The following is a 72,089-nucleotide window of genomic DNA, read 5'->3' as shown; positions in this document are numbered from 1 at the left end:
GACAAAGGTGGACCTCCATTCATTATTTCCTTCCTCGCAAATACTCGTATTTATTTTCGCTTATAGACCGATGGTCCGCGAGTATGGATTTTCTGTTCTTAGTTTCAAAAACAGGTCGGAGCACCTTGCAAGAAACTATGTTAGTTTAGACTTGGACGTAGGCAGAAAATTGTCACGTCTAGAAATCTAAAACGTTTCTAAATAATTATTATCGACTGAGATTCTGTTCTTTTACCAAATGTTCTCTAAGTGTTCTAAATGTTGAGAATTAGTTGACATTTGCATAAATTTTGTTCGTTACCATTAAATAACACATCTTTTGTGGTGTTGGCAGAAGAGCCAACACCGTGTTACAACTGGAGGCCGAAATGCACGCGTTTTAGCTCACGCAGGCTGGCGTGAGGAGGGAAGAACTATACTGACGTGAGGTCTGGAACACGACAAGGAATGAGAATTCAGAAAGCGGACATAATTAGTTTGATACTTAACCTAAATCCATTAATGAGGAACGTCGCTCTTGACGGTACATGAGTCACAATATTATCTGCTCAGAAGACATAAAGTAACTGAATATGGCGCCTTGCTAGGTCGTAGCAAATGACGTAGCTGAAGGCTATGCTAAACTGTCGTCTCTCCAAATGAGAGCATATGTAGACAGTAAACCATCGCTAGCAAAGTCGGCTGTACAACTGGGGCGAGTGCTAGGGAGTCTCTAGACTAGACCTGCCGTGTGGCGGTGCTCGGTCTGAAATCACTGATAGTGGCGACACGGGGGTTCGACGTATAGTAACGGACCGCGGCCGATTTAAAGGCTACGAACTAGCAAGTGTAGTGTCTGGCTGTGACACCACTTTTGAAGATTCTCGTACGTAGACCTCGGGTCTTGTATATTTGCTAATTTCAGTTTGGTCTTTGATCATGGAATACTGAAATGATCGTTATTTTCACACTCTACAGCAATGTATGAAATGTTAACTGATGAACAATTAGAAGCTCTTGTTAATGGCGGCAATGCGGAATTATCTGGTTGGAAAGATGACAAACACCATTTTTGTCTGAACATTGTCCTGCTGAGCTTGATGAAACTGATTGGTCGACAGTACGAACGTTAAGATATAGTTCCAATGGCTAGAAGAAGATGACGTCCTTGTACAGAGAATTCCTTTGTGAATGAAGATCTAGATGATGTAGAGAATATGTATAAAAAGAAGGGAATAGCAGTGTTACAATCGATTTCAGAGGTTAGGGTTGTCGGTGTTGCCGAACTGCAAAAATTTGTTGCGGCGAGGAATGCCTTAAAATGCAGGAAACCTGGCTGGAATTTCAAGATAAGAGACATGTGCGTCAGGTATGTGTACTGTAAAAAATAATTATTTAGAAGCTTACCATAAAACGTAAAATTTTATTTACTGGCAGTAGCAAATTAATACTTGCTATTCTGTGATTATTATTATTTAGCATCGCCAAAAATCTTTATTGGAAATTATATTTGAACAATTTTAGTGTTAAGATTCCTATTCATTGTGTGCATTAGCATATACTCATTACTGTTTCGAATAAAATACGTAAATTGTTGAATAAAATCTCTTTATGGAAGAAAGAGAAAGGGAACTAGAGAGACCAGTGCGTTTTCTTTTCATGATAGGTGAGCCATGTGGCCCTCATGTGGGGACCTCCATGTATTCCCTAATGAATTATGAAAAGATATTTCATTTTCATTTGTGTCATGCTTGTTTATTAGTTTTCTGGAAAAAAATTAAAAGAAAAATTTCGTGGCATTCTTCTTTTCTCAGAAGTGATGAGATTTAAGTACGCAACAGGTTAAAAAACGCTTCCCAGTGGCAGAAAGGATATAGAGATTTTGACTGCTCTGTCAAGTGTAGAAGACTGTATCATATCACACTGTTATTGTAAAAATACAGTTTTCATTCTGCATGTGTGAAAGTTTTACAGTGTGTAGATACATCCTTCCCGCTTGTTTTCAGACTTAGTTCAACCTGTTCCCGTGAGTGGCGCCGTCACAGCATGTCTTCAAGATGGCTGCTACACTTGACGGTCGTCAGAAGCCACGTGCTGTCAGAGAATTCCTGTGCTGTGAAAACGAGACAGCGGAAAACATCCACATTAAGTTGAAAAAGGTGTATGGAGATGCTGCTGTCGATTGCAGCACAGTTAGTCGGTGGGGAAGCAGGTTGCGTAATGAAAGCGGATACGGCAATATTGAGAATTGTCCTCTCAGCGGCAGGCCTCATACTGCACACTGGCAAGTGGAACCACAATAAATTCCGATGCATATGTGAGGACACTGAAGAAACTTCAAGCTCGACTGAGTCGTCTTCAACCACATAGGCAAAAGGAGGATGTTTTGCTGTTGCACAACAATGTACGCCGATATATATGTCAAAAAACCATGGAAATGATATATCTACACACTGTAAGACTTTCAAACATGTAGAATAAAAGATGGATTTAAAAAAAATAGTGTGCATTTCTTTTGGAGTGACCCTGGGTGTTTCAGTAATAGAAGGATCGTGTTATCAGGTATTCAGGGAACTTCCCATTTAGTCTACGGTTTCCTGCCAGATTATTGATGTGTTTACATTTTGCCTGTATTGAGCTTCAGTAGCGGTCGTAGGAGACCGGTTGAGAAAAATGGCCTGAACTTCACTTATATGTTTTCTTCTGGGAGTGCTCCGAGCCTGGAACACTTCGTCAGCGTGTTTGAGAACATCAGAAGGGACAATGGTGGCAAGTTGTGTACATAAAACCGCACAACAGTAAGGGATCAAGCGCCCCTTCCATTCGCCTTCTGTGACGACGGGAGGTGAACGCCGTCCTCATCCAAGAACCGTGATGTATAAAGGGGAGGTGTCAAGCTTCGGACAAACTGATAATAAGTTGATTTGCGTGAGGAATCTTAAATCCCTAGAACACGTATTTATGTTAAAAACGGTATTTCACTTATGCTGTTCTAAGGACTTAGTTACCATCAGATAAAACAGCGTAAGGATGGGAACACGGGGAGTTTGTAATGGCATCTGCATACCTTCCTTACAACGGCAGTGCTCCACTATCCTAGGAAGTGAGGAGACTGGTAGACAGTGACCGAACAGCTGGTGACTGGCAGTGATGCCACGGCGTACAACTGGCGCAGGAAAGTAGTGGCGCAGACACTACTGAGCACGTACGTGGTAACGCGACGTCAGCTGCAATCCGGTCGGCCGCACTTTCAAGATACGCGCGCAGCCAGTAACACTGCCGCGTTTCCTTTAGCCGCCACCCTGGCATTAGGGCGCTGCCACGAGCGGTTACGCACCTACCAATAAAATGCAAGCATCTCCTCTCCAGCGGCGGGCGTACTTTACTTCGAACTTTCATACACTGATGCCTTTTTGTCTGTTTAACAGTCGAAGTACAGACTTTCATACAATTGTTGTTGTTGTTGTTGTTATTGTTGTTGTGGTCTTCAGTCCTGAGACTGGTTTGATGCAGCTCTCCATCCTACTCTGTCCTGTGCAAGCTTCTTCATCTCCCTGTACCTACTGCAACCTACATCCTTCTGAATCTGCATAGTGTATTCATCTCTTGGTCTCCCTCTACGATTTTTAACCTCCACGCTGCCCTCCAATGCTAAATTTGTGATCCCTTGATGCCTCAAAACATGTCCTACTAACCGATCCCTTCTTCTAGTCAAGTTGTGCCCCAAACTTCTCTTCTCCCCAACCATCATCAGTTATTTTACTTCCTAAATAGCAAACCTCCTTTACTACTTTAAGTGTCTCATTTCCTAATCTAATTCCCTCAGCATCACCCGATTTAATTTGACTACATTCCATTATCTTCGTTTTGCTTTTGTTGATGTTCATCTTATATCGTTCTTTCAAGACACTGTCCATTCCGTTCAACTGCTCTTCCAGGTCCTTTGCTGTCTCTGACAGAATTACAATGTCATCCGCGAATCTCAAAGTTTTTACTTCTTCTCCATGAATTTTAATACCTACTCCGAATTTTTCTTTTGTTTCCTTTACTGCTTGCTCAATATACAGATTGAATAACACCGGGGAGAGGCTACAACCCTGTCTCACTCCTTTCCCAACCACTGCTTTTCTTTCATGCCCCTCGACTCTTATGACTGCCATCTGGTTTCTGTACAAATTGTAAATAGCCTTTCGCTCCCTGTACTTTACCCCTGCCACCTTCAGAATTTGAAAGAGAGCATTCCAGTCAACATTGTCAAAAGCTTTCTCCAGGTCTACAAACGCTAGAAATGTTGGTTTCCCTTTTCTTAAACTTTCTTCTAAGATAAGTCGTAAGGTCAGTATTGCCTCACGTGTTCCAACATTTCTACGGAATCCAAACTGATCCTCCCCGAGGTCCGCAATCTACGAGTTTTTCCATTCGTCTGTAAAGAATTCGCATTAGTATTTTGCAGCTGTGACTTATTAAACTGATAGTTCGGTAATTTTCACATCTGGCAGCACCTGCTTTTTTTGGGATTGGAATTATTATATTCTTCTTGAAGTCTGCGGGTATTTCGCCTGTCTCATACATCTTGCTCACCAGACGGTAGAGTTTTGTCATGACTGGCTCTCCCGAGGTCGTCAATAGTTCTAACGGAATGTTGTCTACTCCCGGGGCCTTGTTTCGACTCAGGTCTTTCAGTGCTCTATCCAACTCTTCACGCAGTATCTTATCTCCCATTTCATCTTCATCTACATCCTCTTCCCTTTCAATAATATTGTCCTCAAGTACATCGCCCTTGTATAAACCCTCTATATACTCCTTCCACCTTTCTGCTTTCCCTTCTTTGCTTAGAACTGGGTTGCCATCTGAGCTCTTGATATTCATACAAGTGGTTCTCCTCTCTCCAAAGGTCTCTTCAGTTTTCCTGTAGGCAGTATCTATATTACCCCTAGTGAGATAAGCTTCTATATCCTTACATTTGTCTTCTAGCCATCCCTGGTTAGCCATTTTGCACTTCCTGTCGATCTCACTTTCGAGGTGTTTGTATTCCTTTTTGCCTGCTTCATTTAGTGCATTTTTATATTTTCTCCTTTCATCAATTACATTCAATATTTCTTCTGTTACCCAAGGATTTCTAGCAGCCCTCGTCTTTTTACCTACTTTATCCTCTGCTGCCTCCACTACTTCATCCCTCAGAGCTACCGTTTCTTCTTCTACTGTGTTTCTTTCCCCCATTCCTGTCAATTGTTCCCTTATGCTCTCCTTGAAACTCTGAACAATCTCTGCTTATTTCAGCTTGTCCAGATCCCATGTCCTAAAATTCCCACCTTTTTGCAGTTTCTTCAGTTTTAATCTACAAGTCATAACCGATAGATTGTGGTTAGAGTCCACATCTGCCCCTGGAAATGTCCTACAATTTAAAACCTGATTCCTAAATCTCTGTCTTACCTTTATATAATCTATCTGATACCTTTTAGTATCTCCAGGATTCTTCCATGTATACAACCTTCTTTTATGATTCTTGAAAAAAGTGTTAGCTATGATTAAGTTATGCTCTGTGCAAAATTCTACCAGATGGCTTCCTCTTTCATTTCTTAGCCCAATCCATATTCACCCACTATGTTTCCTTCTCTCCCTTTTCCTACTGACGAATTCCAGTCACCCATGACTATTAAATTTTCGTCTCCCTTCACTACCTGAATAATTTCTTTTATCTCATCATACATTTCATCAATTTCTTCATCATCTGCAGAGCTCGTTGGCATATAAACTTGTACTATTGTAGTAGGCATGGGCTTTGTGTCTATCTTGGCCACAATAATGCGTTCACTATGCTGTTTGTAGTAGCTTACCCGCACTCCTATTTTTTATTCATTATTAAACCTACTCCTGCATTACCCCTATTTGATTTTGTATTTTTAACCCTGTATTCACCTGACCAAAAGGCTTGTTCCTCCTGCCACCGAACTTCACTAATTCCCACTATATCTAACTTTAACCTATCCATTTCCCTTTTTAAATTTTCTAACCTACCTGCCCGATTAAGGGATCTGACATTCCACGCTCCGATCCGTAGAACGCCAGTTTTCTTTCTCCTGGTAACGACGTCCTCGTGAGTAGTTCCCGACCGGAGATCCGAATGGGGGACTATTTTACCTCCGGAATATTTTACCCAAGAGGACGCCATCATCATTTAATCATACAGTAAAGCTGCATGTCCTCGGGAAAAATTATGGCTGTAGTTTCCCCTTGCTTTCAGCCGTTCGCATTACCAGCACAGCAAGGCCATTAAAATTGCTGCACCACGAAGATTACGTGCTACAGACGCGAAATTTAACCGACAGGAAAAAGATGCTGTGATATGTAAATTATAAGCTTTTCAGAGCATTCACACAAGGTTCGCGCCGATGCCGACATCTACACTTGCTGACATGAGGAAAGTTCCAACCGATTTCTCATTCACAAACAGCAGTTGAACGGCGTTGCCCGGTGAAACGTTGTTCTGATGCCTCGTGTAAGGAGGAGAAATGTGTATCATCACGTTTTCGACTTTGATAAAGGTCGGATTGTAGCCTATCGCGATTGCAGCTTATCGTATCGCGACAATGCTGCTCGCGTTGGTCGAGATCCAATGACTGTTAGTAGAATATGGAGTCCGTGGGTTGAGGAGGGTAACATGGAACGCCGTGCTGGATCCCAACGGCCTCGTATCAGTAGCAGTCGAGATGACAGGAATCTTATCCGCATGGCTGTAACGGATCGTGGAGCCACGTCTCGATCCCTGAATCAACAGATAGGGACGTTTGCAAGACAAAAACCATCTGCACGGACAGTTCGACGGCGTTTGCATCAGCATGGACTATTAGCTCGGAGACCATGGCTGCTGTTACCCTTGAGGTTGCATCACAGACAGGAGCGCCTACGATGGTGTATTCAACGACGAACATGGGTGCACGAATGGCAAAACGTCATTTTTTCGGATGAATCCAGGTTCTGTTCACAGCATCCGTTTCTGGCGACATAGCGGTGAACACACATTGGAAGCGTGTATTCGTCATCGCCATACTGGCGTATCACCCTGCCTTATTGTATGGGGTGCCATTGGTTACACGTCTCGGTCACCTCTTGTTCGCATTGACTGCACTTTGAATGGTGGAAGTTACATTTCAGATGTGTTACGACCCGTGGCTGTACCCTTCATTCGATCCATCTGAAACCCTACATTTAAGCAGCATAAAGCACGACCGCATGTTGCAGGTCCTGTACAAGCCTTTCTGGATACAGAAAATGTTCGACTGCTGCCCTGGCCAGCACATTTTCCAGATCTCTCACCAACTGAAAACGTCTGGTCAACGGTGGCCGAGCAACTGGCTCGACGCAAAACGCCAGTCTGTGGTATAGTGTTGAAGCTGCATGGGCAGCTGTACCTGTACACGCCATCCAAGCTCTGTTTGACTCAATACCCAGGCGTATCATGACCGTTATTACGGCCCGAAGTGGTTGTTCTGGGTAGTGATATCTCAGGATCTATGCACCCGTTTATCATCTGCATTTCTTCTTGGAGTAGCAATTTAATGGCAGTAGTGTAGTTGCCATGGCTCGTCATCTGAATACTCATAGCGTTGAAAAGTGACAGATTTATAAATCCTTACATATTTCCACGTTCGAATCTACTGTTGGCAACTAACGCTGCAACATCTGATGTTAGATGTGGAATAAATTGATATCTAAATTCTATACTCATGAACGGGATCTGTTCGTCGCTCCTGTATCCAATAAAGAACTGTTACGACAGAGAGTACAATGGGTTCCAAGCAATACAATTATTAATGCAGTTCAGCCACCTCAACGCAAGATAGTTTTGTTACGCTACGATTAGCCGCGGACCAGGTAGCACGGTGATGCAAGACAGCGGGCAGCACAGTCTGCAACTCTGCAGTAGCTGAGTGAGCGAGAGCACACGCAACGGGAAAACAGAAAAGGACAGCGAGTAAGCAAAATAACACGTGGCGGGATGCCGCAAGAAGCAATAGACATGGCTAGGGAAAACAGTCACAGACCAATTTAACTAGCTACTAAGTGAGAATTAAAGCAAGGGTGGCAGAATAAGGAGGCCACGTGCGGTCAGCGCTAGTAAACTGCACGTCACACAACTACGGAGAGAACCCACAGCTCCAAGTTGGGGAGAACGGTTCAGGTCAATGGGAACGATGGAGTCCGTGCCGACGACATTCCGTTTCAAGACCATGTTGTTTTAGTAGATCTCGTCTGAGATCAACCAGCCGTGGAATGGCGCAGATCTGAGCTCCACTGGCGTCGCACCGACCACGCTAATGGTGGGGGAGCTGGTGAACCACCGGCGGCAGTTCAGTACTCTCTGGCTGTGGGGCGGAAGACGGCGGCCAGGGTTCCTGGCGGACCACCGTCGGGTGCGCCGAAGCGCCTCCGGCTGCGGCGCCTACCAGGCCGGAAGTACTGGGTTCGACGCCTGCCGCCTGCACTACACCGCGGATGGAGTGTTCCAGGGAAGAAGAGGCGCAGAGTGGGATCCACAACACTCCCTCAGCCCGTAGCAGCCATCCATGCTGTACCGGACCGGGCTAAGCATCCGTATCGACGCAAGAGGATCAACGTCTCGCTAGGATACAGGCACAAGGACTGGCGCAGCGTCCGAGGGCAGGAGGGAACTATGGCCAACAATGGACCACCCTTTGTGAAAGTTGTCAAAATAAACGATTCACTGAATAATCGTGTTTTCTTAGAGCCGAGAGTGCCTCCAGACGATTCCTGACATCGTGCAGAGGCTTAATCCGCTCGGCCCCTCTGTAGAACTATACAACGTGCTGGGGAAGTCATAACAGAATAACCATTAGAGAGATATTCAGTGGTCTTGAATAGGCATAAGCAACCTATCTTCAGCAATACAGGAAGATAAGAAGTAACTGACATAACATTTTGAACCGTATTAATGGGTTGTTACAACAAACTGTGGCATCTGATCACATGTGTATTACCATACACCCAACTTCTAATGCACAATGGTACAGTAGCTGTTGCATTTATTAATGTGTAGCGACGATAACACCTTCACCTGTGTACATTAGTTTTGTAATACAATTCTTATTTATTTGTGTAGCAACGATAACACCATCACCTGTGTGTATTAGTTTTGTAATACGATTCACGGTCTTCTGACCCTTCTACAGCACAGGATCATCACATTTTCAGCGGGAAAAGAGACCAGTAGATCCAGAAGAAGGCCACTGTATTCGTGTCCGAAACGTTGGTTTCTCCGGTATAGTTTTCTACATTATGACGTAGTGCCATACTCAGGAAAGTCTTATGTCAACTGACTGGCTATAGAAGCCTGTGCAATTATATAAGAACTCAAAAGTTGATGTGTTGAAACCAGGAATTGCAACTTGAAAATTTGGTATGGTAATAACTTCAAATTATCTTATTTATGCTTGCAAATTAAATGAAGCTGCCTGTAACCCTTGAAATCGTACTCACCGTCACATTCGTTACATGTGTTTGCACAACTAAAGTGATATCTAAAGAGTACTGTGGACCATACTGTATGTTAATACACATGTCAAATCTTGTGTTGAATTTCGAAGAAGGTGAAACTAAAATTAACATGTCTTCTTACTAAATATTTTTTTTAAATTTTTATCTTAATTCATCAACTATGTAAATGAAAATAATACATCACTGTAATATAGGTGAAGTAGGTATAATTTCAGTCGTGTAGTGCCTCATGAGCACGTTAAATCTTTCAAAATGTAAGTGCAGCTGTAGAATTTTTATCGTCAGTGCGGATGATGAATGTGGTTAGCCACAGATAACATGTTACAGTATTTCTTTTATTTCTCTAGAATTCTCCTCAGAATCCTGCCGTAGACAGTTTTCTGATTAACTGTAACAACTGTGTAGCTCTGTTAATGCTACGTGAAAAATGGATAAATGTGTAACGTCCATTACGTCTATAGACCCTTGAAACTGGAGCTGTAGCTCTGAAAGGCGCTGGGCAGTATTTGCGAAATAAGTGTATTGTGGATGAAGACAAAATAGTACTAAACTATTAATCAGCACTATAACATTTTCATTGCGTACAGTGAAATTCCAATACTTCACTGGACTTCTCGTAGATTCTGTACGTCTTTACGTCATGTTAGAGTCATTATGAGATTTATTGGGCGCAGATACAAAAGACTGTTGAAACGGTTTTTTATAAACAAAAATCGTGATTATGTTTTTGCGGCTGTAGACGTGACGCAAAGGGATGGGCGGTTTTCAATGCTCCTATCCGAGGCCGCGAGGAATTAGCCGAGCGGTCTAGATCGTGGACTGTGCGGCTGATCCCGGCGGCAGTTCGAGTCCTCCCTGAGGCATGGGTGTGTGTGTTTGTCGTTAGGATACTTCACGTTAAGTAGTGTGTAAGCTTAGGGACTGATGACCTTAGCAGTTAAGTCACATAAGATTTGACATACATTTTCCTATCCTACTTACGGAACAATGCATCGTTCCAGAGAGAGCAATCTGAGACATCAAAATTCTGTGTTGTGCCCAATAATGAAGTTTTGTCGTCCGATGTAACACAATTTTTTTCCGCACTAAAGATAAGGAGCAATGGTTTCGTCAGAGATAAGAACCGAGGGAAAGTAAATAATAAATTTCCCTCACAGAACGCTTCCGCTTTCGATTGCGTCGACGTCACGTAACGTGGCACGCTATCGGACTGACCTTATTTCGTAAAGACGCAGCTGGCGGAGTGAGTAGGAGCACTGGGCGCACACCTCCACACATGAGTGAAGTCGCTGCTTGCTGCTCACCTCGCCTCCCGTAGCCGAGGTGGCTGACGCGCTCTTGTGCGCTGGCGGTCCACTCGGAAGTCGCCACTTCCAATCCTGGTGTCAGTGTTTAATCGGCACGGTGAAGGGACCTGGCAGTTTAAGGCTCGAGATCACCAGACCAACAACGTACTCGGTTAAACTACTCTGTTGTGTCTCGTGAAGTGGGGCGGGGTCACGCTGCTGATGGTGACCCTACCATCGCATTCGGGTGTTAAGCAAGGCGATCTCTTGGTGCTACTGTGTGCTGGTATCGGCTTTCACCCACTCTGATCTCTCGTCACTGTGTAACACAGACAAGTACCACAGTGTACCCTACAGATGGGCAAACTCGTCCATCCTTGGGAACTAATTTACTGATGATCGCTCTTTTTTAGGAACCGTTCATTTTTACTCGTCCACCGTTCATTTGTTCTTATTATATGGTTCTTATGAAACATTAGTGGCAAAGGTGACTGAAGACGGAAGGCGCCAAGAGGAAGCACTTGCCTCCCCCCTAGAGTACTGTTTTTATTCATAACAGAATTCTCACACAATTGGAATTTTCTTGATTCTGCAAAGCCTCTCGTTTAGCCAACTGTAGCGTTATGTGGCTGATCGCAGTGAAATAAGGTGACGCACGGAAAACCGGCCCCGAGTACAGACTGCTCGGCAGTGACGCACGATTTGTTGGCCACTGCGAACAGTATAGATAAACAAGTAATAATCAGGCAGTGGAGAAATAACCAAAAATCTAATGCAAACAAAAATGGTTCAAATGGCTCTGAGCACTATGGGACTTAAAATCTGAGGTCATCAGTCCCCATGAACTTAAAACTACTTAAACCTAACTAAGGACATCACACACATCCATGCCCAAGGCAGGATTCGAACCTGCGACCGTAGCAATAGCGCGGCTCCGATCTGCAGCACCTAGAACCGCTCGGCCACCGCGGCTGGCTAATGCAAACAACAACTTCAAAACAATAGATGATGATAGGGGGAAACAGTGAGCAGTCTAATACTAAGGGCCAACTTTTCGTGCGCCACCCTGTACAGCTGAAATAATATTGTTGAAGTTATCACATTCGCTTTATAAAATGTGACACCAGAGACTCGATTATGGGGCGCGGGCTTCATTCGGTTGTAAGTCGGTCTGCCTCCCATAACAAGGAACACGCCCTTTTACCTTGGATGAAAACAGACGGAAAATGGCCACTCGTGTATGCCATGCCGAATTCCTTTGCATGTGTAATAAAAAAATCAAGCCTTTTTACAAGTATTCCTTCTGCTATTTATTGAAATAGTGAAGCAAGGTGATATGCCGTTTTGTTACCTGAAAAAAATATGTATGTATTACATACCACGTAATTTTTATGTAATTTACGTTACTATAAAATACATTTTAATTACCACTCGTGGACGCTGAATAGAATACAAAAAGAACCAGAAGTTCAGAATTCAAAAAAAGTTTGAAACTGATCTAGAATGCGAGTGCGCAGAGAACAAAACGAACAACTCCATACTCCATGAATAGTCGGCAGTAGAACTGCGACGAGTGACCCGAAGAAAGACGAGTCCGGCCGAGTGAGACCGAGACCGACGGGAACGGAACCGAGGCTGGAACTAGACCGGCCGACGTGCCGTTGCGGGAACGAGACCGACCGTTTCCCCTTCCTGGCATCTATAAGTAGAGATCCGCGACCGAAGTGAACTATGAAAGACCGTTCCTTAGAATTCGTTCCTCGCTCGTTCCGTTCATCTTGGTGAACCGTTCCTTTGGACCCGTTTGTTCGCGAACGACCCATCTCTAATGTACACGCACGATTTACAGTCACTCATGTTCATCAGATACACTTAAGACATTAAACTTTCACACACCGTATAAGAAGGATCAATTGTACTCCGAGGTCGAAAGACCTTTACGGTTAGGTGACTGAGTCTTCATCTCGGAGTCTTCCAACCAACAACGCCATGCGACTCTACTTCCTTTCTGCTTCATTTCTTCTTATTATTACTGTACACCTCCTCCTCATCTTCCCTAGTGGTTGTAAGGTCGTCTAGAGGGTCTGCTTTTTCAGAATTTTGCAAGTTTTTAGTTAATTATCTGTCTGGGTAGCCGTATGCCGTTCCCGATAACGTAACGGAGGGAACTGCTGTGTCCCATGTGTCTGTGAATAGCGAAAACTGCTCTGCGTATCGTAGTTTAACTGTTTGTACGTCGCATTTTATGAAGCTGAACTGGGAGAACTGTCCAGCATTTTCGTAAACGTGAATGACGAACCGCCTAAAGCCGGCCGCGGTGGTCTCGCGGTTCTAAGCGCGCAGTCGGGAACCGTGCGACTGCTACGGTCGCAGGCTCGAATCCTGCCTCGGGCATGGATGTGTGTGATGTCCTTAGGTTAGTTAGGTTTAAGTAGTTCTAAGTTCTAGGGGACTGATGACCACAGCAGTTGAGTCCCATAGTGCTCAGAGCCGAGAGAACCGCCTAAAAACCACACTCAAACCGGCCAAATCACAGCTGTTATGCCACCGCGTTGACTCTATTCGGATGAGACTCACCTTCCTGTCTCGCAAATTAGTGCGTTACGCTATCCGAGCAGGTATTTATGCTTTATTCCTACCTACGGTAAAACAGTTTCTAACATGTTGCTATTGGGGAACATCAGCGATGGCGGCAGAACTGAATTTGAATCTCTGACCAAGCGAGATGGCGCAGTGGAAAGACATCCCTGCCCACATTTATTGCATTTTTGTTGTTGCTATGTGTTAATGCACAGTATGGGAAGATTTTGTTCAGGGCCCTGTAAGCGAACAAACATTATGTGAAAGTTAACTACGCTTGCACCGTGTACGGTGGGTGCAGTTTGGTGTGTTTGTCAAGCATAGATGGAGTCTGGCACGTTTGCGAGAAATTTTGACTGACATAAAATCTGAAAAGAAGGCGGACGTTGTTTGTGTCGACGTTCGCCGCGTATGTTTAGTGAAAAAATGTTTCATTACGATTTCTTTCACTGTATCGTGAGTTTCCAGTACTATGGAAACTACGATAAAGTACAAAAACAAAATAGCACTGAAAATTATCAAAATGGCACGGGTATCAAATTTTTACCAACCATATATTACGCATGAAGAGGTAACGAACAAAATCAGTACAAGCGGAGTGGAATGAAATTAAAGAAATCAAAGTCTTCCACGGACGATGTAGGCCATATGTTCCCATGTTGCGATATTTTAATAAACTGTCGTTAGACGACCGAGTGTAAGAGAATATATTTTCTCAAACTTGTGTCTTCTTGTTCAATATGAGGGTGAAGTAACGCTAAATAAGTTACTAAACGTTTCACTGTCCATCCGCAGAAAGCTGATGTAAGCATCAGGTTCGGAGTGAAACTTTTCCATCGACAGATTTCTAATTGTATATTTCTCATTTTAAACCATTCTCCACAGCAGCGTCTTGTTTTCTCCTTCTTTACGCACAGTGCCAGAGGCAATAATTGACATGATGTCTCTGCATTTGTAGCACCATCTGTACCAAATTACAGCATACACTAAAAGTGTCTGTTTCAAAAGAAAGGTTAAATAGACAAGTAATATTTGTTCGTTATGTGGGGCCACAGTCATAATATATTTCTTTAAAGTTAGTACCACCATTAGACTGTTTTTTATTTGCAGTGTTATTTTTACACGATCATGATTTAGGCATTAAAGTGCCATTATCAAGTGTTTTAATGTTATACAGTGCCTAAGATGGCATACTGTCGTATTTAAAATACACTATTAGACAATGTGTCTAATAGTGTATTTTAAATACGACAGTATGCCATCTTAGACACTGTATAACATTATAACACTTAATAATTGCACTTTAAAGCAGAAATAATGATCATGTAAATATAACACTGCAAATAAAAAACAGTGTAATGGCGGTGATGACTTTAAACAAATAAATTGACAAGTTTTCTTAGTAGTTTATTTGACATATACGTGGCTAGGTAAAGCCGAGATTGACAGGCAACTTTGCTCTTTTTTTAAAAAAGTTTTCATTGTCCATTCGAAGAACGCTGATGATCATCGGTTTCTGAGAGTGATATTTCCTTTAACAAATTTTTATGGTTAAATCTCTCATTGCACGCCATTCCGTGGATCAGAGTCCTGTTTGCTTGTTCTTCTTTTTCTTTAGACACAGAGCCAAAGTCAATACCAGGACCTGCTTTGTCTGCATTTGCAGCCGCTATCACTACTCTCAAAATACACACGAATACGAATAGCGTCAGCTTCAAAGTGAGGTAAAACTAACAAGCACTGTTAGAGCGCGTACGAGAGTGCTTGGAAAATCGGTGACTAGATAAAAGCGATTTTCTTAAACGCGTTTGTTCGTTTACAGGGTCTAGCGTGTGGGTCGGATCAGAAGCAAAACTCGTCGCACCATCTGCCAGATGGTCACACAGGGTGAGAACAGACGCGTGAGCCTTATCATACTGGAGCAGAGGGGGCCAATTAACGAATATTTTATCATTTATATTTACTGTTTAGTTATAAGGATACAGAACCAATCGTTACTCCAATGTTACTTGCTCTGAGAACTTGATAATAATAATTTCAGTATCACTCAGTTCATAAGGAATGCTAATTACAAATTTTAGTTACTGTCAGTGCTTAATTATGGAAGGGATGGACCAGTCACAAGTGCGCCCTTAAAGGGCAGGCGCCAGACTGCTCAGACAACTCGCTACTAGTCTACGATCGGTTTCCGAGGAGGTTATTCACGAATTCATGTACAAAATCTCATTTCATGTAAAGGGCGAACAGTTTCTTAAAAATTGCCTCGGATGACGTACTTATCCGATGTTTTGATAATCCAAGTCAATCTACGATCGCTAGTGTGAAGTACAACTCCGCGTAAAGACTGAATTAACTGTTAAAAGTTCCCTCGGGAAACATATTTGTGCGATCTCATGTGGATTCTAAGATTATTTGAAGAATTTTGTGACATTCGGTGTTCGGGAACTAATGATTATGATCGAGAATCTTGGTACGAATATTAATGATCGATTGACTCTAAGAATCCTTTTACTAATTTTGTGACTGGACAAATGAAAAAAATTGGTTGGCATCACAACATTTGACAATTCTCATTATGCTCAGCATTTAAAACTGCCCACTTGCATATTATTATCCACTGTTTATTGCACGAGCGTTAGACCTCGTGACCGACAGAGAAGAAATCAACTGGGGCAACGTCCGCGAGACACGAGGCAAACAACTTGACTACAATTCAGTTATGAGAAGTTGGGGGCGGACACATTTAACTTTCATCTGTAACTTGCACGTAGCATCATTGTGAGTCCCCGTGTACATACTGCGGCAGACGATATTTCGAACATTCATTCCCTATCTACTGTGACAGAGTTACAACTGGAACGGAATTTTGAAGGGAGAAATATTCAAATCCCCTGACAGCCACCCAGATTTAAGTCACTGAAGGCCAATGCCAGAGAATGGCTTCGACTAAAAACAACCCGGTTTCCCTCCTCACCGTTCCACTATTCGCGATTGCGATCCGTCTCTAATAGATTCGAGGATCGCCAGCAACCTGTACCTTCGTCTGTGAGTTTCAGTTCACGATGAGCAAGAGGAACTAGGTAACTTGCTGGCACATTTAAAAAACATTATGGATCTCAATGAGAGTGCTTTATGGAAAGACGCCGTGATAATTTAATGCAGTTTCTTAACGGCATATTCAGACGGGGCCACTTGGAACGTGTTTCATCACCACCGTGGCGGACATTGGTAAGATGGAAGAAACAAAGTACCAAGAAATCACCAAACAAGAAGGTAAGTGACGGCTTAGGAGGAGATGAAGTATGAACAATCGGCCACAGTAGATCAGAAAGTTAAATGAAGCATAATGCAAGCCATTGTATGTAGTGGATTCCTAGTTCATGTATTTGTGGAAATTTTGTCAATAGCTTTCTGAAAATCTATGAATGCCAGACAGTGCTAATTCTCGGTAATTGCTCTGTTCCATAGTTCCGTGCACGGCTTGCAAACGGTACTTATATAGGGAACCAGCTAATCACACATTTTTATTACACTCCTGTGCCTTCTCCTGAGGTGAATAATGATTTTCGTACATCACGGAGAGGACCATGATAGGCCTACGATTCATGTAGTAGTTTTATTTATTTGGCACATGAGTGGGGACCCATACAGCCATCAACATATTTGCACTTGAAGCCATTGTAAGGTGCCCTTTTTGTTCAAGGCTTATTTTATATCATTTCCTTCCAGGTCTACAATTTTGTGGACGCTGGTGTGAGGCGCTACGGCTAGACATGAGAACGCCCGCTTCGTATTCTGGCGCGAAGCAAGTAATATCGCTTAATAAATATTTGCTACAGAAAGTAGCTTTTGTCGATTTTAGGATAGGCATGCAGGTCATAAGCACTTTCTTAGAACAGTACTACAAGGCTAGAGATCGATCATCTTAAGAAATAAATGAATAATGTTTAACCTAAGGAAAATGTATGATCGGCTATGAAATACCACGAGTGTTAAGTACGGGGTGCAGGCTGCTCGCCATAGTAGCCGGTCGCCGATAAGGTGCCTACCGAATTAGTTATGTCGTAAGACCAAGCTCTCGGTAAACTGTTAGTTTTCAGTTAATTATTAATTTTGTGTGTCTATGTTACCAGTTTACGGTTTCTAGTAAATAAATAAGGCGTAGTGGCATCTCTTTTGAACGTTATTCCGAATAATATAGCTTCTTCCTTTATCACTTAGAATCACAGGAAGTAGAACTGCACTTTAAGGCGAAACCGGCGGCGCTCATGCTGCTTGTGCGAGGGACGTAAACATCGAGAGCTTCGCGGCCAAACAAGTACACTCCTGGAAATTGAAATGAGAACACGGTGAATTCATTGTCCCAGGAAGGGGAAACTTTATTGACACATTCCTGGGGTCAGATACATCACATGATCACACTGACAGAACCACAGGCACATAGACACAGGCAACAGAGCATGCACAATGTCGGCACTAGTACAGTGTATATCCACCTTTCGCAGCAATGCAGGCTGTTATTCTCCCATGGAGACGATCGTAGAGATGCTGGATGTAGTCCTGTGGAACGCCTTGCCATGCCATTTCCACCTGGCGCCTCAGTTGGACCAGCGTTCGTGCTGGACGTGCAGACCGCGTGAGACGACGATTCATCCAGTCCCAAACATGCTCAATGGGGGACAGATCGGGAGATCTTGCTGGCCAGGTTAGTTGACTTACACCTTCTAGAGCACGTTGGGTGGCACGGGATACATGCGGACGTGCATTGTCCTGTTGGAACAGCAAGTTCCCTTGCCGGTCTAGGAATGGTAGAACGATGGATTCGATGACGGTTTGGATGTACTGTGCACTATTCAGTGTCCCCTCGACGATCACCAGAGGTGTACGGCCAGTGTAGGAGATCGCTCCCACACCATGATGCCGGGTGTTAGCCCTGTGTGCCTCGGTCGTATGCAGTCCTGATTGTGGCGCTCACCTGCACGGCGCCAAACACGCATATGACCATCATTGGCACCAAGGCAGAAGCGACTCTCATCGCTGAAGACGACACGTCTCCATTCGTCCCTCCATTCACGCCTGTCGCGACACCACTGGAGGCGGGCTGCACGATGTTGGGGCGTGAGCGGAAGACGGCCTACCGGTGTGCGGGACCGTAGCCCAGCTTCATGGAGACGGTTGCGAATGGTCCTCGCCGATACCCCAGGAGCAACAGTGTCCCTAATTTGCTGGGAAGTGGCGGTGCGGTCCCCTACGGCACTGCGTAGGATCCTACGGTCTTGGCGTGCATCCGTGCGTCGCTGCGGTCCGGTCCCAGGTCGACGGGCACGTGCACCTTCCGCCGACCACTGGCGACAACATCGATGTACTGTGGAGACCTCACGCCCCACGTGTTGAGCAATTCGGCGGTACGTCCACCCGGCCTCCCGCATGCCCACTATACGCCCTCGCTCAAAGTCCGTCAACTGCACATACGGTTGACGTCCACGCTGTCGCGGCATGCTACCAGTGTTAAAGACTACGATGGAGCTCCGTATGCCACGGCAAACTGGCTGACACTGACGGCGGCGGTGCACAAATGCTGCGCAGCTAGCGCCATTCGACGGCCAACACCGCGGTTCCTGGTGTGTCCGCTGTGCCGTGCGTGTGATCATTGCTTGTACAGCCCTCTCGCAGTATCCGGAGCAAGTAAGGTGGGTCTGACACACCTGTGTCAATGTGTTCTTTTTTCCATTTCCAGGAGTGTAGAAAGGATCCTATACGACCACTCACTGGGGTATTCCAAGGACGGATTGTCCTAATCTCAGCAAAACTTGGATGGAAAAGCACGGCCACTGATATTGTACTCCTCCTATCGACGCTCTTCTACGGACTCACAAGTGGGGTGGTGGAGGGGGGGGGGGGGGGAGGGATGTAAATGCACAAATATAGAGGTAACAACCACTTGCGATGTCTTACAACACACACCAAAGAATTGGTTAGTGTTCATCAGCGACATCTTGCAGAGTCACACACACAGCATACCAGCGGCAAGACGCAATCAATACCTTCATGGCGCGTTAACAACGGTGAAGTAACTGATGTCAGTGGCACTAAAGCAGAGCTATTCCTGAATTCCAATCAAGAGTAACTGCTAAGATGAGAAACATGGATGTAGATATCCTCGGTGTAGCAAAGCAGCTTAAATCAATTAATAATGACAAGGCCTACGGTCCGGATTGTATACCAGTCAGGTTTATTTCAGACTATCCTGATATAATAGCCCCATATTTAGCAATTATATACAACCGCCCGCTCATAGAAAGATACGTACCTAAAGACTGGAAAACCGCTCAAGTCACACCAACACCCAAAAAAAGGAGTAGGAGTAATCCGCTGAATTACAGGCCCATATCACTAACGTCGATTTACAGTAGCGTTTTGCGTTCGAACATTGTGAATTACCTCGAATGAAACGATTTATTGATACGTTCTCAGCACGGATTTAAAAAAGAAATTGTTCTTGTAAAGCTCAACTAGCTTTATACTCATAAATTAATGAGTGCTATCGACACGGGATGTCAAACTAATTTTTAAATTTCCAGAAGGCTTTCAACACCATTCCTCAGAAGCGCCTTCTAACCAAACTGCGCGCCTACGAAATATCGCCTCAGCTGTGCGACTGGATTCGTGATTTAGTGTCAGAAAGGTCACACTTCGTAGTAATAGAATGAAAGTCATCGAGCAAAACGTAATATCCGGCGTTCCCCAAGGAAGTGTTATAGGCCCTCTATTGTTCCTGATGTATATTAACGACATACGTAGGAGACAGTTTGAGTATTCCTCTAGATTGTTTGCAGATGACGCTGTCATTTGCCGTCTTGTAAAGTCATCAGATAACGAAAGCGAATTTCAAAATGATTTAGGTAAGATATCTGTATGGTGGGAAAAGTGGCAATTGACCCTGAGTAAAGAAAAGTGTGACGTTATTCACATGAGTACTGAAAAAAATCCGTTAAATTTCGATTACGCGATAAGTCACTCAAATCTGAAGGCTGTAAATTCAACTAAATACTAAGGGATTACAATTGCAAATAACCTAAACTGGGACAATCACATAGATAATGTTGTGGGTAGAGCAACCCAAAGACTGCGATTCATTAGGAGAAATCTTAAAAGATGCAACAGGTCTGCTAAAGAGGCTGCTTACACCACGCGTGTGAGCTCCATCCTGTAGTATTGCTATGCGGTGTGGGATCCGCATCATTTGTGACTGATGGATGACATCGAAAAAGCACAAAGAAGGGCAGTTCATTTTGTATTATCGCGAAATAGGTAAGATAGTGCCACAGACATGATACGTGAATTGGAGTGGCAATCGTTAAAACAAAGGCGTTTTTCGTTGTGCCGGGATCTTCATGAATCACCAGTTTTCTCCTCCAACTGCAAAAACATTCTGTTGGCACCCATCACGATAAAATAAGAGAAATCAGCGCTCGCACAGAAAAATTTAAGTGCTCGTTTTTTCCAGGCGCCTCTCGAGAGTGGAACGGTAGAGAGACAGGTTGAAGGTGGTTCATTGAACACTCCGCCAGGCACTTTATTGTGAATAGCAGAGTAATCACGTAAACGTAAATGAAGTATCGTACAGGGTGGTCTATAGTTGTAGAATCATTCTTCTAAGTCAGAAACTGGTGGATAAACAGAAATGTGATCCAAGTAGTATGAGATGGCAGGTGGGTAGAACTTGTGACACTATGGCGGCCATTTTGAAAGACACCATTTTGCATGTAACTTGTAATTGGAGAAGGGAAGGATGTCACATGACAATTGAAAGAGGTAAAAAACTTACACGAGAAAAACAGTGATGTATCGTACAGTTATTAATTCTCTAGTTATGCCGCATTTTGAACAAAACGAAGCAAATGCTGTTGATAACACACGGAAGCATTGTGGCGACAACTGCGTCTTGGTCGACATAGCAGTACTACATGTGTAACACGACTACCGCTCAATGGCACAATTATTGATTTCAGTCCTACAGGATCTAATAACCCTACCACAACAAAGGTCAAAATTTAATAATGATTGTGGTGTTGCTTACGCTGCTAAATACTGCATTTTCAGGCAACAACAAAGTTATTTTGTGGCAGGTGTCATTAGAGCACTGTTAATAGAGTCATTTCATGTAGTAATGAATAAACTAGGCACTCATCTTTTCGTGTTTCCCACGCTGGTCTCGTTGTAAAATTATGGCTCAATCGTCGAAAATCTAGGTGGTGATGATTCCAAGCTCGGATACAAAGAGGCCTAGGTTCCATTCTGCTATATTAAAAAGTTTTATAGATGCGTTTCACAATCCAGTCTAGAAGATTAAACCTTTGAAAGTTTGCACAATGGTGATGTAAAAAAATAATCAGCACTCCGAAATTAAGTGACACTTCTTTTATTGCTTTTGTTGCAATATCACGTAACACACAAAACATCACTTCACAATACAAAATATACGTGAAAACATCTTCCTCACTGTTAAAGTTCATATTTGATAAGCTGACTACAATATGCGTCTTTCCAACATAACGTCCAAGACTTGACCTTCTGAAGGTCCGACTCTCTAACTAATAACCGCTTACGCGCCCACAAATCAGAGTTAAAAGTACGTCAAAGATCATAGTGACAAAAGAGAGAATACACATAAGAATAATATCATTGCAACATAAACATATCGATGTATCAAAGTACCTCTACATTAATGAAATCAAATCTGAATGTTGTCTCAGAAGTATGTTGACTACTTTACAGAAACACAGTAAAATATTGCTGGTATCGAGAGGTTGAGTTGAGGTGCCGTAATGGTTACGTAATTCAAGTACCATTACAAGGAGAAAAAAAATCGTAACTGTCAGCTACACTTGGCACAGGACGTTTTGACTGCGTCCACCCGTCACGTGACCCTTAGGTTTCAGGACTCAAGCCTGCAGATACCGGGGCATGCGAGGTCTGTTTGTACCAACGGTTATGTGACTCACATGTCCAACTTCCCTCGACCCCACCTCTCCACCTTTAACATACTACTTCCAGATATCCACATTTATTTTTGTTTTGTTTTAGAAGGTTGCTTCACACCTATGGACTACGTTGTACAGTTGTATGTCATTGTAAAGCGATCTCCAGTTCAACTGAAAATGTATACAGTAGGCCGTATAAAGTCTTATTATTGTTGTCTAGGGAAGTTCTTGTAGACCTGTTAGAACGGTTACACAAGCTGGAGGAAGGCAGACAGCACTGATCAAATGTTGTTATAGTTGGCTTGTAGTAGTGTAGGTTTTGGAATACCGAAAGAAGAAGAGGCGTTTGGTTTCACTTCTGTACAGTAGTTTCATAATAGCTTCGCTGGAAATCCAGTGTAAAGTAGGGGTTGCCTGCACTGTGCGACATTAAACACCAGCTGTGCTATAGTTAACAACTACATGTGCAGACTGCAGGCACGTTACAGCGTGTGCCGGAGGGTTCTACTGGTAGACTTTCGAATACCATTAACGAATGGCGCGTAGAAGATTGATTATGATGAAGTTCCGCATGACACTTACCTGTCCGCTGTTCTCGTTGTGATCATTTCACGAAACATTTTCTGTGAGGAAGTGTAATGTTGGCCGACTGCTCTTCGAACATACTCTGTCGAAATTTCAAAAGCCTTTCCAGTTCTCCTCTAGAGTCTAGACCGTCAATATAAACAGCAGCTGCTCTCCAACAGACACTTGGGGTAATTGCGGAATTGCGTTTACATTGTAACTTCCTGGCAAATTAAAACTATGTGTAGGACCGACACTCGAACTCGGTAGTTTTCGTGGGCAAGTGCTCTATCAACAAGCACGACTCAGGACCCGTCCTTACAGCTTTACGTCCACTATTACCTCGTCTCCTACCTTTCAAACTTCACAGAAGCTCTCCTGCGAAACTTGCAGGAGTAGGACCCCTCGAAGAAAGGATATTGCGGAGACGTGTCTTTGCTACAGCCTGGGGGACGTTTCCAGACTGAAATTTCCCTCTAGAGCGGAGTGTGCGGTGATATGAAATTTCCTGGCAGATTAAAACCTGTGCCGATTTTTTTCGTTTACGAAGAGAGTATTAAGTTCTGTGTGGAAGGAAGTCATGCATGCGATTAAAAGTCTAGTTCGACACTCAGTAGAATTGTTTCCTGTTAATGAGTGTAGTAAACATTATGGGAAAACAGCGATCTCGGTGCAAAATTTTAAAGCTGAAAACTAAAACAGACTTGATCGCGTAAAATATTTAATACAATGGTAACAAGTTGAAGTCTACTTACAGACCATCTTTAGACGGTTCTCTAGTGGCGGCAGACGCAGATGGTAATGAGAACAGGTACCGTCTGTTGGTAACTGAAGTTGGTCTTGCAACAGGATGTACTTGCTCCGATTTCCACCTGCGTCGTTGTAATAAATGTTTTTAACAGTTGCATACCAATGGGAGGTAGGGGGTCAGTAACTGACCCCAACGAAGATTTTAGGCTAAAACTCCTGTCGTGTTCAGGAGTTTATTTAATAAATACATGCCATTTATCGTAATTATAAATGCTATAATCGACAATAAGAACAGCTTTTGGTTTACACTCATTGTTGAGTTATAGCGATTGTTAAAACTGAAGGTGTAGCAGGTCAACAATCACCACTCGCAGTCAACCGGTAAACAGTGTGGTGAGTGGGAGGGGATATCCGCAAGAAGAGGAAACTGGCAGATGACAAAATCAGAAATTTGCTTCAGAGTTCCGACAATGAATTTAATGGTGAACTGTCCGAAAGCTCAAGCAGTGAAACTGAAGATGTACCCATGGAAATTCCAGATCAAGTGGTTTCTGACAGCAGCGAGTTGGACGAAAGTGAACAGGGTAAGTGTTGATTTTTATTACTTTTTTCAGATATTTTGGAGTATGTTAGAATGTGTGTCTCTCGGTAGAGTGCTTCGTTTGCTAGTGTTTGGTTCTGTTTTCATATTTTTATAGATATTCAACCAACAAGAAGACGACCGAGGCCGAAAGCACAAATTGATCAACTTGAAAAAGATATGGTATGTCACGAAAACAAAGTATGATATGGAAGAGAAGCTCTTACGTAAGTCAAAGGAGGAGGTCTGTTGCTAACGTAAAGAGAACACTGAAAGGAAGTAATCCAGGGATAAAACCTGACACACCAGGTACAGCTTTTCTCATGTACTTCAATGATGACATTCTGGATAACATTATGATGTGTACCAATCCAAAGCTTGGAAATTTTAGGGAATCATCTGACGATATTTTCATACAAAAATTTGAAAGCATTTGAAAGGGAAGAATGTTATTGAACTATTGAGTCCATAGACAGAACAAGGACATTTTACGTGATATATTTAGTAAAGAAAGCTTTATGATGTACCGAGCTTCATTTTCGGAGCATAGACTGAGGCTCTTTGAAGTGCTTGCGTTTTGATGATGCTCTAACTCGAGCAGCTAGAAAAGAGACCGACAAATTTGCTCCTATCAGGGATATATGGAACATGATAGTTAGTAAATTTTCTGGGTTTTATAATCCTAGTGACTAAAGTCACAGTGGATGAAGAACGTGTGACCTTCCGTGGGCGATGCCCATTCAGGCTATATATTCCAACAAAAACAGGAAATTATGTAATAGAGGTGGTTATGTGATTCAGATATGAAATACTGCCTCGCTGCGCATCTCTACGCTGGAAAGCACGCTAATGAGATGAACCATAACAGTAGCCCTGAAATAGTTAGAAGATTGATTGAAATGTGTAAACAATCTGGAAGAAATGTTACCATGGACAGAAAGTTCACTACAGTTCCACTCGCATCTGATCTTTGAAAGAGAAAATAACTACAATTGGTACTATTCGAAGTGACAAACGCGATGTTCCTACAGAACTCCGTTTCTCTAAAAAGAGCTACACCGGAAACAATCCGATTTGCCTTTAGTGATGATGCCACCTTAGTCAGTTACGTGCCTAAGAAAGGAAAGGTTGTTACAGTATTGTCAACTCAACATCATGATATGAATGTGATGGAAGAGAAGCCAGGCATCATCCTATTCTACAATTGTACAAAGTCAGGAGTGGATACATTAGATAACTGTGTAAGAATGTACAGCTGCCGTCGAGCAACACGTCGATGGCCAATGGCGGTGTTTTCCAACTTGACTGACATTGCAGCATACAATTCATATGTTGTATTTCAAGATACACACAAGGAATGGACAAAGAATTGTCCGCAAAGAGTTCTGGAAGAAAGAAGTACCTGAAAGATCTTGCTCGTGAACTTTGTTACCTCAACATGAAAAGACGCGTTCAAAATTCTGTAGGCCTACACTCAGAATACACTACAGCGTTATCAACTTTTGGGTATGCGTGTAATCAAAATCAAGGTGCTGTGAGCAGAGGAAACAACGTTACGGAGCCGCGACGGAAAGCAATACGTGCAGCTGTGCGTAATCTGCCAAAGAAAGGACGCTATTACTTATGCGCCAGAAGCAAAGACCGCAAGTACATGAAGGATTGCACTTCTTGCAGGAAGTACATCAGCTCTGCAAACACCAAGAAAGAAGAAGTAGTTCGTATTGTAAAGTATTCTGAATGTGAATCTGCGTAATCCTCGTAATTGTGAAATTAATACAAATAAATGAGAAAAACTATTTATTTTTTACTAAAAATATCCGAAAAACCCTTTCCCAGAAATAATAATCAACATTTTAATCTTCTAATCTGCGTAAATTATGGAAATACATAAGTAATGTTACTTATCCTAGATAGAGAATGTGTGATGGTTGTAGGGTCAGTCGCTGACTCCCCCCCCCCCCCCCCCCCCCCCCCCATTGGAGTTGGCCAGTGCAACATACAGCATTGGTATGCAACTGTTAAGCGATCATGACTGCTTTAATTTTCAACTTTAAAATGTTTTCTGCTAATTACTCGACAATGCAGAAAAAAATGTACTGCACCGTCTCGTGCTTAGAATATGTACCACATTGGCGAGAATTGAACATTATGAAAGTGCCCAGAATAGGATTTTCACTCTGCAGCGGAGTGTGCGCTGATATGAAACTTCCTGGCAGTGCTTCCCCTCGAAAGGCAAAGGTCCCGAGTTCGAGTCTCGGTCCGGCACACAGTTTTAATCTTGCAGGAAGTTTCATTATGAAAGTACTCTAGGCAGTTCGGTCATTCTTGGAAGTACTGCCTGTGTTCACGTACGTGCTGCGTTCGACGCACAGCAGCTGTCCGCGGCTGTGTCTTGAGGGGCGCAGAGCAGCCACGCGCTGATGCGAGCGGCAGCTGGCTGCCTCGAGACTTTGGCTCACGTGAGGCGCTGCGCTGGGAACCCGATAACCCCGTGACGTGGCGCCCTCTCCCACTCTCTGAGTCGACGCTTTCTCGCTTCGTAAACACAGCGCGACCAACACGCCGGGGCCGGCCGGTTATCTAACTGGAGTACCAGCATGCGATATGGTAATTAGGTTGCCCGAAAAGCTACTCGCCGGCAGCCGTATTAAATTTAGCTGCACCCGTTGCTCCCACGAGCTCTGCTAACTGCTGGTTTCTTCGCTGTCTGGGTGCTGAGAGTGGGCCGACCAGCAAATACGTTGCAGTACAAACCGAGCTCTTACGTGACTGTTATTCCTCACTAATTAAACTCACAGTTTGAACAGTGTCCTCTGCAGTTGATGCAGACCGTTCCAAATCTTTCGTAAACATGTAGAATGAAGCAACAGCACTGTTGTTATATTTCGTTTCCAAAACGAGTATGAGACACCTCAGCTACTGTCGTCTGTTTCTCTCTCTCTCTTTCTCTTTCTCTCTCTCTCTCCTCCCCTCCCTCCTTCCCACCCCTCCCTCCCTCTCTCTCTCTCTCTCTCTCTCTCTCTCTCTCTCTCTCTCTCTCTCTCTCTCCCTCCCTCCCTCTCGCTCTCTCTCTCTCTCTCTCTCTCTCTCTCTCTCTCTCTCTCTCTCTCACACACACACACACACACACACACACATACATACACACAAAGAGAGAGAGAGAGAGAGAGAGAGAGAGAGAGAGAGAGAGAGTGCGCTCCAATGATTTGCTCCAAGAGACGCTTTGGCAAGCAGCCAGCAACTTCGAATACAGTGAACACGGTCCTGGTAGGAAAATTTCAGTTATATTGTCGCTGTTAAAACATCGATAGACTCCAAAAAAATGTTCAAATGTGTGTGAAATATTACGGGACTTAACTGCTAAGGTCGTCAGTCCCTAAGCTTACACACTACTTAACCTAAATTATCCTAAGGACAAACACACACACCCATGCCCGAGAGAGGACTCGAATCTCCGCAGGGACCAGCTGCACAGTCCATGACTGCAGCGCTTCAGACCGCACGGCTAATCCCGCGCGGCGATAGACTCCTGCCATTTTTTTTCTCTCATAAACACAACTCTATCTCCATGACAAGGCGAGACCACACACCACTCCTGACAATGAGTATGAGACGATTCAGCATCTCTGGCGAACTTCTCGACCTCCCACCCTACAGTCGCGACCTCGCATACAGCCTCTATTCGCTATTCCTACACCTCATACGATGACTTGCTGGACGGTACATCAGAAATGACGATCGACTCATGTCCACCTTACCAGCTGCTTCAGTCAGAAGAGTTTCTTACCGACCGACTGCAGTGTCCTCCTCAGCCGGCGGGGGTCGACGGATAAGGAGATGGGGGGGGGGGGGGGGATGTGGTCAGCACACCATTCTTTTAAGTTTTCGTGATCGGAGCCGCTTCTTCTCAGTCAAGAAGCTGCTCAGTTGTCGTCACAAGGGCTGACTGCATCCCCGCTTGCCAACAGCGCTCGGCGAACGCATACGGTCCATCCTGACAACGCATAACTTCGGTGATCTGATGGGGTTTGTTTATAAATAACTTTCTCCTACCAGTCACGATTTTCTTTTATTTATGTTTTACACCACGCGTTTCGGGAAAGATTCCCATTTTCGTGTGTGCATTTGTACACACATCAGAAACTGTTTTGCAACACCTCGGTTCCGAGAGTCCCGAAACAGAAAATTGAAGTACAGATCAACAGAAATATCATTTCTGCATGTTGTACTACACTACAGCGAAACCTTCAGATTCCTGTACACTCCGGTGCCTCTAATACCCAGTAAATGCCCTCTTGTATTGATGCATGCCTGCAGTGGTCGTGGCATACTCTCAACAAGTTCATCAAGACACTGTTGGTCCACATTGGTTACTCCTCAACAGCGATTCGGCGTAGATCCTTCAGACTGGTTGGTGGGTCACGTCGTCTATAAACAGCCCTTTTCAATGGGGTTCATGTCTGGAGAACATACTCGCTACTCCAATCGAGCGATTTTATCGTGGAGGAATTCATTTACAAGATGTGCACAATGAGGGCTCGAACTGTCGTCCATGAAGACTAATGCCTCGCCAATATGCTGCCGATATGGTTGCACTATCGTTTGGAGTATGGCATTGACGTATCGTGCAGCCATTACGTTGCCTTCCACGACCACCAGCGGCGTACATCAGCCCCTTATAATACCACCCCAAAACAGCAGGGGACCTCGACATGCTGCACTCACTGGACAGTGTGTCTAAAGGCGTTCAGCCTCACCAGGTTGCCTCCAAAAAAGTCTCCGACGTTCGCCTGGTTGAAGACATTGCAGCACTCATTGGTGAAGAGACCGTGCTGCCAGGCCTGAGCGGTCCATTCAGCATGTTGTTGGGCCCATCTCTTCCGCACTGCATTGTGTCGTGGTTGTAAAGATGAACCTCGCCATGGACGTCGGGAGTGAAGTTGCGCATCATGCAGCCTATTGCGCACAGTTTGAGTCGCAGCACGACGTCCTGTGGCTGCACGAAAAGCATTATTCGACATGGTGGCGTTGCTGTCAGGTTTCCTGGGAGACATGATCCGTAGGTAGCCGTAATGCACTGCAGTAGTAGCCCTTGGGCGGCCTGAGCGTGGTATGTCGTCGCTATTTCCTGTCTATCTGTATCTCCTCCATGTCCGAACAACATCACTTTGGTCCAGTCAGAGATGCCTGGACACTTCCCTTGCTGAGAGCCCTTCCTGGCACAAAGTAACAATGCGGACGCTATCGAACCGCAGTACTGACCATCTAGGCATGGTTGAAACTACTGACAACACGAGCCGTGTACCTCCCCTTCCTGGTGGAATGACTGGAACTGATCGGCTGTCGGACCCCCTCCGTCTAATTGGCGCTGCTCATGCATGGTTGTTTACTTCTTTGGGCCGGTTCAGTGACATCTCTGAGCAGTCAAAGGGACTGTGTCAGTGATACAACATCCATAATCAACGTCTATCTTCAAGAGTTCTGGGAACTGGATGATGCAAAACTTTTTAAATGTGTGTATTATTCCGTTTTTTGGTAATGTTTTCCATTTGTGAGATACTGCCTATGTGGCACTGATCTGTACACATGCTTGTGGTGTCGGTCATTGTATTTTTGCTGTCATTATGGAAGATGCATGTGCTGTTTTGTCTTGTAATATTTAGGCCAAGGTAATTGATGACTTTTTTGTTCATGTTCTGCTGTGAATTTAATTTTCTTAAGTACATTATTGAAGCAATTCAGAATGTCTGTTATCTCTTTCACTAACAGCACTGTGACACCTACAAACCTCTTATAAAATGAAATTTTGTTTAGTGAAGGTTCTTGGCTGCTAAGTAATTTTTGTTGCAAGTGATGCGTACTGAGCGCCGGAAACTGCGCGTCTGAACACGACCTGCGTTCGGCAATGTGCACCGAACGGTGGCCTGGGAAACCCTTGCGCCTGCACCAGCACCGCCCTCTGTGGCCACGTCTGCCTAACCTGTTTTGCAGAGCGGAACACGCTTCGAACCTCTACGTTCTGTGCTGAGGTCTGGACAGCTAACACGTTCTCTCTTACTTGCCTTTCATTCTCCTTCAACCACTTTCCGTGGATGGTCACGACAGTAACACGCCAACAGCCGACCAGATGCGCTGTTCCTGAGGTAGTGGTTCCCAGACGCAGGGCCCAAATAATCTGTCCTTTTGTCAAAGTCGTCTGTATTAGTTGAGTACGCCTTTTGCGTCACGTAGCGTCTCTGGTAGGACCCCCGATTCATCTTGGCGCCTCCTACATGCTTGCCACACCACGTCACGCTCCCGTAGTGCGGCAGTGGTCATAGTTATAATGTTTTGTCGAGATGTAAACAAGGTTGTTATAATTATGAGTGTATACATCTAATTATTCGAAACGATTTGTCTGATTTACTTGCTCCACAAAGTTTTATGTCCCTTTCTCCAGTGCTGTTGATTCTCCTGGAAAGTAGTAGTTTATGTACACTGTTTAGTCTTAATGAATCCATTTTCTTTTGATGGTATGGCGTGCCGTTTCAGTGAACAGACTGACGAGGATGAAATTTGGACCTTACAGACCAGTCAAGTTTATAAATTCCAGCTTTATGGTGTGCTTCATTCATTATGTTCCTTACGAATTAGCGTACCCGTCGTTTTATAATACTGGTGGAAACTGATGGCTCTGAGCACTATGGGACTTAACATATGAGGTCATCAGTCCCCTATAACTCAGAACTGCTTAAACCTAACTAACCTAAGGACATCACACTCATCCATGCACGAGGCAGGATTGGAACCTGCGACCGTAGAGGTCGCGCGGTTCCAGACTGAAGCGCCTAGAACCGCACGGTCACAACGGCCGGTAGTGGAAACTAATCCGAATACTTTTGTGGTAGAACATTTCAGTCCCATTTAACTTACCAGCTACTATATGCTGGCATATTTCACACCGGAAAGGGGTTGTGGAGGGGCGAAAGGCCTAACCGGAATCCTTTTGTAAATCAGTTCTTGCTGATTTTATTGGTTATAACTCCTTTCTATTCTGTTCAGCATTGCCATTTTATATCTCTGAGGATCACTTGACGTGCTTCGTATTGTAACTTCAGTTATATTTAATATTTATGTTTAGTATTATATTTACTAAACTTTAATTCAGTGCAATTTATGGAGGTCTTCGGCAGATCCTGATATTTTAAAAGTATATGGACACCTGTTACTGCAAATTAAATGAGGTCCGTCCACCCTTCGCCTGTATGATGCTTTAAGCTGCGCTGTGGACACTTTCTAGTGGTGTCCGTATGTCTATGGAGGAATGGCAGCCCATTCTTCCTCAAGAGGTGCTGGGGTCTGGAACTAAGACGACGTCATAGCTCATCCCAAAAATGTTCCATTGGCATCAGGTCGGGACTCTCGGCAGGCCAGTCCATTTCAGGTACGTTATTGCCCACAAACCATTGCCTCACGGGTACCTTCTCATGCTTATACACACTCCGAAGTCTTCCTCTACTGTATGCAGTACACGACGCTCTAAAATATGTTCATATATTTCGCCATTTAAGGTTTTTTGAAGTGCAACAAGGAGTCCACGTCCACCTCCCCCCCCCCACCCCCCCCCCACCCCCTACCGCAAAGAATGACAAAGATCTCCATACCGTAACACCACCTTCTCTGTTCATCAGTCTAGGCACTAAACATTCTGCAGGCGTTTGCCGAACTCAAGCCCTTCCATCGGGTAGCCACAGGGTATTGTGCGATTCATCGCTTGAAATCACTCGTTTCCCTGCGTCCACGCTTTTTATACAACAGCAGGCGTCACTTACCATTGGCTACATAAATGTGTGACTGAAGGAGCTGCTCGATCATTGTACCTCACTATTTTTAACTCTCTACGCACAGTCACTGTTCTAGCTGGACAGCTGGTAACCCTCTGAAACTCACGACTGACTGATTGCTTCTGCTGGTTTTATGCGGCTCTTAGAACCACGCTGTGCAATACTCAACGGCCCGTGTCTGTCAATACATGAGGTCTTCCTGGTTTTGATTTAGCCGTGGTTGTTTTCTCGCGTCCCCACTTCATAATCACAGCACCAGCAGTCGATGTGGGCAGCTGTAAATACGTCGAAATGTCCCTGATGTGTTTCCTACTCACGTGACATCCAATGAGCAGTCAACTTCCGTCGTTACTGACCTCTCCTGGCCCATTCTGCTGTCACTCCTTCTCCATTGACAACACAGTACTCCCTGCATCTTTTCAGACTGGCCTGTACTCGTCGGTTCTTCATTACATCGGGGTCTCCAGATACTTTTGAGCAGACAGTATGTCATCAGCATAGCGTTTGCAGTTTCTTTTTCGGTGCTGTGCCTGGTGCATTTTGCCTGCGAGTGATTCGTGTGCCCAAATGTTTTCTCCGAAAAACGGAACATTTATAAATTATATCTTGCACACGATTTTTTTTTCAAAGGTAAGTACAATTTTCCCAAGTACTTTCACCTTACCTAATATAGCTAGCTCTATGTGTATTTTCCACGTATCGATTCTTAGCATTACCCCTAAATACAAATACTACGCTACATGCTGCAAATGTTTGTCTCTAATTCTGTAATCAAGTCCTGTATGGACATTATCTCACGGCTATACCAAGTAAAAAGAGCAAGTGGATGTTACCGTATAGAGGAGAGACGTCATATGGCTGATGCATGAGCTATGAAGACTGAGCCGTAGTAAAAATTGCTGTTTTTAAGAGCGCGCCGCAGCGCGTAGTGTGAAATAGTTGCACTCCGTTTCTGGCGGTGGCTCCGTTGTGTCAATCGCAGCTTTTGTGTCTCCCTCTGGTGGGAAAGGGGAAATGTTCACGTGCATTTAACGGGCGCTATGAGCTCGCCAGTCGGTCAGCGTGGGTCAGCCTCTCGTCCCCAGCTTGCTAGTCTGTCTCTCGTCCGCATTTGTGAGGCAGTTAGTGTCTGCCTGTCGTTCGGAGTGCTAGTATGTCTGTCGTTCGGATCAACCTTTAAATCCGGCAAAATGAGAGTCTCTCCTCTCCGCCAGTAAGAGAACTCAGCGAGTGGTCGCCCGGTCGGGGCTTAGTTCCTGCATCTGAGTTTGCGCGTTAGGCCGCCAGTCTGCTCGAGTTTGCTTAGGCAGTGGGCATTGACGGTTGGATCGATCGGTTGGTCGGTCGCGCACTGAGACATAAGATGTCTTGTCCGTTTTGAGCGTCGGCGCATGTGAGGTCGCCACGTGAGTCCAGTGGGCCGCGGCGTATAGCGATGGGTAGTGGCTTCGCGTCCGAGACGAGAGCAACAGGAGTCAACCCACGACATCGGTCTGGCCGGTGCGAGCTGCGACGCCGTGAGACGGGAGATCGGAGCGCCTTCCTGCGTCCGTTGAAGCGGCTGGCAGCGGACGGTTCGGGAGAGCGATTTGGGAATGCTGCTCCTCGTCTTCTCGAGAAATCGTAGTTTATTAGAAGGAAGTTAAGTGATTGGTGATATCATGTTTGATTTACTTTTTCTAAATTCTACTTGTTTTCTTGGTGATGTCACCAGCCGTTTGCTTTGGGATCGTTCCACCATTCTTCTCCGTTTGCCCACCTGCTTGTTTATAAATTCGGTGGTCTGTTTTTCCCATGTGGAGTAGGGGCGGGTTAGAACAACCTGCGGTTCGGGTTGTTCGGTAATCTCCCTATCAGTCTACTGTATGTTTGTCGGATTTGGTATGTTAACGAATTTATTGCTTGGAGTGTAATTCCCTAATACCTGAAATATGTTTTGATCTTTGGAAACTTTGATAATACTGCCTATGATCTTGAGAGGCGGTATCTGTCTACTGTAGAGCATCTTAACTATTGTTTGGCCAACCTTGTACAATTTTATATAAGATTGCATTTCATGGGCATTTATTTAAATGATCATTTTAGTATATAATGTTGCCACTGTAAGACTTATCTTAGAATTTAAACTTCAGTTGCACGTTCGGTGGCAAGGTTAATATTTTAATTCGTGGTGTTTTGTACCATTTCCATCCCTCCTACGGGGGGTGCATGACTGTAATGAAAAATATATCTTTTGACACTTTGTCGTTAAATTGTACCCACCAATTTCATCATTGTCTTTTGCCTGTAATAATATTTTTGCTACATATCTGTTAATCACATGTATAGGATCACTAAAACTCGTTTACGGTAGAAGAATGCAGCATCATTCCCCCTTTCAATTATCGAACAAATGCAAGGATGGCTGACATAGTGTTTAGTGTACCTGAGATTGTAAAACAGTTGAGATCCTTAGACGCCAGGAAGGCATCTGGCCCAGATTGTATCCCCGTAATACTACATGTAGACTATGATACAAATACAGCACCATTCTTATCCGTCATCTATCACAGATCATTTGGACAGTGGGAAGTTCCACGAGACTGGAAGAAGGGTCAGGTCATAGCAAAGCGTATAAAATCGGATGCACAAAATTATCGGCCAATTTCACTCAAATCGATTTGTTGTGGAATCATGGAACATATTTTGTGTTCAGAGATAATGACCTTTCTAGACTCTGAGAAGCTCATCTCCAGAAACAAGCACGGTTTTAGGAAGCAGTGATCATGTGAGACACAGCTGGCCCTCTTTGTGCATGATATACAAACGGCTCTAGATACCGGCTCCCAGGCTGATGCCATATTTCTCGACTTTCGAAAGGCGTTCTACTCAGTTCCGCACTGTCGCTTGTTCCAAAAGCTGCGCTCTTACGGTTTGTCCGATGACATATGTGGTTAGATAGAAAGTTTTCTAACAGACAGAGAGCAGTATGTCGTCCTGAATAGGGTTACTTCAACAGAAACAAGCGTAACTTCAGGTGCGCCCCAGGGCAGCGTAATAGATGCGCTGCTTTTTACGATTTACATAAACGATCTGATGTATGGTATTGACAGCGGCATTAGACTATTTGCTGATGATGCTGTAGTCTAGAGGAAAGTAGTATCACACGAAAGTTGTGAACAAATCAATGAGGATTTTCAGAAAATAAATGCGTGGTGTAATGACTGGCAGTTATCTCTCAATAGTAGTAAGTGTAACCTACTGCGTATAACAAGGCGAAAATCCCCATTAATGTACGAGTACAAACAAAATGCCCAGTCTTTGGATACGGTAACATTCGTCAAGTATCTGGGTATGACTATTCGAAATGATCTCAAACGGAATGACCAGATTACACAAGTAACGGGTAAGCAAACTCTAGATTGCGGTTTATTGGTAGAATCCTGAAGCAATGCAGTCTTTCAACAAAGGAAATTGCTTACAATATTTTAGTTTGTCCAGTCTTGGAGTACTGTTCGTCTGTATGGGACCCTTACCAGTTGGATCTCATTCGAGAAGGTCCAAAGAAGAGCGGCAGGATTCGTGACTAGTACATTTAGCCATCGCGAGAGCGTTACAAATCTCATAGAAAGTTTGAAGTGGGACACACTTGCAGATAGACGACGCGCTAAACGGAAGGGGCTGCTCACTAAATTCCGAAATCCGATCTTCAAAATGGCTCTGAGCAAAAAATGGTTCAAATGGCTCTGAGCACTATGCGACTTAACATCTGTGGTTATCAGTCGCCTAGAACTTAGGACTAATTAAACCTAACTAACCTAAGGACATCACATACATCCATGCCCGAGGCAGGATTCGAACCTGCGACCGTAGCAGTCGCACGGTTCTGGACTGAGCGCCTAGAACCAAAATCCGATCTTCGCCGATGATGTAGAGCGTATATTATTAAATTAGAGCTCTCACTGAGGCATTCAGACAGTCGTTTTTCCCTCGTGCGACTCGCGAGGGGGGGTAAATATGACTTTGGCGCGAATTGTGACCTCCGCCACACACACCGCGTGGTGGCTAACGGAGTATATAGCTAGATGTAGATATTATAGGGATTAATATCAACATCTCATTTCAGTTGAGCAACTCGTTCAAAATCGAGAAAAGTGTCATAAACTTTCAAACAGTTATCTGGTGTTTCTAAACCCCATGTTCCTTGAGGAAATATTTTGTTTCCTCCGCTTTTAAAATATTGATTAGACAGCTTCATACAGTGATGGATCGGCCAATCTGGTAACGTTTCCGATTAGTTGAAACACAACAAAAATAAAGCAAGGCGTATCAAAGTCCATTGAGGCGTACCACTTCGTGAGATATAGCTCGCAATTTGCCTTGTTAACTAAACTAGCGATTTCCACAGTTTGTGGTTCATAGAAAGATGGAGATTTTCCAATTTTCAGTATATTCTATCGCTATTCAAGCTCAGAATTTGGTTCATATTTAATAACGGGCACATAAATTTCTGTAGAGCCTATTACAATCGTACCTGTAACTTAATATTTCAACTGCAGCATCATTGCAGGAGCATCTCCAGCACTGGAAAAGCAGAAAGGCGAGAGGGCTAGGGGATTTACCAGAGGAGGAAGGGTTAATTAATTGATCACTTTAATTGATTAGTCAATCAAAGTGATAGAGTGGGAAGGCGCTGTTTGAATAACTCGGGCTTGAAAGTGCGCATTTACTGGAGATGGGGAGGGGAGGGGGTTGGAGGTTTACAGAGGGATGGGGGAGGGGAGGGTTAGGGGAGAGATGGTGAGTTTCCCCAAAATACAGATTATTCCCAGGGGGTCATATTGTAAATCAGCCACCACAAATCTCTTAGTAGAACAAAAGGTTAAGGGGAGGGGAAGGGATCATAAGGTAAGCAGTTCAGCTCCTAATTGTATGTAAACCACAGCAACAGAATGAACCAGAACACGAGTCCTTCCCCTACTGACGTGTGACCGCTCTGCAGAAGTGTGTCATCTAGTGATGAAAATAATTTCCTTCCTTCTCCATGTAGAACAACAAGCCTTTGGTCCTACGATTGTTCTTTTTCTGGACAGAACGTACTACCCATTAGCCAAAGCAAATGCAGTGACATGGATACAAACTAACCCAAGCAGTGCATTATCTGCTTCGCGATGGCCTGAAGAATGTGCTGGACTTCTGAAGCTACCTGCATGAACGACATAAGGCGATTGTGTATGACCCAAAATACCAACAATATTTTTCTAATTTCCAGAGAAGAGCATTTGCGCATCTCATGCATCGTTTTTTTAGTGAAGTGCACCCAGTGGATGCTATCTTTAACTTAAAAAGCAGTGTATTTTGTTGACTTTGAGTTGTTTGATTTTCAAAGTGTTTTGATTCTTCTACTTTATAGTTAACAAGAAAAAATACGAAGACTTGCCAAGGTACAATTTGAGGCGCAAAGGGATTGACAAAGGTGGCCACAAAGGTGGACAGAGCGCATTATTGTTTTGTACTGAAAGAAGCAGTTTCAGTCTACTATTTGTTACACCATTTACGTAATTACCACTTGATATCATCTCCTTTCGTTCAGTATGATAATTTGTTTTTAAAAATGTTGAAACAGTGTACAGATACGTATTTAAGTTTTCAAAAAAATATTATGTTCATCTTTTATTTGCGAACAATAAAAAAAGAAATAAAAAAATATTTAGCGAGGCTGATTGCCGTGGAGGGGACCCCTTCGACGTTCAGGAAAGGACTGCTGGGACACCAGATACGGGTCTAGGATTCGAATGCTCGTCAGATTCCATTTCTTTATTTTATAGGTGCCCATTCCCTAGTTCTCTTCGTTCATAAGCTGAATATCATTTCGCCGCCTGACAATAGGCTCTCACACGATATTGTGGTCCGTTAAACTGCATGCATGGGTCAAGTAACCACGCACTTGGGTTCATGTAAGGAGGTTTCTCTGTGGAATACACAAACGGTGAATGCGTCGATGTGCTTTTAATGCTAGCTGCATCCAGTAACCAAGTTGCTGCTGTTGCTGGCCATGTCTGTGCTGCACAGTAACTTCAAAGCCGCCAACCCGGTAAGAATGTTTTTCGTCGCCTGGAGCAACGCCTTCAGGAAACCGCTAATCGTCGTCCACAAATAATGGATTAAGGTCGTCCAAGGACTAGACATACTCCACAGAGGAGGCGCTTCGTGAAACCGTTCCCCACTTACTTTGTGAAGTGCCCGCGATATTGCATTTCCATATACTTTAAAGACTGATCCTTGAAGCGTTGCACGATGAAGAGCTGCATCAATATCGTTATACATTAACTCATTACCGATGGCCAGGAGACTGCATTCGACGAATACAGTTTCGTGAACGGCTTTTGCACCAACTGGAAGATAATGAACATTTGATAAATAATGTGATATGGACTGAAGAATGTAGTTTCAGTCATGAAGGTATCTTCAGCCTTCACAACAGCCATTATTAGTCGGAACACAATCGATAGATTATATGCGAACGTGCCTTTCTGGCAAGCTGTAGCAAAGATCTGTGAGTTGGAACCGTGGAAGGAGTGCTTTCGGACCATTACCTATTGCCAGAGAAGTTTTCCTAACACATTAGAAAACGTTCCACTTCGTGTTCGGCGACAACTACGGATTGAGCATGATGGAGCACCGCCACACTTTGGAATGGATGTACGTAACTATTTAAATGAAGCGTTTCCAGGGAAATGGATTGGTCGTGAACATGTTCCGGCCTCCACGTTCCCCGGACATTAAGCCAGTAGGTTTTTATTTGAGGGGACACTTTAAGGAAAAAGGTTATAATATACCACACGTCGATATATACGACCTAGAAGCTTGCGTGGCATGCCGCTTCGACGATGGAGGATACAGGGATGTTGCAGGGTCCAGCAAAGTGTTAGCCAGCGAGTGGGAATTGTTTGTCAATCCAAGGTGGTCGGTCTGAACATCTCTAAATGTTGCTCTTAAGTGTATGTACTGGCTCTGTGACGATAAGGCTTGACGTCAAACCTGCAGACCTGTATTACTGTGCGTAGCATAAATTGCAATATAGTGTAGCCGACTTATTGCGTTCTTTGTACCTTACTGGAAAGAGACGATGTTACTGTATTCACTATTTTTGTTGGCTTCATTTGTATGGAGGACCAAACAGTGTGGTCGTTTAAGGATTTAAAAAGTTCATGTTACGCCTTAACGTTTAAATAAAGGTAATAGTAACAGAATAAATGCACAAGATGTCGTATTGTGGAGGCGTAAACTGGATACACTATGATCCTTCTGTAAAAAAAATGAAAGTTTGGTGCGAACGCGGCTCAGACATCGGCGAGCCTGTGGATACGTATCCCACATTGCCTCGTCTCACTGAGCTAATGACGGTACATCTCCCGTATAACGCACAGCTCCCGCTACCTGTTCCTGAACACGTTGCACGCAGTAGCCGAGCCTCGTTTTCCTTTAAATCGCGTTTCTTGTAAACCTATTGGCGGAACTACGATTTACTAGATACACTTGTTTCTTGAACATGCATGACAAGTGCGGCATGCTTTTCTTCACCCTAAGTATGATCCACTACCTGTCCGTTTCTATAGCTTACAGCTGTTTTCGTTAGAATTTAGAACAAATTGCTGCGTTTAACATTGTCGAAGACACTTTCTGCGTCGTCAAATCCTACGAATTTTTCATGAATTGTCTAAAATCTTGATTTTCGGACGCAAAGTAAGAATTGCCTAACCGTCATCTAACAGATCTTCAATTCTCTAAGTAGGTATATCATTGTAGAAGATAAGACACTGTGTATTAGGTCTACTCTTATCTCAAGTCGTTTGTTTCCGTGAGCTTTATTACCTTTCAAACTACCGGATTCCGACCCTTTTATTACGAACTGACAGAGCGTTTAGGTATAAACAGTAAAACAGCTATTCTTTAGGGAATCGAACTTTAAGTAATAAAGTACCTTCAGGCATCTGACAGTGAGTGAGCTAATGTGTTAAAATATTTGACGTTAAGTGTGTATCGAGAAAAAGGTTTGAAATTATGTTCGAAGTTGAAAGTCGCTAAGTCTTCTCATTTTAAAATACTGGATGATTATTGTCTGGATAATATGCGCGCCAGGAATTGCGTTGTCTCAAGAGATTTTTGTGACTGTACTAACTGTAATACTTGCCTATGTCTTAAACTCTTAATATAAGATTATACCTCCTACTGAGTAGGTACTGACAGCTTTTTAAATTTCTTAAATGAGGCAATAATTATATGAAATATTGATAATCAACTTTTTGTGGCCCCTTGAAACCGCCAGATAGGCAACCAGCAACAGCCAGCGTGCGCGACGGCCCCGCGAACCGTGTTAACCTGTCAGTAGTACATACAGTCCCACGCAGAGTAGCGTTGCGGCGCTGTCGCGTTATCCTCAGGTGTGCGGCACAGAGGCGCCCGCTCCGAGTTCTGTGGAGGACCGTACCGTATCTCTGGCACCGACCCAACAGCCGGCCGGCCGCCAGTCCACAAACTGTTCTCCCTTATCGCCGGCCACGACAACGGCGTGCGTCACGTACGCTTCTTATGACCCTGTAGCATCAACGTCAGCGACTAGGTACAAGGGACCAGCTTGGAGGAGGCAATGCGCTCGCTGGGCTGTGACTCCGCAAAGGGAAATACTACAAGCATCGGATGTCCGTCATCAGAAGTAGTTCAGTTGTTTCTCGAAGCGCGTAATACAAGTAAACATTTATCAGTGTCATATATCACACTGCATGAAGAAGTTTTCGAAAACAAACTGCCAGACTTCCGTTGCAAGTACATAGGCCACATATATGTCCCATACTTTTCAAACACGTTTTACCCAGGGCCAACAGTGTTTAGTGAGGTAAATTTTAAAACATCTGCCAACCACTAAACCGGTGACGTTTTTAGAATTTAGTATTTTCTTAAAAGTTTCGAACATTTTCTTCTTCATCAGGTGCTGAACTGCATTTACAAAGCGAGCTATTATCGGTTGTTGCATGCTATCATGATGCTTTACAGTTAAAACAATTTCAAACTGCTACAAGAGCTGACCAAGGGATGCAATACTATGAAACCTCTAACTACAGCGTTAACTCGCGCTAAACAGCAACGTTTACGGGTTAAAACTGTGACACTTTCAGTACGTGAATTTGGGGTATACACTGCCCTCCATAAATTTGGAAACACCAATCGATTATGGGCAATGAAAGCAAGTACATTAGAAAATAAATTTTATTTCTTTTCTCTAAATGTTCACTAAACTCAACCAGCACAAAGGTACATGTAACTATTAAATTTTAGATTCCTCAGGATAGGTACTCCTTGCTGCAGTCACTGTCTTGCATATTCTCGGCGTGTGATGGGTCAAATTTGTCAGTTTTCCTTGGAATTAGTAAGCATTCTAGCTGCAGGATCTCCCACAAGTGTTTCTCACTGGTGGTTACCAGTATTCGATTCCTCCAGTACAACCCATCCCCTAGCAGCTCTGTTGGGTTACTGGGGAGGCCAACCTCTAGGGGCCTCACATACTTCTCACACAAGAGCGACGTGTGTTTTGGCTCGTTGTCTTGCTGCAAGACACAACTTTCCCAATCAGACGGAAACTGGATTGTTTGGCATGTCGCTGGAGAATGGTTTAATAACCCTTTTGGTTCGTTTTTCCATCCACTTTCATCAAATATCCGACTTCATTCCCTCCAAAAGATCCCCATACCGTCACAGAACCACCTCCGTGATTCACAGTTGGAATTACGCACTGAGGAGTCGAGTGTTAGTGTGATAAACGGCGTACAAATTGAGGGCGTTTACTTCCAAATATTTCAAACTTGCATTCATCAGTGTATAAGACTGTTTGCCAGCCAACTACTGTCCAGTGTTAGTTTGAAGCTTTTTCTTTTTGTTAGCAGGCCGCAACAGTCGTTTTCTAGCTGTTACACGATCCAGGAGCCACCGCCTCACAGCTGGCTCACTCCCTGCCGTGTCCCTAAAAGTGTTTACTTCAGCAGTAAATTCAGGGACATTCTTGAGTCTATAACGTTTACTGGTCACCGCAATTAGTTCTCCTAGCGTGCTCCCGAGCAAAGACGATCATCACCGGAGCCTGTACCTCGACACCTTGTACGGTCTTGACAACTTTGCTGGTGGAAACCTTCAGTTTCTTTGATATTTGTCGCTTTAGTGATTGTCTTTACCCGTGAATAATAAGGAATCTGCCTCTTTGGGGACATCTTCACTTCCTTTCGATGCCCGTACTAATTTTTTTTGGCAGCGTGCTACCTTCGTACGGAACTGCACCTGTACATAACTGTAGACAATGTACCTCGTGCCTTCCACTGGCTCCACCTCGCTTGTTGGCGGTACCCCTCGGTCAGGTAAAGTCAGATTATATAAAACCGAACCATACCAATAAGCATGTATATGTACAGTAATTATCTGTACAATATTGTGTCAGTATTAATCGTTATTTGAGCATACTATTCAGTATTCTAACAAATAACTTACAAATATATCTCCCATATTGCACCGTTTTAATACGTAGCACGGTGTTTCTAAACTTATGAAGAGTACAGTGTGTTTACGCTGTAATTTTTAATTTCCTATCATCCCTGATTTGTGTCTGTATACAGAATGTTACTGTACTGAAACAGTTTTCCACTGTGAGGCACCTTGGCACCCAAAGTGCGTTATCCGATTAGTAGTTCACCCTGAAAGTGTAAGTCAACCATCTCACAATTAGCAAAATGATCTATAAAGCTAACGGCAAAAAAACCGAAAATGTTTTTAAAAAGTTGTAATTGCAATGCTCGTTGGCTTTGCAGACAATTTACTTGAAACTATCAAGCGAGATTTTTGTAACAAGCAAACAAAAGTATACAGCCAAGTACAATAAATGTTAGATAGCAAATTAAAATTATGTACACCATATGTTCTACACATTATCATATCACCTTATAATTTCATTTACAAGATCAATCATGTGTGGTATAGACATACTTTCATAAGTGCTTACAGGAGATTTTTACAGCATATTTTGTTTTTATTGAGAACTATATCACATATTTATATAATGATTGCATTGCACAGAAAATCATATAGGCTATAGAAACACTATTATGTCATAAAGGTATCGAGTTATCCATTTAATACTTTTTTTGTTAATAATAACTCTCATGTATGAAGTATGTTACTCTTTGGCACATATCCATCTCAATATGGTTTTACATACAATTTCGTGGTGTTGTTCTTCGACTAGTTGTTGCTGTACCATTTGCTTTGTCGTGTTTGTGTGGTGTTTCTATATCTTCAATACCAGACACACACCTCAGTTTTATCCAGCATAGGAGTTCCAATAGTTATATAGTGGGCAAAGTTAACACAGTAATCGTCCTAGATTTTCTTTTCCCTCTTTATATTCACTGACATTTTTAATGCACTTTTCTGTAATTTGAGTAGTCTGTGATTGTTTTACACATGTTTCACCACTGAAATGTCCCATGCTTCAATATAGAATGAATTAGTGCAGAGTGCATCATTTTCATAATTTTTATGTCTTTCATAATGCTGAGTCTGTGGAAGACATACATGTTGCAGTTGAGTTTTCCACTTACATATTGTATGTGCTTACCCCAGTTTATATTTACATTCGTTATTATCGCGAAGAATTTTATACCTGGGTAATATTTCTGCGATGTAGAGCCCATATTTCTTCGAATAAAATTTAAGGAAAATATTTTGGCGACGTTTTTATGTAATTTTTTCTATAGTTCTACAGTATTTTCCAGCCTTTCTAGTTACAGATGTTTTCTATCATTCTTCATGAATAGAACAGTATTAACATGTGAATGTGGTTGTGCGTAAGTAACAATTAACGATGTGTCGAATGTGATTTGGGTGTAGTTTGAATGTTAGTGTGCCAAGTATGGATAATTGAGAGTCAGAAAAGGTATGATATCCTGTCTCCTGCGTTTCTCTGAGTATATAGCTTAGTTCCTGTTTCTGAAAGATGATAGGATCCAGCTTCCTATTTCTCTTCTGTAGTACCTATACTAATTTTTTGTGATCCGCAGAGTGAAAAGCTACTGTCAGGTTCATAGATGGCCTTGTCATTCCTTTCTCCATTAAACTTGACTGTGTCTATGACACATTTTATATTTATGGGCGACAAACGTCCTTTTACTGACTACCCTAGGTTTCAGTGGAATAAATCTCTGTGTCGAGGTTCGTGTTTCTCACATATCTAGCAGGAAGGTTACGGTTGTTTGATTTTCTGGTTCATATTCCGTACTTTCTTATGAACCGTTTTTGTTAGTGCTGTTTTGAAGCAATTTGGAAAGACTCCTTCCTTGATCGACTTATATATTTGTTATCTAAGAGGTATCTTGAACTCTTCCATGTAGTGCGGAATTTCTGTAAATGATAGTTCATGAATTCCACGTCGTTAATTTAAGATCTTTTATTTTCCACAGTTTTTATTGTAAGTCAATGGTAACTGCTAAGTTTCACTGTATTTATAGATTGTGTTTATGTTAGTTTTTTACCTACTCTGGCAAAATTTTCATAGAAGAGGTTTATTATATTCTCATGCTGTGCTACAGTTGTTTTGGTCATTGCAAATCGGAGTTTGCTATATTTCTGTTATGTGGACGCATCATAATTTGAACATGTGCTAGAACAGTGTTGGTGGATGCTTCGACTCTCGCAGGCTGCAACTGTGCTGAGTTTCGAGGTGAGCAGTACAGGCAAGATTTATTCTAGGTTCAAATGGTTCAAATGGTTGTGAGCACTATGCGACTTAACTTCTGAGGTCATTAGTCGCCTAGAACGTAGAACTAATTAAACCTAACTAACCTAAGGACGTCACACACATCCATGCCCGAAGCGGTATTCGAACCTGCGATAGTAGAGGTCGCTCGGTTCCAGACTGTAGCGCCTAGAACCGCACGGCCACTACGGCCGGCCTTCATTCTAGGGTACAACCACTCCCCGCTGAAGAGTGCGTACCCCTGTAGAACAACTTCAGCAGTTTAAGGTGTGGAGGGGGCACACTGCGGGCCTGTGGGAAGCGAGATGGACGTGTCGAGGCATTCTTGCGTGTTCTGGGTGCAGTGGTGTGTCGCTAATTTTAGCACCTGTCCGTGGGATATTATCACACCCGTAGACGAGGCTCTGCATGGTACTGACACACGTCAAGATTAACACATAGTGCCAACAGGGGTGGCCCACCGAACATCATCCAGGGAAGAAATCCGGGCACATGTTGGTCCTGCTGTGACACCAAGCGCTATTTTTTTTATTTTTATTTTATTTTACACTTATAGTTCCGTAGTACCAAATTGAGGAGCAAATTTCCAAGGTCATGGAACGTGTCCGTACACGGAATTAAAATAAATAAATAAATAAATAAAATAAAATAATAACAGATGAAATACAATGTTTATGAACTACTACTACTGACTTTATATCGTCGGGCTGCTGACCAGACACTTCCTTCACAACTCACCATAGGGTTTTAATTTTATTCTGTGAATTGACTATTCTATTTGCGTACTCCATACTATTTGGATTCCTAATAACATTTTAGGCACCTTACAATACTGTTTGTAGTGGACTACTGTAGCTTGATTGTGACTACTAACATTTTGGTATAATTCCAGCTTTGTACTACATGATAGCCCTACCCCACTAGTCAGCCACAAAGGCTGCCTTTTACTGCTAGTACCCAGTTAGCAAAAGCAAAACGAGGATAATGGAATGTAGTCGAATTAATTCGGGTGATGCTGAGGGAATTAGATTCGGAAATGAGACACTTAAAGTAGTAAAGGAGTTTTGCTATTTGGGGAGCAAAATAACTGATGAGGGTTGAAGTAAGGAGGATATAAAATGTAGACTGGCAATGGCAAGGAAACCGTTTCCAAAGAAGAGAAATTTGTTAACATCGAGTATAGATTTAAGTGTGAGGAAGTCATTTCTGAAAGTATTTGTATGGACTGTAGGCATGTATGGAAGTGAAACGTGGACGATAAAGAGTTCAGACAAGAAGAGAATAGAAGATTTCGAAATGTGTTGCTACAGAAGAATGTTGAAGATTAGGTGGGTAGATCACGTAAGTAATGAGGAGGTATTGAATAGGACTGGGGAGAAGAGAAGTTTGTGGCACAACTTGACTAGAAGAAGGGATCGGTTGGTAGGACATGTCCTGAGGCATCAAGGGATCACAAATTTAGCATTGGAGGTAAAAATCGTAGAGGGAGACCAAGAGATGAATACACTAAGCAGATTCAGAAGGATGTAGGTTGCAGTAGGTACTGGGAGATGAAGAAGCTTGCACAGGGTAGATTACCATGGAGAGCTGCATCAAACCAGTCTTAGGACTGAAGACCACAACAACGACAACAACAACCCAGTTAAGAACGTTCTAATGGAAAGCAACTCTCAAAGAGCATAATAAATGTGTTAAGGAAAGCATTATATTTGTTATCTATGTTATCGGCGCTATAAACATCCTGCCACTCTTGTTACTTGACGAGGTTTAACAAACTCTCGATGGCCACTGGATTAACTTTCCTACATAGTTTGTAATTATACGTGACATTTGTTTGAGTAGGAAAGCCTTATAGTGTTAAAATTTGTGCGTCATCGTGTGAAAAGCCATTCACCCTTTCACTAACAGAATGCCCAACTAGTGATGAAGAATGAATAAAAATATTGTCTACGACTGTGCTATTGTTCCCGTGCACTCTAGTTGGGAAAAAATACATTCTGCATCAGACCTGGCAACATCCTTTTCCTTGCACAAATATATACAAAATTAGTATTGAAGTCACCACATATAACTGATTTCTGGTACTTTCTACAAAGTGAATCAAGAACCCTCTGTAGCTCGAGCAGAAATGCTATGAAGGCAGAGTTACGGGACCTATAAACAACAATTATAATTTCAGTTTCACTAAATTCAACTGCCTTGCACAAAAAATAAATATCTGTTCAGTGCAGTGCCGTGATCCGTCTACGGACTCAAACGAAATACTGGATTTTACGTACATGGCCACTGCCCCACACTGTAAAGAACGCCTTGAAAAACAGCCAGCTAATCTGTATCCTGGTAAAGGAAGCCTCTAAACTGTCAAGTTATTTAAGTGGTGCTCTGATAAACCAATGATGACAGAGTCAACATCTATAAGCAGTTCACTAACTCCTATATTATGATGAAATATGCTAATTCCTTCTCTACTTGGTTACCTGACCTCCTCTGAAGGTGATTCCTTTATTAGATGGACTTCATTTAAGCAGATGTACCTATCACTGGAATTTTTCCATGAGCGATCCCACCACCACCCTTTACCCTGTCACCTATAAACTTTTCCAACCTCTCCTTGCTGCACCTATTGACGTGCAGTCCACACGCCTAGTGAAAACCGATCTATTGATAGACTCGACTGCCACCACTGCAATGTGACCCATGCCCTCCACTATCGGTGCCTTTTCCAACCACAAGTTAACATACCTAATAACAACATTAAGATGAGATCGATCATGACGTTGAAACAATTGCACGAATTTCACATTAGTACCACCAGTCTCAGTAGATATCTTTACTAGGTCACCACTTACATCATATTCTCCGTCCCTATCAAGACTATTCGCTGCTCCAACGACAATCACTACCTGATCTTCTCTCGTAAAATTGCTACATAACTTCCATATGCTGTCAGTCAACTGAGACAACCCTGCACTAGGCTTCACAATGCTGGTGACCTGGTATTCACTCCCCAACACTTCCTGCAACTGCTGGCCCACACCTTTGCAATAAGAACTACTTAGAAACAGAACCTTCTTTCTCTGTTATAATTTGGAACAGATTTAGGCTTCCTAACTGCTGAGGACTGCTGCATGTTTCCTACACCTACAGCTGCAAGGGGCTCCTGTCCACTCAACTCTGACATTTGGTCAAATATATTGGTTACACGCAAAGCACAACGGTCTGAATGTCTTCTCCTCCTAACTGCTCTCTTACCAGCTGATAGTTTCCATTCCCCAATACCCTTCACCCTCCTCAACCTATCTAGTTCCTCCTTTGCGTATTGTAACTGCTCCTTAATCAACTTATTTCTGCTACAAATTCTGCATTTCCAGGAGAGGTTCTCACTAGAATGCCCACTGGCTTCACTACTGCGCTACCCTCAATGAAAATGCTTTGAACAAATCTCACACCATTATCCACTACTCACAAATCGACAACAAATCCCACACTTCTCACTCGTGGTAAAATTCTTAACAGTTACAGCAAAAACTACACTCTACGTTATTAAGTTCAATTACAAGAGTAGAGCTATTTAAAGGACTAACAATAGTGTCCCGAAATTCTCTCTCTACTACGAAAGCAACTACTTTTGTTAATCCTACTAAACCACAACCTTTCCCATACCACAAAAATTTCATACAATTTCTTAGCTAAAACTAAAAATTCAAGAGGCCACTGGACCACTCAACGAAATGAAATATACTGAATAAAAATTTTATTGAAATATTTCACTACAAATAATAAGAACCGTCAGCTAAATACTACCATACGAAATTTATTAAACGACTTCAAAGCAAAAACAACTATAAGAAACACAGTGGGCGAAAGTTTCCGATAGTTTATTTAACCGTTATTTTGTCAGAAGAAGCACGAGACACCATTGAAAACTACTAAATTTAATAACTGAATAACGTACAAACCCAACTTTGTTAGTACTCAGCTTTAGAGCCGCTACAGCTGTAACCGCACGTGGCGAAACTGGGATCCGTCTGATTGCAGCAAGATGCAAATAACCGAAAATACTGAACACGAAAATTAAGATTTGGTCACCTGAAGCAGATCTTATGATCTCTTAATGGTGATATTATCTCCTCCTTCTTGATTTTTAACATATAACTTACAACATAAACATAATTATTAAGGGAAATAGTAACTGTTGTTGTTGTTGTGGTCTTCAGTCCTTCGACTGGTTTGATGCAGCTCTCCATGCTACTCTATCTTGTGCAAGCCTCTTCATCTCCCAGTACCTACTGCAGCCTACATCCTTCTGAATCTGCTTAGTGTATTCATCTCTTGGTCTCCCTCTACGATTTTTACCCTCCACGCTGCCTTCCAATACTAAATTGGTGATGTCTCTATGTCTCAGAACATGTCCTACCATTCGATCCCTTCTTCTAGTCATATTGTGCCACAAGCTCCTCTTCTCCCCAATTCTATTCAATACCTCCTCATTAGTTATGTGATCTACCCATCTAATCTTCAGAATTCTTCTGTAGCACCACATTTCGAAAGCTTCTATTCTCTTCTTTTCTGAACTCTTTATCTTCCACGTTTCACTTCCATACATGGCTACACTCCAAATACATTCAGAAACGAATTTCTGACATTTAAATCTATTTTACTTCTTCAGAAAAGCTTTCCTTGCCATTGCCAGTCTACATTTTATATCCTTTCTACTTCGACCATCATCAGTTATTTTGCTCCCCAAATAGCAAAACTCCTTCACTACTTTAAGCTCTCATTTCCTAATCTAATTCCTTCAGCATCACCCGACTTAATTCGACTACATTCCATTATCCTCGTTTTGTTTTTGTTGATGTTCATCTTACACCCTCTTTTCAAGACACTGTCCATTCCGTTCAGCTGCTCTTCCAAGTCCTTACCTGTTTCTGACAGAATTGCAATGTCATCGGCGAACCTCAAAGTTTTTACTTCTTCTCCATGGATTTTAATACCTACTCCGAACTTTTCTTTTGTTTCCCTTTTTGCTTGCTCAATATACAGATTGAATAACATCGGGGAGAGGCTACAGCCCTGTCTCATTCCCTTCCCTACCACTGCTTCCCTTTCATACCCCTCGACTCGTATAACTGCCATCTGCTTTCTGTACAAATTGTAAATAGCCTTTTGCTCCCTGTAATTTACCCCTACCACCTTCAGAATTTGAAAGAGAGTATTCCAATCAACATTGTCAAAAGCTTTCTCTAAGTCTACAAATGCTAGAAACGTAGGTTTGCCCTTCCTTACTCTTTCTTCTAAGATAAGTAGTAGGGTCAGTATTGCCTCAAGTGTTCCCAATATTTCTACGGAATCCAAACTCATCTTCTCCGAGGTCGGCTTCTGTCAGTTTTTCCATTCGTCTGGAAAGATTTCGCGTTAGTATTTAGCAGCTGTGACTTATTAAACTGATAGTTCGGTAATTTTCACATCTGTCAACACCTGCTTTCTTTGGGGTTGGAATTATTATATTCTTCTTGAAGCCTGAGGGTATTTTGCCTGTATCATACATCTTGCTCACCAGATGGTAGAGTTTTGTCTGGACTGGCTCTCCCAAGGCTGTCAGTGGTTCTAATGGAATGTTGTCTACTCCCGGGGCCTTGTTTCGACTCAGGTCTTTCAGTGCTCTGTCAAACTCTTCACGCAGTATCATATCTCCCATTTCATCTTCATCTACATCCTCTTCCATTTCCATAATAGTGTCCTGAAGTACATTGCCCTTGTATAGACCCTCTATATACGCCTTCCACCTTTCTGCTTTTCCTTCTTTGCTTACAAGTGGGTTTCCATCAAAGCTCTTGATATTCATGCAAGTGGTTCTCCTTTCTCCAAAGGTCTCTTTAACTTTCCTGTAGGCAGTACCTATCTCACCCCTCGTGTGATAAGCCTCTACATCCTCACATTTGTGCTCTAGCCACCCCTGCTTAGCCACTTTGCACTTCCTGTCGATATCATTTTTGATAGTAACTACAAAATAATAAATGTTATTTCTGCTTATAGATTTATTGTATATTGAAACACCTTTATATACTACTAATGTTTATATATCAATTTCCAATGGACATAAGGAGATACAAATGAATTTCCTAACTAATATGATTGATCAATTGCCCAAATATGCCTCTTTTCATAACCACACGGTCTAATATAAATAACACAATATGACTGACATCATCTACGTACCAAACACTAGAAGACACTACTTTCAAAGATGATCTACAGTGGTGTGCAACATCAGTGGAGATAAAAGTTACGTGATCAGAACTGTTTAGGTTTATAGCCCTAATAAGCAGACGCAATTAGCAATATCACCGTATGTAGTGCGTTCGGTGCGTCGGAGTGATGGTTCTCATGCACGACTGTGACGACGAAAGAACTTCAGCCACAAAATATTTTTTTTTAAAAAAACCTCATTCAAACACTAGGACAACAGAAGATGGTCCTCTGACTTTCTTCTTGTCTGTGTGTTCTACAGACGATAAACGCCAACTCCCAGCCTGAAGAACGGAGTTCAGGTAACGTCCCTATACGAGCATAGGCAGAAGAAGTGCTCTCAGTCACTGAATGCTGCATACGCAATGACGACTCCCTATCCGGAGGCGAATTCCAGAACCGTATAAGTTCGAAACAGTACAGTGCCTAAATCTCCTGCGAGTAGAGACAGCAAGTCCGACTGTAGCAACGAAACCGGTGATGTGCGACCGTCAGACATGGGCGCTCTAAACGGAAGACCTCTTTTTCTCCACCACTGGCTTCCCTGCAAAGCTCTGCTCCCCTCTCTCATAACTGCAGAAGGCGAATCATATTCTCGAAACCACGGAATATTCTCGCTCTCTACAGATTCTTCCGAACGTCCACCAACCATATTTTAATCTTTTGTGTTGCAGAACGGAAAGTTTGCGAGGAAATACCTATACCCTTTAATTAGGAATTCCTACAATGGTACGCTTCTCAGAGTAAAAATCCTTGGAACTAACTCAGCCTGCGTAATTTGCGAGGTAACGCTTTTTCACTGGCGTTCCAACCTCTACTACTGTAGGCAATCACTCATTACGCCGTTTCGATAATAAAGACACTCCATCACCTTTCATGCAATAAGCGCTAACAACCATTTACAAGGTGTACGTGAAAATGTCAGTCTTCTTTAAGCATTCATATATGCCATGTACAACCTATCAAATGATACCTAATTCCGGTTGTAGATCATGCCAAAGTATGTAGCTGAGTGCTTGTAAGGTGCGAAATTATAGCCACCTAACAAGATGACGCGATATCTACATCTACATCTACATCCATACTCCGCAAGCCACCTGACGGTGTGTGGCGGAGGGTACCCTGAGTACCTCTATCGGTTCTCCCTTCTATTCCAGTCTCGTATTGTACGTGGAAAGAAGGATTGTCGGTATGCTTCTGTGTGGGCTCTAATCTCTCTGATTTTATCCTCATGGTCTCTTCGCGAGATATACGTAGGAGGGAGCAATATACTGCTTGACTCTTCGGTGAAGGTATGTTCTCGAAACTTTAACAAAAGCCCGTACCGAGCTACTGTGCGTCTCTCCTGCAGAGTCTTCCACTGGAGTTTATCTATCATCTCCGTAACGCTTTCGCAATTACTAAATGATCCTGTAACGAAGCGCGCTGCTCTCCGTTGGATCTTCTCTATCTCTTCTATCAACCCTACCTGGTGCGGATCCCACACTGCTGAGCAGTATTCAAGCATTGGGCGAACAAGCGTACTGTAACCTACTTCCTTTGTTGTCGGATTGCATTTCCTTAAGATTCTTCCAATGAATCTCAGTCTGGCATCTGCTTTACCGACGATCAACTTTATATGATCATTCCATTTTAAATCACTCCTAATGAGTACTCCCAGATAATTTATAGAATTAACTACTTCCAGTTGCTGACCTGCTATTTTGTAGCTAAATGATAAGGTACCTATCTTTCTATGTATTCGCATCACATTACACTTGTCTACATTGAGATTCAATTGCCATTCCGTGAACCATGCGTCAATTCGCTGCAGATCCTCCTGCATTTCAGTACAATTTTCCATTGTTGTAACCTCTCGATACACCACAGCATCATCTGCAAAAAGCCTCAGTGAACTTCCGATGTCATCCACCAGGTCATTTATGTATATTGTGAATAGCAACGGTCCTATGACACTCCCCTGCGGCATACCAGTGACACCGACTACTGTGGTGTCACGAAAGTGTCGACTTGAGATTGGAAATACGCTCTGTTATCTTCAGTGGTGAGTGTGGGTTCTGTCTATTTGAGGGTTGTGGATGTGCACGTGTAGGGCATATATGTGGTTAGCGGTCTATTCCTGAATGCATTAGCCCTTGACACATTGGCTGCATGGTGAGGAGAGACGTCAGGTACAGCTCGCGGCCACATTCGGTATGTCTACTGGGTAAAGTAACCAGGGCCCGCTACGTTGCACAGCCTCGTATCCCAGTGTTAGTGTCATTTCCAAGACAGGAATCTGATACACTTTTCCGACAGGATAATGCACGTCCGCATACGGTTGCTGTGATACAACGTGCCCTTAGTGGTGGAGGAAAACTGCCCTGGTCAGCAGTATCACCAGAGCTCCCGCTAATTAAACACTTGCGGTACGCGATGAACCGGAAACTTACTCGTTCTCCAGATAGTACATTTCTGAATTCCAACAGACGTTGCAAGTTGCTTGGGACACTCCAGTACAGGATGCCATTCGGCACCTTTATCATCGGTTGAATACAAGAATACACTGTGTGCTGGTGTGCACTTTACTGTCCCACGGTGTTTCATTTCGTGTAAATTTGTCACCATGCTCACCTACCGCTGCACTGGAGGTAGTAGCGAAAGCAATTTGCAAACCTTCGGGCACCTCGGACACGCTATCAGCATGCATGACACATACGCTACTCAGCGTCACTAACTCGCCCTGACGCGGTAATGATGGACGGACACGAGGAGCCGTTACCAGTGCTAGCAGAGGCCGCTGTTTACAAGGGACCTATTCGTGTCCGCCACAGGCGTGACCAGAAAATAGTGCCGCGAGTATTCCTCGCCGGCAGCCTGAGCTGCACGGGTCAATTCTTCCGGCGTCGAGAGCCTCTCCTAGCGTCCGGACTCTCTCGAAGTCCATCGTAGAGATCGACGCCGCTGTAATCAGCATTCATCGTTGTTTCCCTCGGCGCATCAGACTGTATACGGGACAGACTTTTCTATTCCTATGCTGGTCTCATTCAGAACACCTTCATCGTACTTAGAATATCTCCCATACAAGTGTATTTGTCTATGGAGATCCTAATTGTGTTACTTTGCCATACAATAGACTCACCATACTGTAATGTCTTCACACCTGTGAGACACTGTAATTGTGATTTTGTTGGTACAGTCGAAACAAACTTTCGCAAACTGTGATCACTATTTTCCCTGTGTAGGTGTGAGCGACACATCACCTACAATGGCGAACCACCCGTCGCATCACTTTTCAATAAAATAACCTCCTCTTTGAGTGTGCTGCATCTGTTTTTCCGGCAGTGTATGTGCTGTCTCAAAAATTTGTCCTTTTGCAAGAAGGACGTTCGACTGATATCAAATTTTACTACAAAACATACGAATCAGTACCTGAAACTAAACTTATGGAGACTAGTGTTACATGGAAGACAAACATGGGTCATATAATAGTTGGAGAACAGGAAACAAGTATTTGAAATGTGATGCAACAGGAGGATATTCCAAATAAAGTGGAGATGTAATACACGGTATGAAGAGACACTTGCAAACTAGGCAACGAAAACAATCTCAGGAATGTTCTGACCAGTAAATGACCATGGTACATGGAATTTTCTAATGCCTCGATGAATAATTGACATGAGGCCTATGGAAGCCGAGTCGAAGAATTTTAGGGACAAAAAACATATAATTCCTAAATAGATTATCACATTAACTAAATGAGGTAGGTACGTATGAATGATAACTATGGTGCAACACAAGCACATACAGAACCACAACAAAGGGGCGAAATACGTTTTTCGCTACTTTACAAAGATAAGGCCATTGTATTATTGAAGTTCGTTATACATCCGACGAATATTTAGAAATAAGTAAAGTGTAATTCTGTTCCAAAGCAAACCGACGTTGATGTGGTTTCAAAATCCAATTTTCTTCGCGCCTCCCGTAAAATGTTATATCACTATAAGGAATGAGACAGCCGATATGCTTCTTCTCTGAAATTTCTCGTTGATTCGAATATTGCGAGAGTGCATTTTGAGACATTTGTTACACATACAGGGAGGTTAAGCAGCAACGGCACAAAAACAACATGATATTGAAAATTTTGAGATAACATTTCGTATTAGATTGAGCTGGTGGGTTTCTTGTGCCAGGCCACATCGATTCTTACTTCCATCTTTGATCGTTATCCCTGTGCCTTGTTCTCTTTGTGTCTTTGAGGCAGGCTACTTATGGTGGCGCGCGTGCACAAGTCGAGGAGAGTGGGTCCGCGCATGAGCCGAGTCAGTCTGTGACGTGCTTTCGGTGTTGTCGTTGTGGGAGTTGGCGAGACCATGACTACATCTACATCTACATTCATACTCCGCAAGCCACCCAACGGTGTGTGGCGGAGGGCACTTTACGTGCCACTGTCATTACCTCCCTTTTCTGTTCCACTCGCGTGTGGTTCGCGGGCAAAACGACTGCCTGAAAGCCTTCGTGCGCGCTCGAATCTCTCTAGTTTTACATTCGTGATCTCCACGGGAGGTATAAGTAGGGGGAAGCAGTATATTCGTTACCTCATCCAGAAACGCACCCTCTCGAAACCTGGCGAGCAAGCTACACCGCGATGCAGAGCGCCTCTCTTGCAGAGTCTGCGACTTGAGTTTGCTAAACATCTCCGTAACGCTATCACGGTCACTGTGACGAAACGCGCAGCTTTTCTTTGGATCTTCTCTATCTCCTCCGTCAACCCGATCTGGTACGGATCCCACACTGATGAGCAATACTCTAGTATAGGTCGAACGAGTGTTTTGTAAGCCACCTCCTTTGTTGATGGACTACATTTTCTAAGGACTCTCCCAATGAATCTCAACCTGGTACCCGGCTTACCAACAATTAATTTTATATGATCATTCTATTTCAAATCGTTCCGTACGCATACTCCCAGATATTTAAAAGAAGTAACTGCTACAAGTGTTTGTTCCGCTATCATATGATCATACAATAAAGGATCCTTCTTTCTATGTATTCGCAATATATTACATTTGTCTATGTTAAGGGTCAGTTGCCACTCCCTACACCAAGTGCCTATCCGCTGAAGATCTTCCTGCATTTCGCTACAATTTTCTAATGCTGCAACTTCTCTGTATACTACAGCATCATCCGCGAAAAGGCGCATGGAACTTCCGACACTATCTACTAGGTCATTTATATATATTGTGAAAAGCAATGCTCCCATAACACTCCCCTGTGGCACGCCAGAGGTTACTTTAACGTCTGTAGACGTCTCTCCATTGACACGTGGCAAGGCCGTATGCCGTGAGGGCCAGTTGGAGCAACGAAGAAGCGTGGCCCGCTGCCGCAAAGTATTAAAGTTGCATTGACACGGCTGGCCAGTGACGACCATGATTTGCTAATACCTCGAGAGCTATGTGGATGAATGGCGTGTGAATTTCACATGAAGAAGAAAAAAATTAACCGCAAAACTTTCGTGGTGGGTTCCTCCTTCTACAGGGTGTTACAAAAAGGTACGGCCAAACTTTCAGGAAACATTCCTCACACACAAATAAAGAAAAGATGTTATGTGGACATGTGTCGGGAAACGCTTAATTTCCATGTTAGAGCTCGTTTTAGTTTCGTCACTATGTATTGTACTTCCTCGATTCACCGCCAGTTGGTCCAATTGAAGGAAGGTAGTGTTAACTTCGGTGCTTGTGTTGACATGCGACTCATTGCTCTACAGTAGCAGCATCAAGCACATCAGTACGTAGCATCAACAGGTTAGTGTTCATCACGAACGTGGTTTTGCAGTCAGTGCAATGTTTACAAACGCGGAGTTGTCAGATGCCCATTTGATGTATGGATTAGCACTGGGCAATAGCCGTGGCGCAGTACGTTTGTATCGAGACAGATTTCCAGAACAAGGTGTCCCGACAGGAAAACGTTGGAAGTAATTGATCGGCGTCTTAGGGAGCACGATACATTCCAGCCTATGACTCGCGACTGGGGAAGACCTAGAACGACGAGGACACCTGTAATGGACGAGGCAATTCTTAGCGCAGTTGACGATAACCTTAATGTCAGCGTCAGAGAAGTTGCTGCTGTACAAGGTAACGTTGACCACGTCACTGTATGGAGAGTGCTACGGGAGAATCAGTTGTTTCCGTACCATGAACAGCTTGTGCAGCCACTATCAGAAGCTGATTGGCCTCCACGGGTACATATCTGCGAATGATTCATCCAACAATGTGTCAATCCTCATGTCAGTGCAAATGTTCTCTTTACGGATGAGGCTTCATTCCAACGTGATCAAATTGTAAATTTTCACAATCAACATGTGTGGGCTGACGAGAATCCGCACGCAATAGTGCAATCACGTCATCAACACAGATTTTCTGTGAACTTTTGGGTAGGCATTGTTGTTGATGTCTTGATTGGGCCCCATGTTCTTCCACCTCCGCTCAATGGAGCACGTTATCATGATTTCATACGGGATACTCTACCTGTGCTGCTAGAACATGTGCCTTTACAGGTATGACACAGCATGTGTTTTAGGGAAGATGGAGCTCCTGCACATTTCAGTCGAAGTGTTCGTACGCTTCTCGACAACAGATTCGGTAACCGATGGATTGGTAGAGGCGGAGCAATTCCATGGCCTCCACGCTCTCCTGACCTCAACCCTCTTGACTTTCATTTATGGGGTCATTTGAAAGCTCTTGTCTACGCAACCCCGATACCAAATGTAGAGACTCTTCGTGCTCGTATTGTGGACGGCTGTGATACAATAAGCCATTCTCCAGAGCTGCATCAGCGCATCAGGGATTCCATGGGGCGGAGGGTGGATGCATGTATCCTCGCTAACGGAGGACATTTTAAACATTTCCTCTAACAAAGTGTTTGAACTCACGCTGGTACGTTCTGTTGCTGTGTGTTTCCATTCCATGATTAATGTGATTTGAAGAGAAGTAATAAAATGAGCTCTAACATGGAGAGTAAGCGTTTTCGGACACATGTCCACATAACATATTTTCTTTGTCTGTGTGTGAGGAATGTTTCCTGAAAGCTTGGCCGTACCTTTTTGTAACACCCTGTATATGCAGTGAATATTATTGTGTACTTATTGACTGTTGCAGTTGCTCGTGCAAGTGGGCAGCAAAACACTGACTCCAGTGGTGGCGAGGCGAGTTCTGTTCTGGAAAGGTCATGAAATTATGTTACTTAAGTGGCTAGAAATAGCGCCTCCCATTTGTAAGTATGGATTTGATGCTTAGTAGCACGCTGAAGGTAGCTGGTTCAGTTGAGCGTCATTTCTTAATTTATAGATTTAGAATTATCTGGTTTTACGAATAAGTGGTAGTTTCTTAACAACTTCTTGTGCGTATGGAAGGCAATTGGCCGTGATAAATATAGGTTACATTGTTTTATGGTCGGATAGAGGCCGTGTGTATTTTGGTCTGTTGCGATATGGGCCGTGCTTATTGCATTAGCGTCCTACTTAAGTGACGTTAGTTTTCTATTGCAATTTCAAATACCTATCCGAAGGTTGATTGTCACGTTAGGTACTGTATGTAGATTTATGTGGTGTCAGCCATTCAGCAAAGACAGATTATCTTGTACGGTGGACCTCAGGTTATTGGGTGTGGACTGACACATCTTTTCACGTAGTATCTTTGGTTAAATTGTAATTTGTTCATATTAAGGTATTGCCTTATATATATATATATATATATATATATATATATATATATATATATATATATTTGTGTAACTTGTGTATACTACAGTGTGTCTGCCGCTCATGTTTTCCTGTTTTCAGATACGTGTATAGTGGTCGACGCGAGCAAACCTCACCCCGCGAGCTGCAGTCTGAAGGAAATCTCAGATTTTGAACTCAGGGCCGTCCGGACTCCGTGAACGCGTGATTTGTCTACTCCATTCAACGACAGGCCTGTTTTAGGCAGAAGATATCCTACTGCCCAAAGTTGAGGATAAGTTCACCCTTTGGATCGTGTGTTTGTGAAATCGTAATAGATTAACGTTTGCTCGCGTCCATCACTTGTTCATCAGATTGACGTTTTGCCTTAAGCTTGCATGAAGTCTAGAATCTTCCGGGCGTTGAGTGTAATAGAATACTAAGAGTAAGCAGAATAATTAATAGTACACTTTAGGTCAGATAGCACCAAATTAATTTTACAATTTCAGTAAGTATAAAACAGAGTGAGAAAGGCCATAGCGGACATTGTAAACATTAGGTTATCTATTTCATATATTATTTTGGTTGTTGTTACCGGCACGTAAAGGGGCCCTTGTCATAAGTATGACGATTAATATTGTAAATACCAACTGTGGATAGGGCCTTGATATGAAAATGTTGTTAATTGATTATTACTGCTGATGAATTAATGTGTATGAGTAATCAATAAAGAAGTTTTGCATCTACAAACTGTTTGTTTTACTGGTATACAAGGTTAATGTGCAATCGCCACATAGTGTATTGTGATAATGCATTTTTTTCAAAAGCATTCTGTTCATCTTTACATATGCCTTGCTTCACATACCCTGCCTCACAGTATTTGCTTACGATTTCGTGAAGAATATGCTTTTACTGCTGGTAAAGATATCGTAGATGGTTTCCTAACCACCGATAATTAGATTTAGTTACATTTAAACAAACTAATTTTGTGAAATAATAAATTGTTACTTCGCGCATATCTCGCGCACGCATAATTTAACAAAATATAGGTGTTGTAGAAGCCGATGAAAGTATGGCAACATGTATGTGAACGTGGTTCGACCTCATCATCCGCAGAATCAGTGAAAATATCGTCACACAGCTGACGTAGATCGACGACTCAGGCTGTTCAGGCTATTCGCTAACAAACTTTCTAACACGTGTAACATATCGTACACAGTTTGAGCAGGGATTATCCCCAGAGTTGAGGGTACACATTTCCGTCGTAGCTTCGTTGTAAATACACTCCTGGAAATTGAAATAAGAACACCGTGAATTCATTGTCCCAGGAAGGGGAAACTTTATTGACACATTCCTGGGGTCAGATACATCACATGATCACACTGACAGAACTACAGGCACATAGATACAGGCAACAGAGCATGCACAATGTCGGCACTAGTACAGTGTATATCCACCTTTCGCAGCAATGCAGGCTGCTATTCTCCCATGGAGACGATCGTAGGGATGCTGGATGTAGTTCTGTGGAACGGCTTGCCATGCCATTTCCACCTGGCGCCTCAGTTGGACCAGCGTTCGTGCTGGACGTGCAGACCGCGTGAGACGACGCTTCATCCAGTCCCAAACATGCTCAATGGGCGACAGATCCGGAGATCTTGCTGGCCAGGGTAGTTGACTTACACCTTCTAGAGCACTTTGGGTGGCACGGGATACATGCGGACGTGCATTGTCCTGTTGGAACAGCAAGGTCCCTTGCCGGTCTAGGAATGGTAGAACGATGGGTTCGATGACGGTTTGGATGTACCGTACACTATTCAGTGTCCCTTCGACGATCACCAGAGGTGTACGGCCAGTGTAGGAGATCGCTACCCACACCATGATGCCGGGTGTTGGCCCTGTGTGCCTCGGTCGTATGCAGTCCTGATTGTGGCGCTCACCGGCACGGCGCCAAACACGCATACGACCATCATCGGCACCAAGGTAGAAGCGACTCTCATCGCTGAAGACGACACGTCTCCATTCGTCCCTCCATTCACGCCTGTCGCGACACCACTGGAGGCGGGCTGCACGATGTTTGGGCGTGAGCGGAAGACGGCCTAACGGTGTGCGGGACCGTAGCCCAGCTTCATGGAGACGGTTGCGAATGGTTCTCGCCGATACCCCAGGAGCAACAGTGTCCCTAATTTGCTGGGAAGTGGCGGTGTGGTCCCCTACGGCACTGCGTAGGATCCTACGGTCTTGGCGTGCACCCGTGCGTCGCTGCGGTCCGGTTCCAGGTCGACGGGCACGTGCACCTTCCGCCGACCACTGGCGACAACATCGATGTACTGTGGAGACCTCACGCCCCACGTGTTGAGCAATTCGGCAGTACGTCCACCCGGCCTCCCGCATGCCCACTATACGCCCTCGCTCAAAGTCCGTCAACTGCACGTACGGTTGACGTCCACGCTGTCGCGGCATGCTACCAGTGTTAAAGACTGCGATGGAGCTCCGTATGCCACGGCAAACTGGCTGACACTGACGGCGGCGGTGCACAAATGCTGCGCAGCTAGCGCCATTCGACGACCAACACCGCGGTTCCTGGTGTGTCCGCTGTGCCGTGCGTGTGATCATTGCTTGTACAGCCCTCTCGTAGTGTCCGGAGCAAGTATGGTGGGTCTGACACACCGGTGTCAATGTGTTCTTTTTTCCATTTCCAGGAGTGTATCTATAGTTCCGTGTGGTGCAGTATCAGGTAGCTGGGGCTGCTGTGTTACCGAAGCACCTTTAACAGCTCACATGTTGATGCATACTGCATAATAACAACTCTCATCTGGCTATGTCCCTTTGCCTACTAAGAGGGATGCATTAGTTCACTATGACGCAATCTCAACACACTCAGTGCATCAGAATGCTCATACCTTGAAGTTAACATTACTCATCTGATGGACGGGGAGAGCTAGTTTCGTTTGTTTGACTCCTATGCTGGTGGAGGGGTGCTGTGCACTGTGATCACCTCACTCGGGGTGTGCCACGTGACTTAGCCACACCGCTGTTTACTTATGTTTTACGCAAAGACCGAACTTTGTGTAGAGGCACGCATTTACCCTGTCTCCAAACCGCTGTTTCCCCGTAACTGCAGTGGTGAATTACTATTCTTATTTCATGAGTAAGTGCCATACAGGTGTGGTTATAGTTATCATACTAGTAAGGGTGCTTATTGAAATACACCAGGAGACGGTGTATTGAAGACATATCAAGAGCTAATTTTTGTTGTAGGATCTAACTGACAAATAAATCTAGGCGCCTGGGAATACTCTGCCAGTGAATCCTCTGCATGAGGATACATTTCGAGCAGTGTTAACGCACAGTTAAGATTAATACACTACAGTCTTAATGGTTTCTTTCATTTATGCAGAATTTCCAACCATGAAGTTTATTATTAAACTGTCGCGTTAGGAATCAACACCAATGAAGCCTAACACGTGGGGAACGACAATGAGTGATTGTGTTTTAGTTTGTGTGTGGGTGAACCACAACGAAAAATATGGAACCAGAAAATAAAGGTGGAAGCACTTCTGTCAAAATATTTCTAAGTGTGCTCAAAACACTCCACAGATGAATGTTGGAGAAATATTCAGGCGTGGACTTAAAGGATGTCCCATTTACGTAGAAGCAGCGAATCTGTATTTGTGTGTGTGTGTGTGTGTCAGAGACAGAGACAGAGAGAGAGAGAGAGAGAGAGAGAGAGAGAGAGAGAGAGAGAGAGTCTAGGATGCTGTTTGGTGCTGTATTGTTGACGTTTCACTTAATAGATAACGCAGTAGGACTAAAAAAGTTCAAGGCTCAACTCTATTGTAAGAAGTTTGTATTAACTTTGTGCATGACATTGATTATTTAATGTAATGGATTCTTGTGTACAAAATGTTGACTATAACTGTGTGCTTGCTTATATCAAAGAGAAATTAATGGGTACGCATGTGGCAATACCATGATACATACTGTGATTTTTTAAAATTTAATTTACAGTCGGAATCATTTTATCTGTCTTCACTTGACCATTTTCTCGGAGAACAATGCACACATCTGTAGCTCTACGATACGTGAAAATGATACATATATTTCAACGAACTGTACATGCCGTATAACTGATTCTCAGGAATTAGTCCTTCCTACCATATAAGAAAATGCTAATAGTACTACCGTTAGCTGAAACAACGTAAAATTTTCATTATACTCCGTTTTTAATGCCTCGCCTCCGTAAATGTAATATCTGGCTATGGAAAATTTTCCGTTTCACGTGTGTCTCATCAAAATGTTCAAATGTGTGTGAAATCTTATGGGACTTAACTGCTAAGGTCATCAGTCCCTAAGCTTTCACACTACTTAACCTTATTTATCCTAAGGACAAACACACAGACTCATGCCCGAGGGAGGACTCGTACCTCCGCCGGGACCAGCCGCACAGTCCATGAGTGCAGCGCCTGAGACTGCTCGGCTAATCCCGCGCAGCTATGTCTCATCGAAAGCAACCGGAACTTTTTCTTCGCCTACGTCAACAGCTGAACACCGTGCTAATACGGCTGTGGGTGGCGAGACGCTTATAAAAATGACGATGGCACACTGATTTATGATGCCGAGTAAGAAACCCGCTCAGCCGGAACGGTTCACCTCTGCAGAGAAGTCTTGTTGTTGGTCTTAAGCAGAGAACACTACAAGCAGAATACAACATACGTATTTATTACCCAGTAAAATAATTTTTCGTCATATATTCCCTGTTCCTTTTACTGACTTGTAATTTTGTTCAGGGAAGGCCGGACTGGAAGGTCATTACTGCGTGAACATTGACCATGGTCGCCTGTGGTCTCTGCGGTTGGCCAGACTTGCGTACTATTTCATCAGCTCACGGCACCGAACTGTATCATTTCTTCATCACAGTATGCTATCAGAATGGAAATGACTTGCAGTATGTCAGTAAAACAATAGGGAACAAAAACATTTTGAAAAGATCGCGTCTAGGTTAAATCATGTCTGAAATTTGGTGTTGTTTTATCCGTGCTGTATCTCATTGGTCTCTGCGGACGTGAAGCAACCACAAATTATTTTAAAAACCTTCATTTCAATGCCATACTCAGTTTCGGGTTATCATGCCCACCTTGAGATTGCTAACTTTCCCAATCCACAGTAACATTTATCGCGGTAGCTTGTAGTCCGTTTCCTGCTCTGTACGACAATATCTGAATGTTCAGGACCACTTTCTAAGCTGTTTATGTATCAAAAATATTCCATAATGTTTGTCCATTTGATAAGAATTCGGGTGAAATGGTTGTGTACACTTACGTAATTACACTCCTGGAAATGGAAAAAAGAACACGTTGACACCGGTGTGTCAGACCCACCATACTTGCTCCGGACACTACGAGAAGGCTGTACAAGCAATGATCACACGCACGGCACAGCGGACACACCAGGAACCGCGGTGTTGGCCGTCGAATGGCGCTAGCTGCGCAGCATTTGTGCACCGCCGCCGTCAGTGTCAGCCAGTTTGCCGTGGCATACGGAGCTCCATCGCAGTCTTTAACACTGGTAGCATGCCGCGACAGCGTGGACGTCAACCGTATGTGCAGTTGACGGACTTTGAGCGAGGGCGTATAGTGGCCATGCGGGAGGCCGGGTGGACGTACCGCCGAATTGCTCAACACGTGGGGCGTGAGGTCTCCACAGTACATCGATGTTGTCGCCCGTGGTCGGCGGAAGGTGCACGTGCCCGTCAACCTGGGACCGGACCGCAGCGACGCACGGGTGCACGCCAAGACCGTAGGATCCTACGCAGTACCGTAGGGGACCGCACCGCCACTTCCCAGCAAATTAGGGACACTGTTGCTCCTGGGGTATCGGCGAGGACCATTCGCAACCGTCTCCATGAAGCTGGGCTACGGTCCCGCACACCGTTAGGCCGTCTTCCGCTCACGCCCCAACATCGTGCAGCCCGCCTCCAATGGTGTCGCGACAGGCGTGAATGGAGGGACGAATGGAGACGTGTCGTCTTCAGCGATGAGAGTCGCTTCTGCCTTGGTGCCAATGATGGTCGTATGCGTGTTTGGCGCCGTGCCGGTGAGCGCCACAATCAGGACTGCATACGACCGAGGCACGCAGGGCCAACACCCGGCATCATGGTGTGGGGAGCGATCTCCTACACTGGCCGTACACCTCTGGTGATCGTCGAGGGGACACTGAATAGTGCACGGTACATCGAAACCGTCATCGAACCCATCGTTCTACCATTCCTAGACCGGCAAGGGAACTTGCTGTTCCAACAGGACAATGCACGTCCGCATGTATCCCGTGCCACCCAACGTGCTCTAGAAGGTGTAAGTCAACTACCCTGGCGAGCAAGATCTCCGGATCTGTCCCCCATTGAGCATGTTTGGGACTGGATGAAGCTTCGTCTCACGCGGTCTGCACGTCCAGCACGAACGCTGGTCCAACTGAGGCGCCAGGTGGAAATGGCATGGCAAGCCGTTCCACAGGACTACATCCAGCATCTCTACGATCGTCTCCATGGGAGAACAGCAGCGTGCATTGCTGCGAAAGGTGGATATACACTGTACTAGTGCCGACATTGTGCATGCTCTGTTGCCTGTGTCTATGTGCCTGTGGTTCTGTCAGTGTGATCATGTGATGTATCTGACCCCAGGAATGTATCAATAAAGTTTGCCCTTCTTGGGACAATCAATTCACGGTGTTCTTATTTCAATTTCCAGGAGTGTATGTTCCAGAAGGATGCATTTCGTTTTGTTTCGGTTCTCATCTTTTCTCAAATGAAATATTAAAATAATATATTTTACTTGGTATTAAAACGAGACATACAATCAGAAAATGGCGGTGAAATAACGCAAGCTTCACTTGAATTTTATATTGATGGCACCAACATCGAAGCCATGTAGTACTTCCGACAAAACTGCGTAAGCTCCTTGTGAATTGATGTCATTCTCAAAAAATTTGCTAAATAAAACACGCACATACACACCTCCGTATTTTTGGGGTGCAGTGATGGTCATTATAAAGGGAGACCACCGTTGCCCCTAGGTGACCACTATACACCTTGGATGACTTGAGGTAGGGGATGGGTCGCAGTAATGGTGACCCCCATTCTCCGTGGGTGACCTTTTATAAGGTTGACCACCTCCTGAGAGTACCTGATGGTCAATTTACATGGTGGCCATTCCACCGAGCCGTGGCCACCGTTCTCACTGGGTGACAATGGTAATAATTTTAGTTGGTGACCAACGTTCTACCTGAGAGAGTGCAATGCTGGTCATTTTACAGGATGAGCACCGTCCCCCCCACCCCCCTCCGCCCCCTGTTCTCACGTCTGTGTACTCAACATGTCCACGTCTCTCTGTAAATTCTCTGCTGTAACAAAACCTTTACAAGTATTAGTGTTTATTCTCGTACAGAGGCGCTGAATATTTATTTTTCGATCGTAATGAGTATGTCTGTCATCAACAAAGAATTCAGGAAAGAAATGCAACGAGCTTATTGGGTGCGTTAGTACTTGTATATTATCAACTTTCGGTATCTAGACTTGCGAGAGAAGGGACGTGGTTCAGGGATATCCTATAGCTGAAGCAGCCACTAATATCGATAAAATTAATTAAAACATTTTACGCCTGTGGATGTGAAAAAAAGCAGTTATCATCATTTGAAAGTAACTGTACGAATGTAATCGATACGTGTGATGAAATCATAAGGTAATGAGCTTCTTCTTTTTTTCCTTTTCTTGCGACGAAGCAAGTTTCGTGAGATTGTGGATGACAAACGCTAACTTAAGACTACCGGAAAGTGAGTACTGAATGTTTGTTGGCGTTCCTGCAATCACGATCACTGTGTCTTGAAGAATAACAGTCCGTGACTTTGAACATATCCTTGACACTAGCTGGAAACCGACCACATTTTTCACGAACTGCATTGCACTCTAGCAGTCAGCGACGGAAGTTCTACCAGTGAAACTGCAGCACGTTTTCAGGCGAGTGTATACTTTTTTATATGCTCTAAAACTGAACGGGAGAATGTGCACACCTCCGCTGCATCCTCTATTCACTTTCAGGTTGTATCCCACGCTACTCGACGAGTAATAGCTAAATAATATCATCGTAAATACTAATTAAATTGGTGACAACTAAAAGTAAACTTAACTGAACACCAAAAAATAAAATTCTATACTTTATATAAGAGCTGATTCCTGTCACTAACAACTGCATTTTGTGTCGTCTGACTTCTTAATATTTCAACGAAATGACTCACTATCTTTCCTCTTTATTACGTGTGCCACATCATTAAATTTCATCTCGTATGTTTGAGCACACATTACCAAAAACGTATTTCCGTATCTGCCTCATACTCTTCCTAATGTTTACATTAGGAAGAGTCAACAAATTTAGAGAGAAAGTGAAAGGAAGAAGCACCAAGAAATAAAAATTATAAATTTTAGTAACGAGGCATTTCTCAAGTAGGTAAGAAATGAGCGTTGCAAAGCTTTTAGCCACCTACCTTTTGCTGTTCTTGAAGGTCACCCAGCCACCCACTTTCGGCTACGTTGCAAGATCACCTTCCAAAAAACATATATAGATCATAAATTGGGAACTTTCTTGGATTTTTGGCACGATAATGAAAAAGAAAACAAATATTGTAAAAATAATTCTTGATTTTGCGTGTACATCTCCAGACGGAAAACAACTCTCCTTATGTTTGTTTGGTGTAGTTTTAATAACATCCAGCTTCTTTTTAACTTATGAATGAAATCTACACATACCACGTATTTCCTTCTGCAACCAGTAATTTGATAAATACAAATAAGGTATGTTCTGTAATTTTAATACAAATCAATTTTTATCTCATAATTTAACTTTTTATGGTCTTGACAATTAGCTCTGTTTCTTCTTGCTTCTAAGTCCATTCGTTAATTTTTATTTTGCATTTATTTTCTGCTTTGTTCTATTGTTAAAGCATTCCATATCTTCTTGGGTGTACATTGTCAACTGTTGCCTACAACATTCTTGTGGAATTCACATATGAGTCTTCAAGTTTATAATCATAGTAAACAAGTGGTCATAAATTATTCTATTAGCTCTAAACACAGAAAATGGCTTTTCTCTTACAATGTGCACAACACGCACTCCACCATTTTTAGACACAATGCGAGCAACCTTTTTAACCAGAGCCAAATGGAAAAGGATGTTTATATAACAAATTATTAGTGCATTCTTTGGTATATATCCATTGATTTCTGCGAGTACTTCAAGGCATGGGTACCTTTCATTGGTATTTATGGTAAACGCTGATATCTTGCACTCCTCAGGAGTACCGTCCCAAAGGTGGTGATTCTTGCGTCTCCTACACAAAGCAAGCTACGCAGTTCATGATGTTCTTGTTGCGTATTGGTTCTTGAGGCTGTTTCAAAGAAAGAGAAAATTTGGTCCATTCTTTCATTCGTGATAATCAGACGTTATAGTAATCTATCCAACCTCACATTAACGATGCGATACAGAAGTTGCATAGCTGTATATAACTACACGCTTCATGACGACATCTCACCAAGATACTAACACGGCTACGGTCAGCTGATGGAACCTCTTCTAGGATTCCAGTAGCTTGTAACCGATGCACCGCTGCCCGTTTACTGTAACCCTCCCACCCTCAAATTGACGATGCGTCAAAGAATTTGCATCGCATTGAATACTACAGGCTCCATGGCGTGTTCTCTCCAAGAAAATAAAGTGGTACGGCTCACCGCAAGGAACATCTAACGGGAGGGCAGTAGCTGGTTTCTGATGCACCAATGCCCGTTTACTGTAACCTTCGCACCTCATATTGACCATGCTCCACAGAAATTTCATCGCGGGTCAATACGACACGCTCAGTGCCTATTCCTCTCAAACAGACTAACACGCCGATGCACACATCCATGCCCGAGGCAGGATTAGAACCTTCGCTGCGACCGTAGCGGTCGTGCGGTTCCAGAGTGAAGCGCCTAGAACCAATCGGCCACAACGGCCGGACAAAAACTGCATCGCGATCGAAAACTATAGGCTCTTTGCAGACATCTCTCCAAGAGACTAACGCAGCAACGGTCAATTTAAGGAACCTGGGAGTCCAGTAGCTAGTATTTGATGAAACACTGACTGTTTACTGCATCCCTCGCATCCTCGCATAGACAATGCGTTACCGAAAATGCATCCCTGTACCTCCAGGCCAACTTCTCTCCAAGAGCCTTACACGGCTACGGTAACCGCATGGAATCTCTCCAGGGAGTCTAGTAGCTTGTTTTAGATGAACCACATCCGTTTACTGTAAACCTCGCAGCCTCACATTGGCGATGTGACACAGAAATTTCAATGCGATTTGTTACTACAGGCACCATGCCGACTTCTCTCAAAGAGACTAATGCAGCTGTGGTTACCGCATAGAAGCTGTCCTGGGAGTCCAGTAGGTTGTATCAAGTACTCCACTGCCCATTTTCTGTAACGTTCACACCCACACATTGACGTTGCTACAAAGAAATTTCATGGAAATTTGATTCTACAGGACCCAGACGAATTCAATTCAAGAGACTTAACGCGGCTACGGTCAGTTGGAAACTCTCCTGGGAGTCCATTCGCCTGTATTGGATGCAGCAATGCCCGTTTACTGTAGCCCTCGCAGCCTCACATTGATGTTCCATGATTGAAAACTACAAGATCGATGCCTAATTCTCTCCAACAGACCAAAGGGTTTACGGTCTGCGTTGGAACCTCACATGGGAGTCAAGAATCTAGTATCCGATGCTCCACTGCCCATTTACTGTAACCCTCGCACCCTCAGAATGAAGATGCACACAGAAATTGCATTGCGACTGAAAACCACAGGCTCCATGCCGACTTCTCTCCAAGAGACTAAAGCGGCAACAGTTACCATTGGAAAATCTCCTGGGAGTCCAGTAGCTTGTATCTGATGCCCTACTTCCAGTTTACCGTAACCATGCACCTTTACATTGATGATGCGACACAGAAATTGCATCGCGATTGAAAAGTATAAGTTCCATGCCGACTTTTCTCCAACAAACTAATGCCGCCTTCGCGGTTGTCTCGCCATTAGGAGTTTGCTGGGCTATTGCATTAGCGTCGATGACATTGTCTGAATCATTCTGCTAGTGTACATCTACGATACTGAAGCGGCTACAGTAACCGCATGGAACCTTTCCTGGGAGTTCAGTAGCTAATACCAGATACGCCACTGCCCGTTTACTGTAACCGACGAACCCCATCACACTGATGATGGGACAAGGAAGTTATGTCTCCACTGAATACTTCTTTCCAAGAGACTAATGTCACCCTCACGGTTGTCTCACCATTAGATAGTTGCTGGGATATTTGCGTTAGTATACCTCTCAGTATACCTTCTGATTCTTGAACAGAGTATTCGCTATTAATAACTGAGACTTGTTAGAGAACTCAAATGGTCTTTCTCCTTTCTCATTCCTTTTCCCAATCCCATATTCTCCTGTAACCTTTCCTTCTACTCGTTTCCATGCTGCATTTCAGTCTCCAATTGATTTTCATTTCCCTTTATGTATTCTCATACACTGTCTCTATCTCTTCATCATCAGCTTGCGACGTCGGAATGTGTGCCTGAATTATCGTTGTCGGTTCTGGTTTGCTGTCGATTCTTACAAGAACAACCCTATCACTGAACTGTTCACAGTAACACATTCTGCCCTACCTTCCTATTCATAACCAATCCTACTCCCGTCATAGCATTTTCTGCTGCTGTTGATATTACCCTATACTCATCTGACCAGAAATCCATGTCTTGTTTCTGAGCCGTGTACGGCTCGTGTTCATGACGTTTCTTGCTTGACAGCTTCACTTTACGGAACTGTCGCCTCGTTTCTTATTCGATTTACTGGCTTCACTAAGTTTCTGGCTTGCCTGCCCGTGAGTGCCAGCAGCAGCGCGTATCGATAAGAGCACTGTCGTATCATCTTTGAAGCGAACGCTAGTATTTCCGGCTCGTCGTGTGTCGGAGCTCAGTCGGGACGCAGCGCCAGTGAGGTCCGGACAGTCAGTACTTGAGACACACACGCACTGTCCGACGGAAATGGACTGGAGTGGGAACAACCGTTGGTTGGCCATCGGTCGGTCGTGTCATCGGGCCACGTGTACTTGGTCTTTTGACCTTTCTGGGTCTCGTCAGTCGGTCATCTTGCCTGACGTGGGTCAGTTCCTTCCTTGTGCAGAGATGTCCAGTGGCCAGTGGGCAAGAGTTACCTCTGCATGGTTGGGTCCGAGCCAGTGGGCCCGGGTCGCCGGGTCTCCGAGTTCCGAGCTGCAGTGAGCTCCGGACAGCCATGACTTGCCCGATAGTTGCCGACACACATAACTTGAGTGGGGACGACCTTCCTTGGTCCTTTGGTCGGCCGTCTCATCGGCGACGTGTGTTTGGTCGCCGACCGCTTATGGAAACTCTGTGTGTGTCGACTTGTGATTCGTCCTTGTTGTTCCATAGTGTTGTGTACATAGTTCCGCGTAGTCAGCGAGTACACAACTTTCCCACTAGAGCGCGCCTCGCTAAGCACAACAGCGCAGTCGCGGCGCTCGTCCGTCTCAGCACTACGAGATGGCGCTGCCTTAGAGACGGACCAAATTCTGCTTCCGTCGATCCGCGTATTAATATGTAACGCAGCCAATGAGATTGCTGCTAACGTAGAACCTTTTCTCCTTGCGGATCACACTCGCGCAGTGACACCTGAATGGACGAGGTATTATAACGAGTGTACAGACCTCCGATTAGTCAGTCTGCATTTGTCGGCACCAGTCTGTACCAGTCTTCATTAGTCTGTTCCAGTCTATAGTCAAGTTTCAGTCTACACCTAATAAGATTATCGTATTCCTGTACATGGCCAAATATCAGAGATATGTGAGAACAAGATTAACGTACCAAGACCAAGGGAACTTCAGTTTGTCAATTGTAAATAGCATCCAGAATCGAGTTAAGTAATTTTATGCTTGTTGTTATTTTAATAAATGTGTGTGAAAATTAATCAAGTTCTGTTTAAAGTTGGTCACCATCAATCTGCTACTCTAAGCGTGCAAGTGGCATTTCTATCGTCTGACCTAACGGCAGAAGATAAACACGCCACGATAAGACCACGAGAGATATTGCTGACAGTCGCCTACTTCGTTAGAGTGACAAGTCAAATAATCTGATGGTGTGTATACCGAAGGTCTTACAGTACGCACACCACACATAGTGATTAGTGATTACTTTTAGGATTGTCCGAATTCTTGGTG

The sequence above is a fragment of the Schistocerca gregaria genome, chromosome 8 (assembly GCF_023897955.1).
Source record: "Schistocerca gregaria isolate iqSchGreg1 chromosome 8, iqSchGreg1.2, whole genome shotgun sequence".
Lineage (NCBI taxonomy): Eukaryota > Metazoa > Arthropoda > Insecta > Orthoptera > Acrididae > Schistocerca > Schistocerca gregaria.
The sequence above is the reverse complement of the archived record's forward strand: the minus strand, read 5'-3'. Positions refer to the sequence as shown.